Source organism: Condylostylus longicornis, unplaced genomic scaffold (genome assembly GCF_029603195.1).
Source record: "Condylostylus longicornis isolate FDR11 unplaced genomic scaffold, ASM2960319v2 ptg000085l, whole genome shotgun sequence".
Classification (NCBI taxonomy): domain Eukaryota; kingdom Metazoa; phylum Arthropoda; class Insecta; order Diptera; family Dolichopodidae; genus Condylostylus; species Condylostylus longicornis.
Genome location: NW_026578053.1, coordinates 776,001 through 848,089, shown reverse-complemented (window position 1 = coordinate 848,089; position 72,089 = coordinate 776,001). Strand labels below are relative to the sequence as shown.

The 72,089-nt window shown below is 24.5% G+C and overlaps 3 protein-coding genes across 9 annotated transcripts in view; all 3 read left to right on the top strand.

Moving 5' to 3' along the window:
• Positions 1-2,353, top strand: part of LOC129613660 (tektin-3-like) — a 3,349-nt gene extending 996 nt beyond the window's left edge. Inside the window, exons 2-6 of the mRNA XM_055527815.1 lie at positions 582-668; positions 744-1,006; positions 1,081-1,456; positions 1,532-2,052; positions 2,125-2,353. Of these exons, the coding sequence (XP_055383790.1) occupies positions 582-668; positions 744-1,006; positions 1,081-1,456; positions 1,532-2,052; positions 2,125-2,353 (1,476 nt within the window). The remainder of the gene's footprint in view (positions 1-581; positions 669-743; positions 1,007-1,080; positions 1,457-1,531; positions 2,053-2,124) is intronic.
• A 371-nt stretch (positions 2,354-2,724) lies between these two features.
• Positions 2,725-4,418, top strand: LOC129613659 (tektin-3-like). Its single transcript, XM_055527814.1, has 4 exons — positions 2,725-2,850; positions 2,910-3,178; positions 3,243-3,618; positions 3,669-4,418. Exons 1-4 carry the CDS (start codon positions 2,725-2,727, stop codon positions 4,416-4,418), a joined length of 1,521 nt encoding a protein of 506 aa, XP_055383789.1.
• A 47,307-nt stretch (positions 4,419-51,725) lies between these two features.
• Positions 51,726-67,426, top strand: LOC129613671 (uncharacterized). 7 transcript variants are annotated; one of them, XM_055527832.1, is made up of 4 exons: positions 51,739-51,814; positions 52,123-52,325; positions 61,981-62,307; positions 62,409-62,738. In XM_055527832.1, exons 2-4 carry the CDS (start codon positions 52,251-52,253, stop codon positions 62,601-62,603), a joined length of 597 nt encoding a protein of 198 aa, XP_055383807.1. In that variant the 5' UTR covers positions 51,739-51,814; positions 52,123-52,250; the 3' UTR covers positions 62,604-62,738. The 7 variants fall into 7 exon arrangements, with proteins under 7 accessions (XP_055383809.1, XP_055383807.1, XP_055383806.1 ...); XM_055527831.1 differs by lacking the exons at positions 61,981-62,307; positions 62,409-62,738 and adding exons at positions 66,667-66,993; positions 67,102-67,426 and having other exon boundaries at positions 51,751-51,814; XM_055527834.1 differs by lacking the exons at positions 52,123-52,325; positions 61,981-62,307; positions 62,409-62,738 and adding exons at positions 66,667-66,993; positions 67,102-67,426 and having other exon boundaries at positions 51,726-51,814.
• Positions 67,427-72,089: the final 4,663 nt, after the last annotated feature.

Genomic DNA, 72,089 nt, shown 5'->3' with positions numbered 1-72,089 from the left:
GGAAATTTATCTGAAATTTTACAGGTGTTAAGCAAAATTAGATAAAAATTTGTTTATTCATTTACATCGTTTTATATAAAAACTTTAAATAATACAGGCTGGGAATACTTAAAAAGTGATAAAATTTCAAGCAAACCTGTTGTTTAAGCTTCTACTAGAACAAAACTTTAAAAATTTTTACATTAATTCAGTACAATGTGGTTACCGTGTTTCGATTAAAAATAAATAACTTCAAATTAATTAAAGAAAACCAATTTATGACGTTCATATTAACCCATTGAGGACCAATATTTTTTTTCAAGAATTTTTTTCAAAAATTTTGGTTAAACTTTTGATTTTGTAAGATCCAAATTGTATATTCATAACATTTTTCTCATAAAATTTGATACTCAAATACAAATAAAATTTATGCTTCTAACATATTAACCGCTCATTCCCAACTACTTTTAGTCCATTCACAATTGTAAATTTATCATGCTTAATTATAAAATTAAATTGTTATTTATTTGCTTGTGGTGCATTAATAAATGAAATTGAAAAAAAAAAAATTTAGATCACTTTTAAAATATCGAATTTTTCAGCCATGGCACGAGAGTAGTTTACCACCACCTTTACAACCAGGAAATCCTCCAACGAACGTAACTAATACCGTAGGATATAATTATAAGGTACTTAATGAGAAAATAATTCATCACTATAAATTAATCAAAATTATTTCTTATTATTATTTAATAAATATTTAGACTGCACGTGCACATCCATGGAGGCCAACATTGGCTTATGAAATGTGTGATACTGTCCCGGATGATGTAAATGCTAATGATATTATTGCTCCAACATTTGTACCACAAGGAATGCAAACTAACGCCGTATCATACCCGAATTTAGTTTCGGGTTATCAAAATAATCCTCAACATGCCGCAAAAGCTGCACTTTATACAAGATTTACACCCGGCGAATGGGTTAATAATAATTTGTCAAGATTTTCTGAATCCAATGTTAACCGGTAAAAACTTATCTAAAAAATAAAATATTTTTGTGAAATGAAATTAATTCGAATTAAAAATATTTTTGTAATAGAAATCTTTCAGAACGATTACGAAGTGAAGCAGTTCGTGCTATGCGCGAAACTGATGAAAAAACTTCTCAATCACAAAGAGATGCTGGTAGACGTCTTGGTGAACGTATTACTGATACAACATTTTGGCGAAATGAATTGAATACTGAATTGGAAAAATTAATTCAGGAGCTTGCTGTTTTAAATGAATGTAAAAGAAATGTTGCTAAAGCTCTCCAAGATACTGAAGCCCCATTACATATTACTCAAGAATGTCTATATCATCGTGAAGGTCGACAAGAAATAGAAAAAGTTCATGATCATGTTGAAAAGAGATTACTTCTAGAAGTTGATAATTTACGAAACTGTCAGCAAAAATTAAGATTACTTTATGAAAAGGTAAAATAGTTTTGTGTGTGTATTAAATTTCCACAAAGAACTAATATTATTTTCTTCTTCATAATAAATTTTTAGTGTTGTATACAAATTCAAGATTGCAGAGCAGCTCAACATTCTTTAGAAGATGATATTGCTCATAAAGAGTCAACGCTTGGTATCGATTCAGTTTGTCATCGTTTAAATAATTTCAGTCGCGGAATAAATTACTTTTCGGGTATCGAAAAAATTGATCCAACTGTTAGTAGTATGGAATCATGGGCAATGTCAAGTAGTAATCGTATAAATAGATCACAAACAGAACGAACTAAGAGTACTCAGTTACGAAGTGAAGCTGAAACTACAATAAATGCAGTTGCAACAGCCGTTTGGGATCATTGGTGTAATACAAATAGTTCATTGGAACGTCGTAGTGCTGAAACTGCTGAAGCAAAAAGTCGTATTCAATTACATTTACATAAAACAATTCAAGAAATATTTGATATGGAAAAACATATTGCAATGTTAAAAAAAGCAATAGAAGACAAGGCAAATCCAATGAAAGTAGCTCAAACACGTTTAGAGGCAAGATCACACCGCGACGGTATAGAATTGTGCAAGTAAGTAGAAATTAATTGTACTACCTTACATTTTGAATTTCTCCACTCATTCATTTTTTAAAAATTCAACAGAGATTTTGCTCATATGAGATTGGTACAAGAAGTATTAGAAATTCAAGATTCTGTACAAAATTTACACCGAAAATTACAAGATTCTGAAAGTCAACATCAACAGTTGTTGAAAACGAAAGCTAATTTGGAATTGGATTTGAAAAGGAAGAACAATGCCCTTCATATTGATAGAGAAAAATGTATGGGCATAAGAAGATCATTCCCAGTCAACAATATTATAAAATGTTAAAGAAAATTTAAGAAATTGTAAAACATTAGAAGCTTAATAAACGTGAAGTTTAACTAATCAAACAAAAATGTAAATTTCATTATTCTTTAGAAAACTTTAGAAGCAAATTGAGACCGAATTTTTCTGCCATATTTAAAACTTTAATTTTTAACTGCAATCAAATATTAAATTTTCTCTTTTAAAAGAACTTAGTGATTTTTTGAATAAATTTCAAATAAACATTTTTTATATTTTTCTGTTCACATCAATTTTAATAATTTCAAGTTGAAATTTTTATGATTTTTAACATATTTGGATTCAATTTTGAAAAAAAATTTAAAATCATCTTTTTCAATTTCAAAATAAAAATCAATAATTTCTAAATTTCAAATATGGTTGTAGAAAAACAAAACACAATATACTCTCAGCTACAACCGTGGAGTTCCGCCTTTGCACCTCCATGTGTTGAACCGGTTTCAGGTCCATCTGTACCAAAAAGAGTCGGAATTTCTTATCAGGTAAATATATTTAGAAAATTATTGGGAATTTTATTTAACAAGCAGAATATATTTTAAAGACTACAAAACCACATCCATGGCGACCAACTCTTACATATGAATTACTTGAACCAAATCATTTACCAGAACAGTCAATAACAAATAGCCTTGTAAATACATGTTTTATGCCAACAGGAATGCTAACAGAACCAATATTATTTCCAAATTTTGTAACAGGATTTGAAAGAAATCCGCAAAATGCAGCCCGGGCGGCCTTATATACGAGATATACACAAAGTGAATGGTCACAAAATACTGCATCACTTTATTCGGCATCTAATTCGAATCGGTAAAAAATTTATAAGTACTTTTAAGCTCTTATTGTTCATAATGATTAAAAACAAATAAAACAGAAACAATTCAGAACGCTTACGAAACCAGTGCATTAAATTAATGACGGAATGTGATGAGAAATGTGCAGGTGGACAAAGGGATTCAAGTCGTCGTCTCGGTGAACGTATTACAGATGTAACTTTTTGGAGAAATGAACTAAATTCTGAGTTAGAAAAATTAATGGCAGAAATAAATACTTTTTCAAATGTAAAACAACAAGTCGTTAAAGCAATACAAGATTTAGAAACCCCATTACATATAGCTCAAGAATGTTTATATCATCGTGAAACTCGTAAAGGACAAGAGAAAGTTCATGATGATGCTGAAAAAGCTTTACTTTTAGAAATTGATAACATAAGAAATCAACAATCAAAATTAGAGTCTCTTTATTCACAAGTAAAACTCACTTACTATTAATTTTTATACTTTAATTATACAACTTTTAGATTAAGAAACAACTTCAAAATTGTAGAGCAGCACAATTCGCTCTTGAAGAAGACATTACGCGAAAGGATTCAGCATTAGGTATTGATTCAACATGCCATCAGTTAAATGATTTCAGTCGTGGTATTAATTATTATGGTGGCATCGAAAAATATGATCCAAATATTACAAATACTGAATCATGGTCAATTTCATGTGGACAACGTGTGCATAGCTCTCAACAGGAACGTAGTAAAACAACACAATTAAGAACTGATATTGAACAAATTATTAATTCTGTAGCTAATTCAATTTGGGATCATTGGGCAAATACAAATATTGCTTTATCACGTAGAGGACAAGAAATTGAAAATGCAAAAAATCAAATATTAGATCATTTGCACAAAGTTCAAAAAGAAATTTTCGATTTACAAAAATATATAGACCTAATATTAAAAACTATACAAAATAAATCGGTTGGATTAATGGTAGCTCAAACACGTCTAGAAGCGAGATCACATCGTGAAGGTAATGAATTATGTAAAGATGGAGCACAAATTAGATTAGTAGATGAAGTAAAAGATACTCAAGAATCAGTTACTAAATTAGATAAATTTTTACAAGAATCTGAAGCTCAACTTCAGGAGCTATTAAAAACAAGAAATAATTTAGAAAGTAGTTTAGCAGCCAAAGTGAATGCATTATTTATTGATCGTGAGAAATGTTTAGGTATGAGAAAATCTTTTCCAATGAATATTTTAATAAAATATTAAATAATTTTCCAAATATAAGCATAAGCTAATTTATTATTCGAACTGAAAATTCGAAAATTCGGATATAAAAATTCCGAAATACCATACTGACTAAAATTTGAAATTTTGTATTAAATTGACTTAAAATTAGAAAATTTTGTTAGGCAAAATAAGTTGGTGGAAAATAATTTTTCTCTCAACAATATGCAAAAGCAATTTCGTTTTATTGCATAAATCTAGGGGGAAAATAAATGAGAAGTACTAAGAATGAGAGAAAAATAATTTGGCGTTAAAGAAAAATTTACGGCTAAAATTTTAACAGTCGTTTTTACACACTGGCATATTTTTACACGATCCTTAAAACAATCGTATTTTTAAAACATCGGTAGGCTATCAAATTTAATACGATGACAGTGACTTAAGTTCTTCCAAATGATCCATTTATGTATTTAATTCATAGACAGGGTGTAAAGCCGGTTGTCCGAGACTTAACAGTGCTATAGCAGTAGTTTTCAAATATTTCAACTTTGAGACCTCACAACTCAAGAAGAATGGGCTCAAAAAGCAAAATTCCAATAGGCATTTCTTGCTGGTCTGGAGTAACTCTATCACTCTAATGCAGGAATACTGCTAATTTTCAGACACCCCATATATGCGCATTTTTTTCATTTTTACATGTAACAATATGCTAAAAATAGAACTTCTTAAAAAGTTCAAACAAAAAAAAAAAACGATTATTAAAGTTATTTAATTATTTGGTCCACGTTGACATAATAATCTTACATGTCAACTGGGACTTAAACTAAAACATAATTTATTAATCTTATATAAATTTAAATTCAAAATTACTGCATATTTCTATAGCACACCATTATGTAAATTATTTTCACATAAAATTTTCAATCTTCTTAAATCCTTTTCTTATATATACCTTGAATTCCCTATACACATACATATAAATTTAATTCTCTGAAACCAAGTAGATAAGAACGTAAATGCTATTCTGGAAATTCTTACATCTATACTTCGACAAGAGTTACACAAAATTTTTCAAATAACTATACGTAATAAATTTAACGTAGTAAAACCATAAAACTGATAAATTATGCTCTTACTTCATAATATTACACACACACATACATACACATAAATATTCAATATAAAATTTCATTTAACGAGTTACACTGAATCACTTTTAATTCCTTTGGGACATATTTTTTTTTTTTCGAAATAATTAGGTCAACCAATAAGTGGTGAACGCGCAAGATGGATTAAAGAATGAGAAAAATATATAAAAAGAAAATTCTTTTATTTTATAACCGAGATAAAACACGTTAAGTTTATTCTCACCAATAACTGATTTCACCTTTAAAGACCCCCCCTTCCCCCTGTATTTTTCTTCTTTTTCCTTTTTTTTTATTTGAAAAAAATACACTTACTTGCACAATTATTACATAATGTACACTGCTATAAAATTGTATTTAGAGTACATAAGTATTTAACAATATGAGTTATTCACTTTCAGATTTTCTCACTCTTTGTCTTTTTCTTCGTTTGTGTTTTTTTTTTAGCTTGTTCTTTTCTTATACTTATTTTCTTGTTTTCTTCATTTTTCTTTGTACATTCACTTAACAACGCTAACTAGCTTGAGGCATTTTAAGTGCAAAATTAAAATAAAAAGTGAAGAAGCCGAGAGAGAGAGAGTGAGAAAGAAAAGAAAAATTCTGTATTAAGAAATTTAATAGAATGAGAAAAACCAATTAAATAGAGAGACGAATTTAATTTCTTCTTATTTTATTAACTCTGAAAATACTATATGACAGAAACATAAAAAATTGCAAAAATAAGAGAAAAAAATAAAAATTTAATTTAGAAAGGATAACAAGATATTTGGGATTTAACTGGTGGTTTTCGTATCAAAAATTAAATTATAAACGTACATGTTAAGCGAAAATATAAGAAAAAAGGGTGACGGGAAGGGAGACAAGCGGAAAACTGAAACAAAAAAAAAAACATTTTGTCACCTTACTTGCAGTTTTTATTTTTTTTTTCTTTTCACCATTACGCCGTTTTAATGTTCTGTTGTTCCTTTTCCAAAAAAAAAAAGCAAGAAAGGGATAAAGAAAACTGCGAATTGAGATTATTGTAAAACATTAAGAATTTCAATTTTCATAACGGGGAGATGCTTTCGAAACAAAAGAAAAAAAAGAACAACACAAAAAATAAACATAATTTTGCAAAGTCATTTAAAGGATAACTGCAATGTTATGTAACAGCAGTATAGCATGAAAGATGGGTGGTTAGGAGCGAGCACATACACAAAAAAACAAAAATCGATTTTCTCTTACTAACATTAAAAATAAAGATGTTTTTCATTCTGTTCATGCAAGCAAAGTATTAAAGGATAATTTTTTATACATAAACATACAAAATTGGATTTTTTTGTTTTTATTTTTTCTTCTGTTATATATAAAGACTTAAAATGCTTATTTAATTAAAATATGAAATACTCAAACGGATTTTTTTTTGTAAGAGAAAACACACATATTAGTAATAACAAAATTTATGTTTTGTCGAGTCTCAGTTAGTTAAAAAAATTTTTTTTTGAATTTTTCGAAAAATTTAAATTTTTTTAGCTTTAAAATTGTTGCAAAAATTTACATACAAATTCTTAAAAAATAGCATTTTTTAAATAATTTTGTAATGACGAATTCGAGAGAACTCAGAGGCAGATAAGTGTTATTGAAATGAAATTATTTGAATTTTAAATTTTGTTTTAAAGTCAAATAAAACTAGGAAATTCAAAATTCTAACTAGTTTGGAATGTACTTTAATAATTACAAAGAAATAATTTCACAAAACTCGTAAAACCGATTAATATTACTTCTATATAGTTGGAATCTCGAAAGCTTTGTATGCTAGTACAAATTCGTGTTTAATATTTTGAAATTTACTTGGCTCGAAAATGTCAAGAAATTCAAGAATGTAATTTGCGTTTCGCAAACTTTTGTTTTATAGAAAACAAGTGAGTCAAAATACTTTTCGAGCCAAGTAAATATTCCCTTCAAAATAAGTATCTTTTTTTTTCTTCCTTCTCGAGGACCGAGGGCTTTAAACCCATCACGGTTTATTCCCATCCCCATCTACATTAGCCCTATAATTGACAAGGCCCGTGACAAACTCCAGTATAGCAGTCACATCAAGCCGCGAGATTCTCCACGGGGCCACAAAGCCGCCCCCGAAGCATCCTAGTCGCAGGCGAGCAACTGTCTCGCACTCTCACAATAAATATTCCATCGTTTCATCCTTCTAATTAACTATCTTGAATTTTCCTTTAAATATTATGAAAAATATAATTCACAAATCATTGAAATCATTGTCATTCACAATATTCAAATATAATTCACAAATCATTGAAATTTGTTTAAAAAATTGTAGCATTTTACAATATTTTGGTAAAATTTTCAATTCATGCAAATTATTACAAAAAAATTAGATTTTCCCCAAAAAAAAAAAAAAGGAAAGACAAATTATTCGGAAATTAAATCGAATTTCAGTAAATAAATACAAAATTGGAATTTATTGAAATTTGAATTTAATTTATCTAGATACAAGGTGATTCACGAATAAGCTCTTTTTCTTATAACAGAAATTATCTTACAATAATTTTCGTTTAAAACGGACATTTACTATAATATCAAAGTTTGGAGTATTTAAAATGAATTTTCAATGGGTAAAACAATAAACGAGAACTTCACTGATTTTGAATGCCCTTTAAATCGCAGGATATAAATAAGGACTTGTAAATGAATCACTCTGTATTTATTACCTTGATACCCAAATATGAAATATTTTTTATTGAGTAAGTAATACATTTTATTTTTTTAATTAGATTTTACTCTTTATTGTACGTATAAATTCAACGAAAATCCTTACATGTAGAATAGAGAAAAAGACTACTATAAACGCCACACAATGTGGGTATTTGTTATATCTATAAATAGGAATGGATTTAAAATTTCCCTCTTTTTTAAGTTTTTCATTTTTTTTAGAATAGACGTAGCATAACATTACATTTGATATTTTGTCTGATTAAATTACTAACAAAAAAACTTTTACTTGAATTATTTCAACTAAAAGTTATTTTTTTTTTACTATTGATAAAATTCGAATTGAATTTGTTCCTATTCACACACAATGTAGTATAAGCAAACATGAATGCATTAAAAAGTTTTCTTTAAGGATTTTTCAAAATAAATTTATTTCAAGTTTTTATTTGTAAAAAAAAAAAATTTTTTTTCCTTTTTGGCATATTACTTGTTTGTCGTCCTTTCATGACAAATACTCGAACGGATTTCAAAATGAATTGACAATTTTATGAAAATCAAATGGCAACTCCGATTTAACCCAAAATTTTTTTTAATTCTCTTAATTTCATACGCACTGCAAAGAATTTCTCACATATTTCCTTCATTTTTTTTTGATATTAATTATAAATATTTTTGAATAATAAATTAAAATTAAAGAGAAAAGTGTAGAACAGTTTATTGTAAAGAGAGACTCAAACACACGTACTCACATATTATACAATTTATATACTCCACTCTATGACAATAAATTAAATTTTAAATTATAATTTAAAATACTTAAATTTCGAAATAATTTAAATGTAAATCTACTCTTAACACAATTTTATTAATTATCGCAAAAATGTAATTATTAAGTACGAAAATAAAAGATAAACAGAGTAATTAATTAAGCAAAATATAAGAAAAAAAATTTTTTTTATTATACAAAGGATATAATTGGAAATAAGGATGAACGCTTCGACATTTTCATTTTTAAGTAAATGAAAAAATTTTCTTTTAGATTATTTGATAATAAAAAAAATGTTTCATCAAATTTAAATTCAATTTTGTAATGATTGTCAAAAAAATTTTTTTTCTGCACAACATTAAAAATAAATGAAGATTCGAAAAATAAGTATACAAATACAATAAATTAACCTACATCCACAAAGTACACAGTTATTCATGAGTTACGATAAAATAATGATTAAATGAAAAATTCGGAGAAATTTTTATGGTTTCCAAATAAAATGTTTCATCCAAATAAATTAATTAAAACACTCCCCAATTGAACATTTCCTAATTAAACGTTTCTCAACTAAGGATGAATCCAAAACGGCAATAGATTTGCTTGCATTGTTATACAAACAAATCGATTCAGAATGATGATGGTCGATGAATTGTACAGAATTTTATCGTCCTACAAATTAATTTTAAATTTATATTTGATTTTCATATTTAAATGTGTACAAAAATACAAGCAAATTGTGTTTTTCCTTTAAAGAAAACGAATTTGTGATTTTATTTCATTATGACATTTGTATAACAAATTTCAAGGTTGAATAAAATCACTTGATAAGTAGGACTTACATAAATTACAATTTTTTATTTCGAGTATTGAAGAACGCTTTGAGTACATCAGTATATATATAGTACAAATCAATAAATCGTTAATGTACAAAGATATATACAAATATACACTCATAGTTATATATTACATACAAATATGACAATTTATATATACATTTAGATCTAATATCGTGATGACGGGTTAAATCCTTTTGGCTTTGTACTTACATCTATTCAAAATAACAAATCCTTAAAGAAATAAAATTTTCTATTGTTATTTTCTTTTGTTAATATAATGACGAGCTTTATTTACAACAAAAAAAAAAGTAAATGATTTCTTTATATATAATATACATACACAAATACATATTATATAACAGTTGTATTCGAAAACAAAATAAATAACGTCTTTACAGTGTTCTTTGATGATTTTTCAAAGATAAAAATGATTGCAATGAACATGATAATAATATTTTATACGATGATGATGCCAATATGTAGTAAACTGTTATACTTACATAAAGTATTACAGATTTTTTTTTCCTGCATATTGTATAGTAGAAAATTTCTTCCGCATGACTGTGATTCAATTGATTTTACTATAATTTTTATACAAGCATATAGAAGTATATATGTACATACACGAACAAGTTAATATTACAGTTAGATTTTTTTGTATACATTTATGTACACTTTTATATAAAAAAAAATTCAATTACAATTGTTGAATGCAAAGAAGTGCAGAGCAGAAAAAATAGTTTTTTTTTAAATTCAATGTAAGTAATTTAAAAAAAAAAACTATGTTTAAATTAAACAAAATTTTTTTATATAACAGTTTTCATATTTTCGATAAAGTTATACATTTAAATATCAAGAATTACTATTAATTTTTTTAACAAAATGTAAATTCATCTATACGGGAAAAATTTTTATAACTATTTCTCTCAATGACTTTTTTATATATATGGATTGTGTTATACATTTGGAGTGTTTTTACTCTTAAACAACATTTCATTTATGAATCTCTTAAACATTGTTTAAGTTCCATTTTACATACAAGGCTTGTATTATAACATTTTAAACATATAAAAGTCTTGATGTATAACAATTTATATGTATAACACTTTACGCGTATAACACTTTGTATGCGTATAAGTTCGAGCGTTCACGTTATACACATTAAGCCTATAAACAAATAAATTATTAATAGAAGAGCAGTAATGCCAATTTGCAGCGATTGATAACTTTAGATAATTGTCACTGTTATACACGAAAATTATAATTTTCTCGAGTATTTTAGGGGTTACGTGGGATAATGTTAGTTAGGAGTATAACTAATAATATTTTTATATTTAATATAAATCTTACTCTTTTTAAAAAACATTTATTCCTTAATTTAAATAATTGACAAAAATCTTACTTATCCATATAACATTAAATTTAGTGCACTTACAATCATATATACATTTTTCATATTGAATTCTAAAAAGTGAATAAATTTCACTTTGAGTCTTTGAGAAAATCATTCATCTTGTTTTTCAATTAACACGCACGTCTATATAAAAAAACAAATTAAGAAAAACCAACAAGAAAAAGTTTACGACATTATCAACAATAATGAGAAATATAACGCAGAAATAAAGAGAGAAAGAGAAGAGTAAATGATGATGAAAATATATCAGTTTTCAATGATATCCTTTACAATATTTTATTTACCAGAATGTGTAAAAATCCTGCTGTACAAATAAAAATAAGAACAAAAAAAAAACAAAATACTCATATCAAGTTATCATTGTCTTAATGAGATTTTAAATTTTATCCTTTTTATTGCTTTGTTGACTCCTTTCTTTTTTTTTTTAGTACTTTATTCTTTGTACATCTTTGCATATATATTCAAATATGTTTTAATGCATTTAAACGGATTTTATTTAACAAACAATTACTTTGGATAAGGTATTCAACTTCATTTTATTTTCTTTTTATGAAAAAATAATAAATTTTATATAAAATACTTATTTACAATTCGTAAAAATATAAAAAGGAAACCATAGCAGTAGTACATTGAATGAATGAATCGTTTAAAGAAAAAATAAACAGAAAATAAACAAAAAATAGAATGAATCTTCCTCTTTTTATCGCCTGACTATATATATATGTACATGCAACAAAGAAAAATAATATTCATGAAAAAGGACGAAATAGAAAAGTGAGACATATTTATTATCCTTTGTATTTTATTTGCACTAATGCAGACCGAAAAGTGATATTATATTTTATTTTGTTTTCAATGTGCCGAAGGCTACAAAACCGAGAAAACTTTTGACACGATTTTGTTGTCCTATTCTTCCTTTCTTTTCTTTTTTATATATATACACGTATATTTTATATATTTCTCTCTCTGTTTTTCATACTCTCTGCTTAAAATTACATATAAAAAAAACTTTCGCTTTTAAGTTGCGCTTAAATAATTTTATCATTCCTTTGTATTCTGTCGTCTTATTGTTAGCGAATTTTAGCAATCACCATCACATTGAATAAAAGATAAAATTTCTTCTTTTGTGTATAATATTTTAAATTTTATTACTGTTGAGTCTATGATTATAAAATAATATATTGTTAAAAATATGTTTAACGCTGCAAGTTTATCAAATGCTTAAAAAACAAATTTAAGATAAAAAAATTTTAAATACAAAATATACATTTTTACCTTAATGAGATTTTAAATAGTCACAAATAGCTTGAAGTGAACTTGTTTTTGGGTTTTTTTCTTAAAATATAGTTGAAAGAATGCCAGTAAAATTGTATAAGGTTATATAAGGTACTTTGCATTAATAAAATGTGATAAAACTGCAAAAAAAAATTTGCAATTCTTATATTCAAATTTTCTGTTTTTCCTATTTCATAAAGCCAAAAGCAAATATAAAATTGAATTACTTAATGTCTCTGTTATAAACGCTTAAATTTTTATTTGTATAAGATTAAGATTAGCACAAATGTATAGATATTTCCTGGATTCGAATCTGAATAAATGATAGGTGTTAGAACCTTTTAAATAAAAATTGTGCAATTGAAAATTTAGTTAACAAATTTAAAACAGAAATCAAAATTCATGGAATTCTATTAAAAATTCAAATATCGAAGTGAAAACTAAACCAAACCATATTGTGGCAGATTTAAACCTTATTGAATTTTTACTCTTATTAAGTTTTAGTGTGAATATTATTATCGCTGGGAAATATTTGAAGAAGTGCATGTAGCTTCAAAATGTAATTATATTCAAATAATATAACTATATATGGAAAATTGGTCACATCATTTCTGATTTCATTGACAGTATGTCTTTTTAAATTTAGCTCTGACTCTAATTGCGAATGTTCTAATCTGTGATGTTCTAACTTCGATTCTATGCCCGATTTGTTCTCAAGACAAATAATTATTTTTGAGGAATATTCTTTACTTGCTCATATTATGAAACACTTTTTCACTAAACCATCAGGCGGTATATATGTGCATAATTGTAAGCATACGTAAGAGTTGCTTTTAATGATGAACAGCAAACTTTCATGCATTTTTCTTCCTTTTAATAAAAAAACTCACAATTTTAAAATTTTAAAAATTTAATACGAAAAAAGTTTATTTTAATATTTTAAGATTAATCTCTAAAATCTGATGGTATCATACTGTAAGTTATGATTTTATACTTACGTGCATAATTTTTTTTATATTTCGCAGAGAATGTTGATAACAACAATAATAATAATAATAGCAGTCATGTTAACATTTCTTAAATAAAAGTAAGAATGTAAAAGTGGGTATATATGTATATAATGATAATCAAAAATCAAGGAAAACAAAAATATGAGAAGAGAAAATGTCGTTAACCCAATTATTACAGCTAAAATCATAAACATTCAAACATAAATATGAATGTACTTTGTAAGAATGATTACTGTTTGAACAGCATTTAATAAAGAATTTGTATAATAAAATATATAAGGTGGGCTTGAATGTTCAAGGAAGATAGCATATATACTAGGGATTATAGAGTAGATTCACTAGTATTAAAGGTTGCCAAATCTTAAATTTTTGGGGTACTCAGACAAAATTTAAGGTTTTCAAATATAGACACTTATAGGGATCTGGGTGTCCCTCAAGTAACTGAAAAATAAATAACTGTCCCATGAAACATAGGGCGCGTTTGGAACAGTAAGTAAATGTCGATTTACCTGCACTTACAGGGGAGAGGCTTTGGATAAAACGGCTAAAGCGAACAAGACTTTTGTAATTAGCCTAAAGCGCTGTGACAGAACTTCCGTGCCTTTACAAAAACACAGTTTGACTAGTTTTTGGAGTTTATGACCATCCACGTGCATTTTAGGTTGAATTAAATTCCCCTACTATTGATAGGTCTGATGAAAGGTTGGGTGTGTCTTTCGATGACTTTTAATTTTTTAATATTATGCTGCCCATCCTACTCACTATTCAGCTCGTTAAAGGTTAAAAACATGTTGATCACAGTCACTCACAGTTAAAGTTTATTCAAACTTAAATTTTTTTAAATTTCAATTTTCGAATAGTAATTCAACTAGTTCAGTGGTGATTCAACGTGTTGCAAATTTATGTTGAAAGACCAAATTGTATAAAACAGAACCAAGTAAATGCATTAGAATTATACAAAAATCGGAGAATCCAATTTTTTTTTTTTCGGATAAATAATTTTAAATTTTCTAATTGGCAACCCTGCCAATACTACATAAGTTCAAAAAGTATAGACATAATATTTGTACATGTGTAATTCTTTGATGCATTTTAAAAAATTCTCTTTTTAATATTTTTTATAAAATACAAGTAATCGAAAATATACACATACAAATGTATACAATAATGATAAGGTATAATATATAAGAAAAATAATATATTTATGTATGTATCTACGCATAACATGATTTACTTATAATTTCAGAAGAATTATTGTTACGACAATCACAACAACAATACTAACACTATTTACTATAAAATTGTAATATATTTAGGTGACAAGGAAAAAAAAAAGAAATAAGAATAATTTAGGTAAGAAAAAAATCCGGCGACAATGATATGACAGTACATACTTATTACGTATACAACAAAAACTAAGTAACACTGCTCAATTACTTTTAAGCTGATTAAGATTTACGAAAGGCAAAAGAGGGTTGAAATTTGAAAATAGTGTGAAATAAAGATATGAATTGAAGAGTAGGAGAGTGAAACAGAGCGAAGGGTAGACAGAGACAGGTGGTAATGGTGGAGTAAATTTTTATAGCCATATTTTTTTTTTTTTTTACTTTCTTTCATACTCCATCGCGTATACAAATGTGTACTTATTTTATATTCCATTTTATAACAAGGAAGTTAAATTGGAGAATTATGTAGTGTTGATGATTTAAAAGAAGAGAAAATAAAGAATAAAATAACATACTTATAGAAATGTATGTGTGTATGTATGTACACTTAGACATTTTTACTTGGAAATTGAGGTAAAGTTAGAAACCATATTTTGATTGCATTTTAAGTGGGTTACCTGTTTTTGTTTCGCTATTTTACTGTTGTTTTTTGTTTTGTTATTATTTTTATATGTATTTGAATTTCCTTTTTTCATGTGCTTTATTATTATTATAATTTTTTTTTTTTTGTTATTACAACTTGGCTATAAAAAAGTAAAAGAAAAAGTGAAATTGATTTGATTTTTTTTGTTTTTTTTTTCTTGTGTCTTAAATATTTTTTCCTTGTTTTTCAGATTTTATTGCATTTTTATATTTCTTTTATACGTATATAATTATTAATATTACTTATGTACAATATAATGCTCATATTGTACCTTCATAACAAGATTGCCTCATACATGCATATAGTGTACTTACTTTCGTATACTTACTAAAATTTAAAATGAGGGAAGATTTTATATGTACTTACACGTTCTTTAAGCTTTCTGTAAAAGTTTTCAACTGAGAAGGATTTTGTGTTAATTTATGAGTTATAAATGTTTGCAATATGTAAGTGCTTATGTATAAATATACATTATACAAGTATATATACATAAGTTGTAAAACCTAATTATGTACCCTCATCACCTTTATATAAGTATATGTATACGTATAAATAAAAGGGCATAAAATTAATAAGAAAATCATGTGGTTCGTTAAAATTTTTTATTAAAATAATTTTACTAATTAAAATTTTAAGTCTTATATAGGATAAAATTTGCATAAACCTATACATGGGTATCATAGCCAACCAAGCCGTTAAAGGTAGACTCGCAGAATTATATATTCGTCTCGATGCTAATGCATTTTTATTAAAATGATAATTTTCGAAAAATATCAAATAAAATAGAACTGAAATCTACTCAAGTAAATGGAATCATATACAAAATTAAGGATTCTATAAAAATTTTTTAATAAAATTATTACAACTTTAAAATTTTTATTCAAATTTAAAAAAAAAATTAAATATTTTTTTCTTCTTTATTCTCCTTTAACTTTTCATTTCTAATTAAGTAAAAAATTGCTTTTTATCGCCAATTTTACTTTTTCTTCGTTAGTTATCTTAAAAATATTGAATGTATATGAGTATGTATACGAGTGTAGTTTATGAAAACCTGGAGTCTTGCAATTAATATTCAGAAATCAAAATTTGAATTTTTAATAAAAATCTTTAAAATTCAGAGAGACACAAAGTAATAAAATAAATTTTTTTTTAATAAAATTATGCAATTTTAAAAGTTATTTAAGAAATTTAAACATTTTATTTTTTATTAAAAATCACGAAAGTAAACAAAATTCACTACGATATATTTTTTACTATACGAGTAATATGTAAGATATTATATAATTATCTTGAAAATTTTAGAGCTAATGGTACAGAGGAACAACTTTGAGTTAAATGTTACCTTTAAAGGCGCCTGGCTGTGCAACTGAGTGAATGTGTGAAGGTTTTATTCTATGAGACTTGGAATTTAATAATAAGAATTCAAAAAGCCGACTGAATTTTTGGAAATAACAGCTTTGCGATTATACTATAATGGCCTAGTTAAAACTACGTAAAATCAAAATTTATTAATCAAAATTTGACATTTTAACAGCTATTACTCGGATGAGAAAAAAAAAATTGTGAGTGAATTGTGGATTGTCAGACAGAATTTTTTCAATCTGATTTTCTTTCACCATTAAAAAATGATTCTAGGCGCCTGAGATCAATTCTCTTTCACTTGCGAAAAATTTTTTCCCCAAAAATTTCCATGAAAAACTAGAGCTTTAACACCAGTTCCCGTTCAACTTGTAACGCAAATCACAAGTAGCGCAATCAATGACTCAAATTTAACACTGCAAAATTTATAATTATTAGATCAATTTATTAGGAAGAGGAAATAGGAAAAACACTTTCTGAATGGCATTTCCACATACATGGATTTCACAAATATTTGCATATTATTAGGCACTTAAATATGTTTTCCTTTTGTATTTATTTATCCTTCATTTTTATATTTTAAATCTACTCTTTTTGATATAATAACTAAAATTCCAATATTATTTGTACTTAATTATTCATTGTAAGCGTAAAATTAAAAATTTTTTACACTTTTTAACACGCGTTTTGCCAAATATTTCAATTAAAAATAAAAAGCAAAAAAAAATTACTTGTAATTTTTCAATTTGTCTAATTTGAAAATTTTCACTTACACAAATATAACTATTTGCTATTGCATAAAAGTTCAAATATTGATTTAACAAATTTGAAATTTTAATATTTTTTTGGCAAAATTCCATAAAGAAAGAGGAAAAAAAAATTTTCTTAATGGTCACTTTTTCCTTAACAATGACATAATCAATTTTTGTACATTTCAATTGCTTTAATGTTCAAGTAAGTATTTGAATATAGAACAATTCTTTTTCCTTATAGGCAAAAGTTATTTTGATATAGGTTGTTTAAGAAATAATATAATGTACGAGACGGGTAATAAGTATGAACAGAATAAAGCGAAAATAATATAATAGTACGCCTTTTCTTAGAAAAGAAATAGGAAGCACCATGGTAGAATTAGAAGGATTTTTTCAATCATAAATTCAATCATAAACTTTTCAATTATGACTGAAGGCTGAAAATGTTCTTTGGCATTTTGTCGAGGCGGAGAGAACTGAGAATGTCGATTGGGGAAGTTACTTGAATAGTAAATGCAATTTAAAGTGTATAATTATAAGAAGAATGTACAAATATAAAATTGCATCAAAATTTTGAAAATTCCCGGTACACCTACTTACTCTTAGAATACTATTTGCCAACATAAAATTGCAGAAATGCAAACAACGTTGTATGGAGGCAATTCAAGAAGATTCAAGGCAATTCTCAACACTTTCTATTGCTAAAACACCCTATGACAATAAAACTTTTCGAATTTAAATACTAACAGTATAAACTCAAGGATATACTTAAATATATAAGAATAAATTCTTAAATAAATATTCGAATATGTGGAACGTTCAATGTCTTCGAACCGGAAATAAACAATTACTTAATATAAGTTTACAAAAATAGTAAAATACTCGGCACTACATTTTAAAGAAAATTTATTTTATAAAGGAAATAATTGAAAATATAAGTATAATATAGCAAAAAAATTGAAATACTTAAGTAGTAATTAAAATTCATATTTTAATTTCAAAAATTCTTATTCAAAAATTCAATTTTATTTTTAGACATTTCAAAAGGTTACACAAGTACCTTATCCTTTTTGTTTCTTAAAGAGAACAACAACTACCTAAATATGTACATGACTTTTGAAATCATAACTTTTGAAGGTAATATTTAAACCTTTAAAGGTCATAAGTTCATTAAATTAAATTTAAATTTAAAAGTATTATAGTTTAAAAGTTCTTATTTTAAAAATAAAATTTATAAAATAATTATACGAAAAAAAAAATTTATTTTCATTTATAAAGAATCGTTTATATTCCAAAATTAAATTATAATGCCGAATAATATTTAAAATAGCTTGATTTCGAAAATTACATAATTAATTGTAATATACTTTTCGGGATGGTACGTGCAAAAGTTTTGGAAAAACTCAAATCCCAGACTATAATTTTTATTATAGATGTTGTAGATTATTAAGGAAACCCCGTGGGGCAGCAGGACCTTCCCGAGTCATTGCAACCTTTCCCGCTCATAATATCCCCGTTCTAAATGTAAAGCTGCAGATATTCCCAAGGGAGTTAAATAGCAGTTCCCGAATGCATAGGAAACCCTGTCCAAAAATAATTGCGACGCCAGACAGCCAGTACTGGGCAGTCGTAAAGGATGTGTATGGCGGTTTCGTCACCTTCCCTACAAAATCTGCACAAAGAAGAGCCCGATTTCTCCAGCCAATGGAAGTGATACTTTACTGGGTAGTGCCCCGTGAAAAAATTTGCAATAGGCCTCCTCGAAAGTCCGGGGTCCTGTTCATCCCCAGCAACTTTGCGGTGAAAGAAATTATTGAAAAATTGCTCGCCAAATTATAATGAAAGTTTTAATTTGGACTAATAAATTTATTTGAATTTTAAGTACCTATTTCCCGTTCAATTTTAAAGCGCGAATAATATTTAATCTTAAAAAATACCTAAAAATTTCTACGCTCTTCCTATTTAATAAAATATTATCTTTTAATCTCTCCTAAAATCACTTATACTAAATGATACTAAAAAGCAATGTCCTTAAATCCTTTTTATAAAAACAAAAATTTTTATTAAAAAAAAAATCAAGACACAAAAGTAAGAAAATTTGTTCCCTATACAAAAAATCTCTAAATTAATCTTGTACAATAATTTCAATTGTAAAAAATACTAAAAATATTTGTCAAATGTCTTAAAATATGACACTTTTCTATATATTATATAAGAGTTTACAATGAGACGAAAAAATAAGAAAAACAAACCAAGACTAATAATTTATCTTAATTTTCAAGTGTCTTTATCTCATACACATATCATGTTTTGTCCTAAGTATAATGAAAATGAAATATAAAAAATTTATTCCATGAAATAAAAATTTTTTCAATTTTATAACACACATACTATAAATCAAAAGAAAATAATAATAACAAAAACGAGAAAAAAATAGAGTTGACCTTGTCAACTCTGTGATACCCGTACGAATTTGTTATCCTATGTGCGAATAAAGATGCCATAACTGACTATGCGACAGACTATGACTTTAAGTTGCCGTATATTAATTTATGCAAAATTTCAGTACTGTATTTTTCAAAATACTGTGTGTGCCAAACTACTGTTGAAGTTGTATGGCAGCTACCAGAAAGAGCCAAGAAATTTTAACGAATTTTATCAAGCACATCGGCCCTACTAATATATTCGTTTGTGTGAAATTTTAATACCATAGCTTTTATAGTTCCTGAGATATAGCCAAATAACTTTTGAAGTTGTATGGCAGGTACCAGAAGGAGCCAAGCAATTTCAATGACTTTTATGAGATACATTGGCCCTACTAATATATTCGTTTGTGTGAAATTTCAATACCATAGCTTTTATAGTTTCTGAGATACAGCCAAATAACTTTAGAAGTTGTATGGCAGGTACCAGAAGGAGCCAAGCAATTTCAATGACTTTCATGAGATACATTGGCCCTACTAATATATTAGTTCGTGTGAAATTTCAATACCACAACTTTTATAGTTTCTGAGATATAGCTAAATAAATTTTGAAGTTGTATGGCAGCTACCCGAACCGGTACCCCGATCATGTCCAATTTAAATAGGGTTCTGGCACTTACTACAATAAATCATTTGTGAAAATTTGGTGAACTTAGCTCAATTAGTTTTTGAGTTATCGTTCGGACGGACGGACGGACGGACGGACGGACGGACAGACAAAGCTAAATCAACTCAGAATTCGACGCTGATCAAAAACATACACTTGAGTCTATATCTAAGACCGTTATTTCTCAGCGTTACAAACGGTAAGGCAAATTTATTATACCCTTCGAACATACGTTCGTACGGGTATAAACATATACAAAAAAAATGACTCATACTCATTTTTCGTTTAACTTTTCGTAGACTATTAGGCGACACACATTTTCTATTATATACAATATGTAGTGCTAGTGAGTTTTCCTGTTCACTTTTCAATATATTTCTCGTTCATTCTTCTTCTCTCTCTCGAATATAAGTATAAGAATTTGTTGGCAATAGTATGGCAAGTCGTATATTGGGTTGTCTTATTGCCTTCATTTTATTTTGTCTATTCATTCTAATTTCAATGATCTATTTCTGGGAATGCATTTCTTTTCTTAAAAACTACTACACACACGTTCATACTCATTTCTACATACATTTACAAAAATTACATCTTTATTATTTTTTCATTTAAAAGACAAAATAAATATAATAAAATTTTCCCTATATTTTTTATACTTATTGATTTTGAAAACAAAATCCTAAATTTTATTTGTAAAAATGCTTGTTTTAAAAATTTACAAAAATAAAAAATTATGTTTACATCGAACGTGTGCACATTATGAAAACATTTTATATATAAATTTTTTCCACTTAATTCAAAATGTTTTAATAATGATGAACAAAAAGAGAAATGTAAAGAGCAAAAAGCCAATATTATAAGAGTTTGATTGAAGAGCGAAAAATAAAACAAACAGAAGTAGAAGAAGCAAAAGCAGGAAAGAAAGGAAAAGGTTGAGTTTGAGAATTAAGAATTTTTTGTTATTTTTAGGAATTAATTTTTTTTTTTCTTACAGAAAAATATTTTCTTTTGCTCTTTTCTCAGCTATAAATCTAAAAAGCGAAGTACTTAATTAAAGAAAATAAATTATAATGACTTAGAAATAAATTAAAATTAGGAGAATAGGAAATATTTTTTTTTTTATTTTTTTAATAGACTTATATTGTTTTTATATGGAGCATTTATAAAAAAAAAAGAAAAAAAAAGAAAAATTATTTTATTTTATCATAAACTAATTAGTGTTAATCTCTCTTCAGAATGAAGAAAAATAAAAAATTTATTTCGATGGAAAAATTTTTTTTATTAATTTTTAGAACAAAAAAAAAATGTTTTTAATTTAAATGATTTTAATTGAAACAATAAAATTTATTGAAGATATTAATTATATTTTTCCTTTTTGTTAAAATAAAATTTTATGAATGACGAAGACATTTTGGGACTTGATAGTGATAAAATAAACATGATTAAAATAATTTTATTTAGAATAATAAAAAAAATTTGTAAATAAATTTTTAGATATTTCTGATATCACATACCAATACCCCTCATCATTTAACACAATTTTGTATAGAATTCATTTGCTATTGCCAGAAATCTCCTCGTATTCGTACAATATGTGTACGACGTCGTTTTATCCTTTTCAAAAAAGAATTATTAGATCAAATTCTCAGCTTGATTCCGTCTGGCGTCTTGATTTCGTCCGCAAACACGGCGAAGTATTTGGGAATGACATTGGACGCGAAGCTCAGATGGAAGGAGCACATAAAGTAAAAGAGATCTCAACTAGAGGAGGAATACAGAAAGTTTGAATGGCTTTTGGGGAGGCGTTCTAAATTGACAATATACAACAAAGTTTTGATATATAATCAAATATTTGAGCCTGTCTGGCCTTACGGTATTCAGTTATGGGGCTGCGCTGCGCAGACTCATATCCAATCTACACAAAGATTTCAAAATAGAGTATTACGGGACATTGTAAACGCCCCTTGGTGTGTCCGATATACACAGGGATTTCACGATACACAGACGAAAGTGAAGCAAGCAGCCAATCATAAAATGCGTTTATCCAATCATGTCAACATCGAGGCGGCTCGATTTGTTGACAATTAAAACTTTGTTAGGAGACTTAAACGTACGAGACCTCTCGAGTTAGTTTAAAGTTTTTTATCTGAAACAATGAGTACTTAGTACGCTATTGTACCACATCAAAAACTTGTAAATAATCAAAAAGGTTAGAGCAAAATTAATGGTTAGTCGTTTCCGACTAGTTTTATAGTTTATTTTAAGGAGGGTGTTTTTTAGTGGATTAAAGTTCCACATTACTGCTTTTCGTCTGGCAGTGTCTTTCGAGCTTTTTCACCCTTTCTTTTGGGAAAAAAAAAAAAAAAATTCTCAGCTTTGTTAACATTACGCGTAAAATTTTAGCCCAGGACGTCAAAAAGTTTAGCCCATAGGGAATAAAATGAGTGACAGTGATTAGTGAATACAGTTAAGAGAAAGTACAAATATGTTGAGAAAAATTTTAGGATTGTGATAGTCAAAATAAATTTTAGGATTATAATAGCTCCCGGGCTGCTATACATACTTCTGGTTTATTTTGTATTATTACCGTATACATTTGTGTGTATATATTTTAATATTTTGTTCCCAAAACTATCTTTTGAGTTCCATTATACAGTAACTTGGTTTTCTTTGTTAATTTATATATATGTTACTTCAAATTTTTTTTCAAAAAAAATGTGTGATATAGTAAAAAGCTTTTGTATAAAAGAAATTTATATGAATTTATGTAGATTATTCAAATAAATTTTAAAATTTTTCCATTCTTAAATAATTCAAAATCTTTATAAATTCATTAAAATATATGGTTTTTCTTGCTATAATAATCTTTATCGTTGTTTAATTTTTACCTAATAATTAAATAAGTAAGATGTCAGCATGATCTTACATACTATTATGATTTGGTGAACGTGCTCTTGATATTACCAATTATATTTAATTAAAATTACATGCAAATATGTAAGAATTTTATTTGCTCGGTTTTTTTGAATAAATCAGAATTGATTCCAATGTGTATGATGTAACTCACCTGGAAGAGAAGAAAAAACATAATTGAAAAATTAAATATGATAATTAATTAAAATTTTTGTTTTTTATTGAAAAAAAGATGATCCAGAAGAAAATTATAAAATTCGATATATTTTTTAGTCTTGATAAATAATATACATATTTTTGAAAAATGTAATTACTAACTCTATCCTGCTCTACCTTCAGCTACGATGCTCTACCATCTTCTTTACTATAATCTCAGCCTGCTCAGTTGCTCGTTTCTTAACACATTGCCGACCGCACGAATTTCAACTGAATATAAGCTATCCACCGCGCATTGTTGATTCTATCAACATCGTCTTCTGAAAATTCTGATTCAGTATCAACGTAAAATTCATCAAAAGCATCTTCTATTTCCTGGGACATTTTATTGAGCTCTTTTATTATATTACAAAAATATATTACAAAATAGATATAGAGTTGTTCTGCTCAGTACAAAAATTGTATTTAGATTGGAATTGTAGACGATGGTACCATAAGCTATGATCCAATATCAGCAATATTTCTTCAGCAGAAATATTGCTGATATACCGTTATATATAGCGATCAACGAAGAGAAAAGGGTATCAAAATATATAATATAAAATATATATATTTAATATACTTAAAACCATATATGCAGTACTTAATTGCATTACATTGTCAAACGGGGAGATTTCCCCGATCGGTCGTACACTGAAATTTTTTATAACGGGGAGATCTCCCCGATCGGTCGGCAATGTGTTAATAGAAAAACTTCGAATTTATTTCTTTAATTTAATATGAAATAAGTAAATAATCTACTACTCTTATGAAATCCGAAAAATTAAAATAAAATTTGCAAAGCCTTAATTTTTGTTACACTAAAATATAGGTAGGGCTTTAAAAATATTGAAAATATTTTACACAAGCTCTATAAGTGATAAATAATTTTTTTTAATAATAAGTTCTCTCAATTTGCAAATTAATGATTCTATAACATTGTAAAAATTCTCACATCCCATTAAAAACATTATTTTAGGTCAATTTTTGAATGACCTTCAAAAATTACTATACTTAATCCCAACCAAATAAGAAAATATAACAAAATAATGGAAGAGAGCTCAATTAGGAGAAAACAAGATAACAAGTAAAACGCAAATTGAATTTTTTTCGCAAAACATAAGTAGAGAAGTCAAAAAACCATTTTTCAAAAAATTTTTTTCTTTTGACATCCATTCTTAACAATTCCTTTTAAATTACTTTTAGCGAAAAAAAAAATCAACAAATAGCTACTCAGTTTATTAATAAGTTTTCTAAAATAGGAATTTGAACATATCGTCATTAATAATATTCAAACCCGGAAAATTCTACATGACTTCTTTGTACACACATTTTTTGTTTTTGCTATTTATTGTTCTCGCACAAACGTCACCTCCAAAACACGATACCTATTTACTAACAAATATAAAATCATAAATTAATCAACTTTAACACTTTACTTGAAAGGTTAATACAACTTTAACTGACATGAGATTAACTTTTAACAAATTCCTACAACTATTTTTATAACAACAGCAGCACTTTGATAACAGTGAAAAAATTGAAGTAAATTTTTATTTTTTTTTGTTTTTTTTTTTTTGTTTTGTTTTATTTATAAATAAAACATCGGCTGTGAATTATGTAAGTAAAATAAAAAAAAATAATAATAAAATAACAAAAATATTAAAAAATTTTTCATTCATGTTTTTGGCGCTATAATTAAAAGCTTTCGTGTTTTTCATCAAAAAAATTCGTGAAAAATTGAATTTTATGTGATTTTTATACTTCATTTAAATTATTATTGTACAAAATATTTCATAAAATATTTTTAAGTACATATTTATTTTAATTACACTTACTTATATCTACACTAATAAAATTTATGAGGTGAAATTACGTGGAACTTATTAGAAAATTATTTTATTACATTGAAATTATTCAATTATTTTCGAATAATTAAAAAAAAAATTTTTTTATGTTTTATATTATTTAATTTATATTATGAGTTCTTATTTAGAGTCATATTTACTAATAAATACAGTAATTGCGAATTTGAACGCCAATAAATTAAAAAAACGCGTAAAATTAAGAAAAAACGTGCCAAAAGCAAAATAAAATGTATTTGAATAGTAAGTCCATTAGTTCTAAAAGCTTAAAATACCATAATATATTCAATAAATGTTAATGAATCAAATATATTCAGTGAAATATATATGCAAATCTTATAGAAATACATACAACACAAAAATTTGAATGAATACAACAGAAAATTTAGACGACTGTGAAACGTGAGACTCCGTCTCTTTCAAGCATATTATTGAAATATCTTCGATTCGGTATATATTTTCGATTGGTATGACATCTTGACATATGACATTCAAAAAATATCGAACTTTTTACATTTGGTTATTTCCAAAAATAAATTTTTAAAAACAACCAGATTTAGGAGTGCTCAAACGACGATCGAATATATTTACTACTTGAGGAAAGGAAGGAATATTCAGTTTGGATCTACTTGCCGAAGAAATCATCAATTGGTTTTTGTTGAGTATGCAAGCTCTGATAACGGTGATGCAACAACAATAACAACGTCAGCTCACCATTGTCGGGTATATATACAAAGCCTGCTACAACGTTTTAATTGTTCTCGTTATTGTTACCTTACAACAACGTTACGATAAGAAGATTACAACAATAAAGAATCGAAAAATACAGCAAGTAAATAATTTAGTAGTCTTTCCTTTCTTTAAGTGTATTTGTACATAAAATTAATTTTTAATTGAACAAATTTAAGTATATAATCGATAAGTTTAACAAAGACATATTTAACAGATCCTATAGTTAAAGAAACTTCTCAGGTCATTTAAAATTTTTGATTACATTCTTCTGCAAATACACTGCATTTTTGCCGAAGAGATATTTCATAATTTTAACATACATATCTTAAAATCACTATAAAAATTATGCTTTATACTTGACCGTCTCTAAAAATTTAACTATAAAAGAACATTTACAGTGACAAGTGAACAAATTCGGTAACACTGCTATGAAAAATCAAACGTGTGGCACTCATTTCTACAAAAAATTATTATGTAAAAAAAAATCAATATATTTTATGGTTACAGATAAATTTTACTTTTTTTTCTTTAAAAATAAGAGAAGAAAAAAAAAATTTATCATCAAATTCAATATCACTGCAATGACTGCATATACACTCGCAGTTACATCCTTTAGAGAATTTAAAATAAATCACTAAAATTGTAGTAATATCGATATTTTCCATTCTACTAAAAAAAAATATAATAAATATTTTTCGATATATTTAGTTAAATTTTAATATGTTTAAGGATTTTTTATGTTTCTTGTCGCAAGAAACATTCAAAAGTTGGTTTTTATTTTATATTTTGTACACCTGTATTGATTTAATTCAGTGTTATCGTTTTATTTAATTAATAGTTTTCTGTTTTTTTTTTACAAATTTGAGAACTTAAAAAAACACAAAAACGTTTTCCTAATTTATTGATTTTTTTACTATTTTAAAGACCGTTTTCTAATATTCCGAAATGGTTTATTTTAATATTATCTTATTTTAAGAAACAAAAAGTAAATGGAAAAGTAAAAATTTTTCTGATCGACTTGATTTTTTGATGCCTTTTGATCGTATTATACAACCAGTCAATTTTAAGAAAATTAACAGCAATAATACAATTTTTAAAACTATACTGTAAGGGATGGGTTTTAATTGTAATCTGGTATAGTATAGGAAACAATTTTCTGCAAAGCCCGCAATAGAAAATTCCATAAAAATTTCTGATAAATGATGACAATAAAGAAAATATCACAATACTTAAACAGTATTGCACTTTCAAAATTATTTAATTTACATAATTTTCTTTAAGACTTGTAATAAGGTAATGATTTACATTTCCCTTAAACATTTGATCTAATTTACATTACACTTATTGCATACTTTTAGGAAAGCAAAAAATTAAAAGAAGCCATTGTCTTAACTAGGGTATAATAGTCTTCTTTCAGGAGCCGAACCATAACAATCTACTCTACCAATTTAATAACAAATAGTCAACACTTTTTCAATAATCATCCTTTTAAAGATTTTTATTTTAATATCAATATGTAATTGAAAATTCCTTGGAGCCCACCATATTTACACATATACTTATATGGAAATATATGTAAATTAAATATTATGTAATACAAAGTGTACATATAAGACACACATTATAGTATGATAACAGGTAAACAAGTAAGTGTTCTCCTATACTTAAAGTATACGTAGTGATTTTTCATTTTTACATGTCATTTTCATTCATATTTCGATGAAATATTTTTTTTTTTCTATTATATATACAACAAAGTGACATTTAAATGTACTATTCTTACTTTATTTGGATTTTGTCCATTATCCTTACTTTTTTTAACATATCATACTTATGTCGACGAAGTTCTCTTTTTGTCTGTATGCACAAGTATACTTATATGTTATATAAACATATTAAATATATATTGATTGAATGTTGGTTGTAATACATGAAATTTAAAAGGCTTTTGCATTCAATACCCAGTAAATTTGACAAAAATAACCTTCCAAAGTAAAAAGGGAAAAAAAGGATATTTGCATAAAAGAAAAGTATTTTTTTTTTTTTAAATTATTTACAAAACATGAATATTGAATCAAAGACATTTTCAATAAATATGCTTTTTCTTGTGTAAATATTCGAATTTAAAAATATGTATAGTCAATGTATTCAAGATGAAATAAAGTATATAATGTGAATTTCAATTTGGGAATTCAAATATTTGAATTTGAATTGAAAAATTTATAATAGACTTTGTTAAATAATGTCTTCAATGTTATATAATTTTTAATATCACAACATATTTAGTTTCATATTTTTGGGAGGTTGAGGTTAAAAATAATTAATGCTTTTCCTGATAGAATCTTGATAGAAATACATTTCCCCAAATTTATAATATTGCACTAGATAATAAAATTGTTAAGCAAGTGCTTTGGGTTTTAAATTTTAGAAAAGCTTTTTTTTTAACAATTCGCTCTGTTATACAACAGCTCGAAAAAAAAAATCTCAATTTTTCCAGAAACATCCTTTTCCCGAATTTATTACTCTTTAAAATTTTGAAGATCCGATGATTTCTCCCTTCCCAACTAGTAGGTAGATTCGACCGTCGCTTGAGTTTAGTTTTAAAAATTTATTTTTAGACCAGAATATCAAACTTTGTAGTACGTAACATATTTTTTTGATACTATAAGTATAAAATACTGATGGAATATATTGGAAGCCTTAAGTGTCCTTCCTTAAATAACCATTCTATAGTACGTATTTACATATTTGAAAAGTATATATAAAAAATATTCTCTTGTCAAGTATAATTATACAAATAAAAATAAAATAGAAAACGAAATGCATTCGTTTCTTGTCGTTCATTAGTCGTTTTCCATATTTTAGACACAAAACTTCAAAAATTAAGGTTCTTAACTTGGATTATTAAATTTGCTATACTTTGAACACTTGAAATGGACGGGGAAAAGCAGTCTTAATATCGTTTTACATATAATATGAAAATTTTACGTAATACCTCTCTAAATTAACAGGATAATACCATAAACAGCCAATTTTAACTAACCATATGGTAGTATTCTAAATGTAAAATAATTAAGTTTAAAACATTATGAATCATTCATTTCTCATATTATTATACACTTGTCATATTTAACAACTTACAGTGAAAAGTCAACAAAATTAACATTTTATTTTAACGATTTTCTCCAAAATATTATAAAAGCAAAAAGGAAAAAATAAAAATTACCAAGTTATTTAAATTAAATTTTAAATTTAATAAAATTTCATTATCATTTTACATTATTTTCGTTCTGTCTCTCTCTCTCTGATATAAAAACTTTTTTTCTTTTCTATATACCTTTATACAAAGTAAGCAAAGTGCCATCATTTTATGTACATAATTAGAAAACTTAATAAGGTGCCATTACAAAAGGGTTACTATAAATTTTGGTTAATAGTATTAGGTAAAAAAAAAAAATTTTTTTACCTTTTTCTCTATCGTTGTTTTTTCGCACATTCCACTACCAATTTACCTAACAATTTTCCTACACCCAAAATTAAAGTTTGGGGAAAAATTAGAAGGTATAAAGTAAAATTTTTAACTTAATTTGATTTTATTCTCAATTTATAAAGAGTAGATATAGATATATATATATACATAGAAAAAATGAAGAAAGAGGATTTTCAGTTTTAAATTCTCTTTAAAATTTACGAAAAAGGATGAGTAAACAAATATAATTACTTATACTATGTGTAGGTAGAAGTATAGGTAAGTATCGGTACACAAACTAATAATGATTCGCGCGAAAGAAAGAAATTTTAAAGGGATGTCTAACAATAGTACGAGTAAAAAAAAATATGTTTGTAAACCTTTATAATATTGAACTTTTTTCAAAGGATACAAAAGAAGAAAATTTATTTTTCTATTTTTAAGGATAATACAATAATAAGATGTTAAATATTTGTTAAGGAGGGCAACTGAAAAAAATTACTACTTTTTATATTGCAAATTTTTTTCTTTATCATCATTTAGGTAATTACAATTTCTAGACAGAAGATTGATTTTAAATTAAAATGTTAATATCAATTAGAAATTAAATTGGAAATTCATAAAACAAAAATTTATTCAACTCGGAATAACAATAAAAATATTTTATTGAAAATTGAGCAAAAATATTTTATTGAAAATTGAGAGAACAAATAGAGCGAACATTTTCTCGATGATAGTAAAGAAAAATTTGACGCTTACAGTTTTGATTTATAAGTTTCAAGGGGCAATTGCTTTGGAGATTTTTTCATTTCTCTTTTCTCTTTTAAAGATCCGCCTAATATCTTGATATGTTTTGGGCTTCATTAATTTTCATTCCATACGTACGTGAAATTTGTATTAACAACCTAAAATTTGGTTCATTTTTAACAGCTGTTGAATTTTGAAAACAAAACTAAATTTTCCAATCTACATAATTTTAGGTAATTAAACTAAATTTCAATTGATAACAGATGGGCTAAGAAAGAATTCCTATAAAGAATTGAAGACGCAAGTGGGCAAAAGTGTTAACTAACATTTTGACGAAAATCGAACTGCTTGGATAGAACATCATTAAATTTCATATATTTTCAACTGTGATTACTCTTAGAGCTAGAAACTTATATTAGAAGACAAGATTAACAGTACAAATAGGAGTTAAATAACAAAAAAATTAATATTTTTACAACTTGTTATTGGAAAAAAAGTGTTAAGATGCTGATGTAAGTTAACCCCTTTGTCCACTTACTAAGATTTTAAACAGAGTAATAAAACTTTCATTATTTGTACATTTAAATTATCTAATTATAAAATATGAAAATTTCAAAATTTTTCGATCAACATTCATAATTTTTTTTATCCATAATACTGGCACTTTTTATTATGGAAAAATTTAACATTTTCTCCTTATTCTCCTCATTTTTTTCCCATCACATTTATCGAAAATGAAAAATTATGTTGACAACCTTCAAAAAAAAAAAAAAACAGGAAAATTTTTGGAAAACAAAGAAAATAAAAATAACAAAACAAATAAAAAGAAAGAAGAACAGATTCGTTTTTCTTTTCTTTCAATATTTTTCTTATATCTCGCACTTTCAAATATGTACGCTTTAAAGAATTTAAATATATATATATATAAGTATACATAAGTACTTAGAAGATGATAAAAAATGAACCATAACTAAATTAATGAAAAGAAAGGGAAGACGCGAAATATGATTTTATGCAGTGAGCAACAACACACAGAGAAAATGAGATAAAAAAAAAACGAGTTTAAAATAGAAAGTGACTGTCTGCCTTGCCTATCCTAACACTACATTTAAACATGTACCCTTCTCTCTATATTTCTATTATCTTTAATACACCCATTCAAAATATCCACTTTAAATTTCCTATGAGATTGTTAAAGATGCTGTTGTTAAATATTCACAAAAACGATTAAAAATTTAATTTTTTGAAAAGGGTTATTCAATGTAGGCACATGGAAAGAAATTTTATTTAAAAGTAAGTTTTTTTTTTAATTAATAATGTAATTTATTTTGAAAAAAGCCAGTGTTTCCGTTTTTGCGCTTAATTGAATTGTTCGCATTCAGTCACATACTGCATTTTAAAATAATTGTATGTGAAGGTGAAAATTACAATTGCTAGTGATGAATTCGAAAATTCACATTAATTTTGCGCACATTCAAGCCACAGAGCGATATACAAAAGAAATTTCAGTACATTCACAAGAATTTAACACACTTGAGGTCAATGCTCACCGGTGAACACAAGAAAAACTTACGGTGAAGCCTAAAATTCCTCATACTGACCTATAAAGAATCTATAAAATATTAGTTTTTTTTTTCGTTGAGCAGAAATTAACTTTATCCTTAATTAGTTATAAAGCATCAAACGATAGTATATTAGAACTCGAGGTGCTGTTCAAATAAGATTCAAGTATTTGTTCAAAACTTCGACTGGAATTAGTTCGATTTCGAAATCTTAAATCAACAAATTTTAATTCCATAAATTCCATAAATTTTAATTCAAAATATGCGAAATTCAATCATAGTCATTTCGCATATTGACACGTTCGCTATCTGAGCTTGAGAAGAAAAGCTTGTACCACAGGCCATTGAAATTTTTCTTATGAAATGACTTTAAATGGCATTGGATTCAATATTATATTTATAGCATTAGAATAAAGCAAAATAAGCTATTTTTCAAACTGACGCATATTTGCGACGCTGGTCTAGGAATATCTAGAGGATCACATGTTGTATGCATTTAGTGAAAGAAATGTAATTTTCACTTTCACTCCAGCTCGATGAGCTGCTCCTATCCTCATAGTCCTTAAAGCTATAGTTATCATTTGGTTTATTTGTAATTTCAGTTATATCTTCTTCACTTGAATATATAACACGCCTTTTCTTGTAAACGTAAAAAATATATTCTAAGGAAAAATATGCAGGTTAACAATAAAAATATTATTATACCTATTCTACTTACGGTAAATAAGTGTAATTTTAATATTTAATACCTGCTTAATTCAACTGCTTCTCATGGACTAAAAAATGTTATTATCTTCAGGCCAAGAACACTATGCAGTTATTTCATTGTTCTATAATCTATTAAATCTGTTTTTGTCATAAAAATAGTGCAATACCGTAGCAAAAACTGATAAGATAGTCACGCCACACATTTGCGACGCCGGGCTCAAAAGCAAGAACCGATACGCGTTTCAATCCAATTTGATTAAAATTAGGAAATTAGACTATTCAATATCGAAAATCTCAATCTACTTTAAACAAAACTAAATTTATAGAATAACCACGAAGATCTGGTAACCCCACATGCAATTTATACTTATTGAAGGACCATTTTCATACAACACTTACAAATATAGTTTTTTTTTTTTTTTATTTTTTTTTTTTGTTATTTTTAATGAACAAAAAGCTTAGGGGGAAAATTAATGACAATTATAAATTTATAACATTAGCATAGATGTAATTGAGATTTCACATCTTGAATGAAAATTAAAAACAGAGAAAAACAAAAGCAAAAAAGTACCCGCAGAAAACATAAAATTAGAAAAACAAAAACTAAAAAACTATAAATATGTTTAAATGTAAGTGTACACTTTATTTCTAAGAGAATATACAAACATATATGTATGTATGTATGTATGTAGAATGTTAAATACTCAAGATGAATTTATGTTTAATTAAGAGGATGGTGATGCGATGATGATTTTTCTTATTTTTTTTTTTGTTATTTTATTATTTTGGTATAGAACTAATTTGATTTGAAATGGAAATTAGTGAAATGTTCTCGCTTTTTTTTTACACTTTTTTTTTTACTTCATTTTGTTTTTTCTGTTCTGTTTTTTAAATTTAAAATTTAAATAGTTAAAATATAATTTTTTTAACGTAAAAACAGAAATCCAATTAAAAAACACTCATAAACTACAGTGAGTTAAACATTGAAGACCAGTATTTGCATTTGAAATATGCATGCAAGTTATTATTACATTGATGATAAAGTGTTATGATAAAACCGTACAGTATACGAGTACTTAAATAACAGAGGAGAGAAATAAGAAGAGAGTATAACTACACATTTTTGTGGTTGTGGTTGAAATTAAATCACAGTATATTGCACCACAACTAGTTGTTCAAGAATATAAAATCATTTCTCTGTTGTACCTGTCAAATAAATTCCGAAAATCATAAAAGTTAAAAGTAGTATTTTAGCAAGAATGTATACGTGCACGCCTATAATAATCAAGAGGTGCAGAAGTAAAGAAGCAAATAGTTATGCTAATATGGAATTTATACTTGAATTTAACTTATGAGTTGTAATTGCCGAATTATGTATAACAATACACAATTTTGAAGCCGCGAACGAAATTAACAAAATTTTTGTAATTTAAATCATATTACTCGTATAAGAACAAGAATATTAAGTTAATATTAAAATTAATTTTAAAAATTGTGAGTATTGTGACTACACTGTTTGTAATAAATTATAATTTACTGACTGAAATTTTTACATCTGTTATAATTCATATATAGATACAAGTCATGGTCAACTAATTATATATAGAATAAAAGTTTGCCCATGAAATTTTAAAAACTTACTAAAGTAATAACAGTTAAATACAGAATCGTGCTTATGCAAACCCAATTAACTTACTTATGTCATAAAATAAAATATTTAAAAGAGTAAGTATAACAATTACTAATTAGAATAATCATTAATTTTTAAAATATTTTTTTTTTTTGCTTTAATTAAATGAGAGTTTTTCTAGTTTAATGGGGCAATAAATTGTTATACTAAAATTTTTTTTTTGTGAATTATTTGTCTAAATAAATTAAGACCAACAATTACTTATAATGAATGCAACAGGACATGTCCAGAACTACAAAATCACAATGATAGTTACTTTTTAATTGTTATATGTATGTTAAATATAAAAACAAATCCTAAATTCCAACTAGAAAATTGCATTTTACTACCGGATAAGGATACCAATAAAATCGGAGTGTTAAATTGTAAGTACTAAATTGTATATAGAGTTATTAAAATTGTGTAGGAAATAAAACAGTATTACTTAACATAAGAATCCAATGTCCCAGTAATTACTAATCGAATACATAAAAAATTTGTCTAATAAATCTTGAAATTTTCTATTAAATATAACAGTTATACAACAGTTATGACATTTCAAAATTTCAACTTAAGATGAAAAACCATATTGAACTGAAAACTAGCAAATTTATCAACAAAATGCCATACAAAAGGTCATCAAGATAGATTATTGCAGTGCATTTTGTATAATAAACTCCAATACAACGAATAATATAAATAGGTGAGTGAAACGTTTACTTTGAAAGATTAAAAAAGTTAAAGATTGCATGGATGCCAATTGAATTTTGTTATTGAAATCGGCAAATCTATTATAAATTGTATTACTATTGAGGATATTTTTGGCAAGAACATAAATAAATATTTCAGAAATTTATATTTAGAACGCATTTATTTTTTGATTTTCAAACTATATTTATATAAATCCCTTTAAAAAATAAATATTAAAATGATTTTATTAAACACTTTTCAGCCAAAAAGAACAAAGTTTGAAGACACATTCTTAAATGGATTTGATTACCTATTTAGTACTATCATTATTTAGTACCGGAGATTATTTTAAAGGATAATTTAGGGCCAAATTTAATTCTGCTTTTAAAAGTTTCTGCATATCAAACGCAGCGAACATAACTGTTATATGATAGACTTAATATGAAATTATATATAAAAAAATTTTTAATACTACTTATTTTCACAACATCAAGAATAATTTGCCTTAAACAATAAATAAGTTTTTAGTAATAAGTAAGTATTATTAAAAAATTTTCTTAATATTTGAACAGGTAAGTAGGACATCTAAATTTTACAATATTATACAAAAATTTTCTTAAATAAAAAACAGTATAATAAAATAATTTTAATAAATTTTCAGAAATCAACATTATAAGAACTTAAAGTAGATAAAATTGTTAAATTGCCAAAAAACTAAACTAAACTTCAAAGTTAAAAATTCTTAAGAAAATAAATATTGTTTTTATTTTTTTAATTTCTTCCATTATATAAGTATTCCACTCTTTATGTACTAATATAAAACTTATTATACAAAATATTATTATGCTTACAATTTTAAAAAATAAATAAGCAAGTATAAGTGAATAACAAAACACAAAATCTTAGAATCTTATGGACCATCATATTATTCCTAATGGCAAAACTTATATACAAGTATAAAATTTAATTTAATTTAAAAGAAAATTTTTATTAAAGTTTTAATAATTTAATTTTTTGCACAAATATTCTTATTTAAGTAATATTTACTAAAATTTCTGCAATACATTAAGTATAGTGTTCATACATACAAGCATCTTATTGTACTTTATTTAATTTCTTGGAAAAATTCTTTGAAAAATATTTAAATAGCAAAATAACAATTTCTATGTAATTTGAAAAATCTTTCACTTTTTTTTCTGCTTTTTCTTATTTTTCCATATATATATACATACTTTTATAAATTAGATTTTATTAATGTGATAATATAATAGAGAGAAGAATAAAATATCAACAATATTATTGTATCTTCAGTCAAAAAGAGAAATTATTCATCATAATCAACATATTATAGAAAAAAAATTTCATTTTTATGTATAGATAAGTAAGTGTAAGTTTTATAAATCATTTTATCACGATTCTTTTTAATACAAAAATTTAAATATTTTTTAAAATTAAAGTATAAATCATATTATATTCAAAAATGACAGAATTATAATCGATTCAGCCGACTATTTATTTACAAATATTAGCAGACTTTGGTAAAATCACAGAAAACATAAAAAATTTTACAATTTCAAAAATGCCTGTATGTACACTAGTTGGGTTAAAAAAAATTTAAATTAAATATGACGACATTCTCATTCCGAAATCTAATTGAAATTTAAATGACAATTTTTAACGTAATATACCTATGCGTAATGTTGACTTGCTTTTGCAACTAAGTAAATATATATAAAGGCCAAATAATTGCAAATAAACCAACGAATTGTCTACTAACAATTAATAATATAATTTTATAATATTTATAGGTGACGTACTTATTCATTAATACCATAATCAATAAGTTCTTTTCCTATTTACTTAAAACTTAGTACGATCAAAATTTGAGAAAAGTTTAATATTCCGTAATTCAAAAAATTTGCTCGGTGTAAAAAATAGAATTTCATCCAATTCTTATCATAAAAAATATGTGGTAAATGCTGGGGAATAAATTTTAGGACTCAATTAGATGGCTCTATTTTTCTGATTACAACATTTTCTTTAAATTTGGAACTAATTTCCTGTTAAACTTAAAAAATTTGCTGTTTCTATTGTACCAAAAAAACACTAATGAATTATTTTATAAGCTTATTAGAAAAAAATTAAAAATTTGAGGTGGGCTCTAGTTTTATTTCAATTTCTTACATTTCATAATTAATTATAAAAATTTTCCTAATCGTATTTAAGTAGTTGTTAGAGAGCGTGGGTACAAAGTGACTGGTTACATACCCTATTTCAAATAGAATGATATTTGATTTACTTTTAGAGTTCTTAGAGTGCCTTAATTAATTTTTAATAGGAAAGCGAAATTGATTTTTTAAGAAATTATTATAGAAATAAGTATGTAAAACTTTGTAATTATTTTAAAATTTCGATAGATTATGTATTTCAGTACAATACCACAAACTATTAACGGATGCGATTAAAATGTTTCATAATGTTTAACACCAATATATTAAATTACAAATAAATTAACTAATGTGAAAATTAAATTTAAAATATAATTCATAATTGTGAATTTTATTTTAAATTTTATTAAAATCGACTCTTATTTCCATTTTAGAATTGAAGATTTGCAATAATTTATTGCCACATTATTAGTACATTTGCCTAAAACTAAAAAAATAAATTTTCATCATAATTTTTAATCAAGCATAATAAACAATTCATTCACAAATACTCAACCCACCACAAATTGAAATTAAATTTGAATACAAAAAAAAAACAATAAAAAATTATAAAAAAATAAAAAGAAATTATTGTTAAAATTTATATTTTAAGTATAAGATAAGAATTTATTTATTAATAGCATGCAATTTCCTTATATCATGCAATAAATTTTTAAATGCATACCGTTATATCACTAATAATTACTTGAGTAAGTAAATATACATGTATGTCATGCCACTTATGTATATGTAAGTATGTCTTTATGATTATGAATGTAATTATGTTTGTAAATTTTCTTTGAAATTCCAAGATAATAAATAATATTTAAGAACAAATAAGAAAAAAAAAGAAAAATAGTCGATTCTTCATTTTTATGAGATCAATGTCATTCACATTCTGCTTACTTACAACTTACTTACTTATCATATACTCATTCAATATAATGAATAAAAAAAAATTAATTTTTAAACGAAAAATATAATATGTAAGTAAAATTTTTATAGTATTTTATTGTATAGACCCGCGATATTGTACATAATGTAGACTGATATACAAAAAAATTATAATAAACAATAAAAATTATTGTATATAAACTTATTTGTAAAATGCATTTGACCATGACCAAGAGACATTCCATGAGGCCAATTATTTATACATTATAAATTTTGTTATACATATATATATACATACATTATATATATTTAGGTATTTAAAAATATTAAATCATTGTAAATTTTTTTTTTGTTTTAATGACTGATTGTCTAATGAAATGTGAATAAAATTAGGAAGTTTATAAATAAATAGGAACGCGCGACTATTTTTTTAAAGGTTGAATGAACTTTAAATAAAACATGACGGATGACAGAAAAATGATGAAACAACACGAAAATATTTTATAAAGTATAAAAGAAAAACTTAATAAAAATGAAAAATTTATGTCGATCATAAATTATTATGTATGTATGTAGAATTGTAGAGTATGAGAAAAGTAAATTTACATTTTAATATACTAACTTAAGTGTTGTTATATTTTGTCTTATGTATGTATATTTAAGAAATCATTCAAGTATGTTACAATAATATTATTTTTCGTAATTTAAGATTTGTAAGTTCATAATCATATTATGATTATATATGTATGTGTGCATTACATATATTAAATACGGTATAAATATTTTAAATATAACATTTAATTGTAAGCATGTCCCCAAAAATTAAGGAACATAATATTCATAAATTACAAAAACAAGTATTATTCTAAAATATTGTATTACACCCGTCATAGACCTGTAAAGGCTATTAAATTCTAAAATTAAAATTTATATAAAGTGCTTAATTAAATTGCATTCATAATTTCACTATACCTGTGTGTATTGAAATATTTCATATAAATTTTGAAAACTAAAAAATTACGACTTATATTTAAATTAAATTCATTTAGTTATCACAAATGATGAATTTTCGTGTCAAACCTGTTCTAAAGTTATTTTGTAAGGAACAACCCAATTATTATTGTTCTATTTAGGCGCCATTCAATTAATTGTGAAAGAAATATATTTTTTAGAGCCTGTTATCGAATTTGAACTTTGTCCACAGCACTTATATAATACATTAAGTACTTAATATTATAGTTAATTGTAATTTTTTTTAATAAGAATTTACTGACAATTTATGTTTTAGTAATAAAAATATTGGTGTAAGTACTTTTATGTATTTTAATTCGACAGTTGAATAGTGATGTTCTAGATAATCTATTAACGTAAAGGTTATCGAATTGTATTGAGTAAATAAAATGAATTCTAAAATAAAATTTTCTTTTCAAAAAGAGTGTGTGCAACTTGAAATTATTGAAAAGTGTTAAATTTCATAGAAATTTAAGGCGCTGTTTCCATATACACTACAAAATCTAATATTAAATCTACGATCAAATCTGACGAGTGATGACTGTTTAGATATCAGACTGAAATTATTTTATATGGGTCGGAAGTCAAAATCTGACCGCAAACCGGATGAGAATAGAAAAATTTTTATTAAATATTTGTCGTCAGACAATGTCTCATGACATCAAACAACGTTTACAAATGAGACATTCAGCCCATTAGTCCAACATTTTTACAAAAAAAGAGTTATTATGTTCAATAGAACTGTAATGGCCTAAAGAATTGTTCTATATTTTGAAAATACTTAGTTCATTCCTCTCTTCATTCTACTTTGATATAATTTTGTTTTTGCCTTTTCTTAAAAATTAAATAATAAATTAATATTTCTAAAAAAAATTTTCTTAAAAATTAACTATTTAACATTTCAATCGCAATTAACTGGAAATGTTATTTCTGTAAGTATCAAATCAAATCGCCACTAATGATCAAATCGCCTAGATCGCCTTATATGCAAAACTCAACAGACTCAATCAAATCTTAAATTTTGTCGTACAAGTAAATCAACTGTATCTAACATTTAAAAAAAAATTTAAAATAAATATAAATTTGTTAATTAGATTCATTTTCAAAATAAATACAGGGAATTGTGTTTTGCGGAGGGCTCGAAAAATAATCTGTTATTCATTGAATTATTTTGATAATTTATTACAATATGAAAATATAAGAATTATAGTTTACTTTGTGGCATAGTACTTAGTTATTTAGTATTATGCAACACACCATATTATAATAATAGGTTTAATAATTTTATTATTGAGAAAATGGAATTACTCAATTAAGTATTTAATACTCTAAATAATCTTATTAAATATTTTACATTATACTCAAAAATTAATAGTAGCAAATCAATTATAAATAAATGATTATATCAGACAAATATATACAAATTTGTGAAATTCAATTAGCTCTTAGTATTTATTGCTAATAAATTAAAAATAATAAACTTAAGAAGAAAGTACTTAAACTGTAATTTAAAAATTGACCATTATAAAATTTCTAGAATCAATTGATTTTGAATATAAAAAATAATTTCACTAATCAATAATAATCACCCCAAAAACCTCAACATTATAATTACATTCAATGTTCTAATATAACTTTTAAATCTTAAAAATATTTAATCTAATGAATAATACTAGATAATTGCACTATTTTCCATATACTTATAGGAAAATGTCCATATATATGTAAGTGAAATTACAGGAATGTAGTTAAACACTAAATATACACATTAGTTATAAGTATACCTACATATACAAGTAATTTTCAAAGCAATATTTATTATTAATTACGAATATAAAATCTTAAAATATTTAATTTGATTTTTCCATTCTGTTTAAATTATTTTTTTTTATTTTGTTACTTAAGTACTTGCTTATTATACTTGAATGTAAAATTATGAAAACAAAATTTTATCTTACAAATATTTACAAAATTCATTTTAAGTACATACAAGCAAAATATGTATACGTACTCTTATGTATTTAAACTCATATACATATATTGAATTATAACTGTAGCTGTAACTGTATTTGAATTATATGTACATACATATGAATTTAGTTATGTAATAATATAAGAAGAATATTAAAAGCTTAAGTAGATAATTTTGTTAAAATAAGATTTTTTTTGTTTGTTTGTTTGTTTATTATTTAAGATTTAAATACAAATTTTAAATTGAAAAATAACTACAATATAATTTTATAATAATTATGCTTGTTTAGAGTATTGTAATTGTATTATGAATAATTTAAAATTTTAAAATAATTTCATATTTAGTTAGATTTATATATCTAAATATGTACTTAGATAGAAATTTTAAATAACTATATAAATTAGACTTAAAAGTAATAGCAATTCAACCAATTTATTTTCTATTTATTTTTATATACTTATAGAATGAAATTTAATGAAATCTTATAAATGTTTTTATACTTAGTTATAGAATTCTTAAAAAATTATTAGAACTTATAAGTAGCTACATTTTACTTAATTCAAATTTAAATAAATTTGTTATTTAAATCATCCATCTTATATACTTATGTATATTATGTAAGAGTAAGTTGATTTATAAATTATGAAATGTAAGTAAATTTCAATTACTTTAAAATAGTTTCTATTTAATTTTATAATGAATACTAAGCTAAGTACTTGCGTAAGTAATAATAAAATATTTTAATTAATTAAAATCAAACCATAAAGTTGTAATAATCTTCATATAGTACAGTACAAGTTATTAAGTACATTATGAGCCTACTAATTGCAAGTAAGTATTAGTTTATAAATAAATTCGTATTCAAATATTGAAAGTGCACAATTCATTTAAAAATTAAATTCATAAATAATTTTTGTATTAAATTTTGTAGATATACATATAACAAGCTTGCACACACATACGCACAATAATTTACCCTAGCAATATATTGGATGTAGGTATATATGAACGTATACGTACATTCTTAAAATATTTTCAAAAATTCGCTTTAGTTTTAAAAATATTTTTGAAACAATGCATGTCATTTTGACTTGTACAAACCTACATATGTATAAAAATTTATACAATTTTAATATTACTGTAACAATTGCATTAGAATTCAAAATCAACAAATCTAAAAATTTTATTTTGCAAAAATTTTTATGTGTCCTAATTTTGATAACATAGAATGTTACTATAGTGATCTAGTTCTGTCGTTTTAAAAAATTTTTGTAAAATGCTTCCATTAATTTTAATTTTTTTTGTTGTTTTTTTGCAGAACTGATAAAAATTTGCAAGTAAATCGTTTCGTTCTACAGAAAATTGTACTGGTATTCTACAATTTATTACCCCCTTCTTTAAGGCTCTCATAAGAGCTTGCTAAAATAATTCAATTTGAAAGCGTAACATAAAATATTTTGAACATAAAATTAGTAAATAAAATATTGATTTTTAAAGCGAATTGTTAAAGGTAAATAAAATTTAGAAATTTGGCCAAAAAAATTATTATTGTTTCAAAAACCATTGAAGTAGATTTAAAAAATTTTGAGTTCTTACAGCAATTTTTCGATTTTATTTGCTTAATTCTTAAAATATCAATCATTTTAAGACGCATAAGTATATTAAATCCGTCAATTATTCCTTGTATTGTGGTTAAAATCGTAAATTTAGTCAAAAAAGGAAATCATCCTGATTCACTGAATTGTCAGGGAGGGTATTGTCATTTACTTAATTATATTATGAGTTGATAATATAATCGGGACCATACAATTTCTTTTATAATCAAATTTAATAATAAAATTAGCTGAAAATGTAGGGTATTACTTACGTATAGCGGAAGAAGTGATAGTCTCTTTCAAAACAAAAATTCTTTACAACTAGATAAATTTTAAAATCTTTCCCATATTTCATAACAAAGTCTGTACTGTATAGTTTTAAAGTCTTTCTGATATGTATGCAAGTGTGAATATTGCATTTCCGTATTGTTATTTATATAACTTTGATCAATCTAAATATCTTTTAAAGCCCATACTTTCAAACTAATGTTCAGTTATCAATAAACATTTGGGATAGACGTTGAAGAACTCAGCGAAATAACTTGGCGAATTGAATATGTATATGTAAATGAACTGAAAATAAATTGTAATTTTCACTTACTTATGCTTTCGAGACCTCAAAATATAAAAATTTAAATTAAATGTAAAAGTTAATTTAAATTTTTAAACAATATCGAAAAATTAAAACGATTTTGATTCCAATTCGTATATTCTCACAAAACTTAGTAAAATGAACCGTTTTCGCCGATACGTTCAAATAGTTGAACAACCCCATGTTAATTTAGTTCTTCATTGAACCTAATATCGAATTTAATTTTCTATTCAAAATTCATAATAAATTTCCCTTATAATTTATTGCAATTATTTTCTTGCATTAACAAATTTTAATTTTGAAACAAATTGAATTGTAAAAACAAAAATTTTTTTTTGTTCCCAAAAATTTCAAATCCCCCATTTTAACATTACAATTTTTTATTTTGCATAAATTTTTTTCCATCTTACTAATTTTTAATTTTAGTTTTTACGTTGGTTTTTATGAAATGTTGTTAAAATTAGCACAATAGTTTGAAAAGAAACAAAATAATTTTTAATTTTTTTTTTTTCTATTTTCAACTTAAAAGCTACACTTATTAGACACAAAAATTTTTTTCAAATATAGAAAAATGTTACAAAGAAATGAAAGCAAAAAAACAAACAAAAAAAAAATGAACAAAAATCGCGTTTTTTTTTGTTTCTTTAATTTCAGTCTTCGTCAAGGTTGAAATGAAGACTTTTAAAAATAAATTTTTGCATATACAAAATAACTAGCTTTTATGATACCCGCTCGCTGCATATGTTAGTTGACTCTTAAATAAAAAACGAAATGAAAATCGAAATTTTTTTAGTTCATTTTTTTTTCCTATTATTTTTTTTTTTTTTGTTATTGCTAATTTGTTTCCCTAAGCTTTTTATTCTGTTTTTTTTTCTTGTTTCTCATTCAACTAAAAATAAAGCGCCAGTGAGAATTAATTTGAAAAGAAAAAGAAGAAGAAAAAATTCAAAAATTAACAACTAAAGCAGAAATTAAAACGAATGAATGAATAAGGGGGACCATAACAACATGATAAAATTCGAAGTGATAAAATGTGAAAGTCCCGATTTTAGGAAAAACAATTCTACAAGTTTTATACATATTCACAAGATTTTGAACACAATATCATCAAGAGTTTGTAACCAGAAACTAAAAATATACTTATTTAAATATCTGAAAATATTTCGAAGAAAACATAAAATCTAATTCTTAGCCATATTGATAATCAATTAGTACGAAAAGAAGAGCTTAAATTTGATAATGACATGCTTAAATATAAAATGTTAAATGACAAAGAAATATTAAATAATTTATAGTAATTTGCCTGGATAGGTAGCCTATGCTGAGGCAGACTAATACATTTTTGTCCACAATTGGATGAGTGTCAAATTCAAATATTTGTGCAGTTGCCGACACTATTTAAGTGTATGTATCCTAATAACATCTCCACATAATTAATTATTAACTAACTCAAAAAATTATCTACTTATCTAATTAAATTTATGGTTTTTTCTTCTCCCCTTAAATCAAAAAATTCTCAATTATTTCAAAATTTGTATTTAATTTTACAAATTATTTCATTACATTTCAAAATTATCTTATCCACTCTTCATCTTTATAATTTATTAGGAAGGCTTGAATTTATTTATCAATTGAAGTAATTTTTTAAGTGCAAAGCTACATTAAATATATCTAATCTATTTTATTAATATAATTAATTATAAAAATAATTTTTAAGTGTGTGAATCATAAGAATCAAGTAAAAATGATTAAAGATTGTGGTACTTGTTATAGAAAAATTTAAATTAATAGTTAACCAAGTTATTTTATTTACAATAAGGGTGGTTTTTATAAAGCAAAAAAAAATTTGCAATTCTAGCTCTACAAAAATTTCCAATTTTATATTTTAAGAAATAACAAAATCATTAAAACTGCCAAATTATTAATAAACCTTGTTTATTAATAATGTAAGCTTAGAGCGCTAGTACTTTTTGGAAAAAGACTAAAAAAATATTTCTAAATTTTCAAACATAAGTACATACTAACTTCTTTGATAATTCCTACTTACTTAAATTTTTCAAATATTCCCAAACTTGCACACATTCCCAAACTAATAATAAATCAGTAATTAAATTTAGTAATTGAATTTGGACAAGCAAAATCATTAAAAATTTAAATATCTACAAAACGTATACTTATAATACATGTTCTTCTAGAGCAGTCTAGACCGGCAAAGTGCGGTCCATTCAACTTCAAAATGCGGCACATTATTCTGCTTGCAAGAAAAACGAAAAATTTTAAGAACTTGTAATGTAAAAATTTTTAGTGGCCTATGCTCATACTCACATAAGACATATTTGCCATTAACCCACAAAAGCTTACCTACGGTTGTTATAGAGTAAATATATTCTAGCTTTGTCCTACAATAATACTCTTTTGATATGGTAACAATACAAGTATATATAAAAGAATTGTAAGTAATTACCTTCTTATTTAAAACTTCAAACGATATTTTTGAACTAGTTTAATTTATTAATTACTTACAAAATCCTTACAATTTACATCTAAGTACATAAATACACACAAGCATAATGTATATATGTATGTATAGTACGATATATATGAAAACATGAACAAAATTCAGTTGTTTTTTAAGGGTTTCAAAATTAAAAGAATAAAAACGCAAATATAATGAAAGTTTTTTCTACTTTTTTTTTTACCTTAAATTAATGATTATTTCTTTCACTTTTTACAATGCTTTTCAATTTTTTTTTTTAAATAGGTTTGTTTGGTAATAATAATATGCACATAGTTAAATACATACAATATGTACGTGAGTACAAACTACAAGCTTTTTTTACAATTCCATTCAATAAATTTTTTATTATTTTTTTTTAATGTAATTGTTCCATTCTTTTTTTTTTTTGTAACTAAGTACTTACTTATATATTGTGAATTAAATTACTTTAAAGTGTAACAACATGTTGAATAGAAAAGTCAAATAATTTATTTTACTTACATACATACTTATATAGAAAACAAAAATATAATTAGTAAAATTGTTAGCTTAATATTTTTAGGTGGTTGATTATTTTAATTTTTGTAATTATATTTAAATAAATAAAGTGATTTCAGTAATTGAATTTTGCATACATACATATTTGTATATAAATAAGCAAGTACTTAAGTACAATTAGCATTTATGAGAATACAAAATAATTATATATAACCAAGTAGTTTTCTAAATTTAGTTAGTATTGCTACAATTAGTTGAATAAAATTGCATTATTTAAGTAATACTCAATTGTAATTTTAAAATTATTAAAGTAAATGAATAAAAATGTAGGTACCTATCTACCTATTTATGTAAGCTAAAATACCATAAAGTTAAATTTTAATTGATATAGAATTTTAAAATACATTGTTGTAAATTCATTGTTCACATTCTATTACTTAGAATTCTTTTATACGGTAAGTAGTTTGTTATTGCTAAGGAATTACTTATTAACGTTTAAATTTGAATAGCATTAAGTATAATTTGTAAAAAATAAATGTACACTTAATTAAATTTTTGATGTTGATAACGGTCCGGTCCAGTCCGAATAGTTATATTCGGTATTTTTCATTAATTTTCTACTATATTGCAAATTTTTATGGTAAAAACAAATACAAATTCAAAATCTAAAATCATTTTAGCATAAAGTTCATCCAAAAAGCTTCACAAAGAATAAGTAAAGAATATAACCTTGAAAATTCATATTAAAAGATTTTCCGGGTTCAAAACATTGAGACAACAAAACAAATTTTAATTTTTTCCCATGTAAAAAACAAAAAATGTAACAAAAAATTATTTTTTACAAGTCTCCCTTTTGAAAAAAACATAAAATTAATTTTGTAATTTAAAAATGAGTAAGTAAGTAACTAAGTACAATATTAGAGCGTCAACAATTTATTTTTGTATCATTTTTTGGCTATGTAATCAATTCTATTAATTATTTGGTACTCAACTTAATTATAGTTGTGTAAGTGAACAAGTAATTATGCTACTTAATTATAGAGAATATTTTCAGACTTATATTTATTTTTTTTCCTCGTTTCTTTTGCTTTTGTCTTCACTTACTTTTTAAGTACACATTTTCTTAATTTAATCTTATCTTTTAAAATTGATAACACTGTAATCAAAATAGATTTTATTGTTTTTAAACCCGATAAAAAATTATTAAATATTTACTAGAAAAAAAAAACTTTTAAATAATAATAATTAAGTGTTTGTAGATCAGATAAAAAAAATTGCAAAAAAAAAAAGGGTCACATTTAAAAGAAAAGGCAAAACAATTAGGTGCTTCTAGGAACAAAATTTTCAAATAAAAGTTACAACTAATAAGAGATTAAATAAGAGCAATTTTTTAAGCAATTTAAAATTGTAAAAGACTTTTTGAGTGATTGGTCTAGACCATGAAATAGAAAGTGTGTTTCTTATAATTGTAAGTACGAATAAAAATTTCTTCTATTTCTGGTAATTTAATTTAAATATAAAATATCATGATCCTGCCTACTCGTATCAAATTTCACTAAAATACTTAAGGGAAATTTTACTTGTTCTGTTATTCTGAAGGTATAAGAGGATATCTATCCATTAATTGTTGTATAATATCAGAAATTTGAAAACCATAGAGCTACTTCCTAATTCGATAAAAATTTTAGAATACAAAAATGCATAGAAAACAATATCACACCCAGAAAAATTATAAGAATAAATAGAAAATTTTCCATTTTTCCAAAAAAAAAAAACCGGCTACAATAATAACAAAAATTTCATCTCATCACAATAAATAACACCTACCATTTACAATTTTTAACCCTACTAATAAAACTAAAAAGTATAAAATTTAATCCGGTTTTTTTTGCACTTAGCATGGTTTCTGTACATTTAAAATAAACAAGAATAAAAGACAATTTTATAGTTAGCTAAGTAGGAACCTATACCTACCACAATACCAAAATAAGTACAACTAAAGACAATTAAAAAGAAAATAAGTCATGAATACACTCCAAAGAAAATAAAATATTTTAAATATTTTAGTATCCCACGCATTAAACGAAAAAGAACAAAAAAAAAAACCTAAAAAATAAGTAGAAAATTCAAGCCATATTTGTGCACCTACATACCTTAAAGGTCTATAAGTGCAATAATGTTTATTTTTTTCTTAAGCAATTCCATAAAACAACCACAAGTATGTAAATATTTAAGTCCCTATTTATTTATGTTATTTTGAATCGAATTTATTAAAATTTGGATGCATTCATATTGTGCAAAATAATTTTTTGTTGGTAGAGTAGAACTTTTATTCTCAATAGTTATTTATTGAGGCAAGTAGGAGACTACATGAATGATTAAATGGAGTAATTTTAAATATTTGAGGTAGCAAGATTAAATACCTACTGCAAATTAGAATGTATTGCAAGTAAATTAAACAAACAAGAGAAATAGGCATTGAGGTATAAATTTATTAGGTGTACGCAATTAAAGTATGAAATAAGAAAATTAAAAATCAACATAAACTTATTTTTTATTAAAAAAAATAAGAAATCCTACATATTTACATAAGTATATGTACCTACATAGTTTACTCTCGCCCATTTCATTAAGAATTCTAGAAATGCTAATAAACAAACACAAAATATTGTAAGTATAAGAAAACAAGTTTTTTTTTATATACAATATTATTAAAGTATTGAAATTTTTTTCTTCTTATTCTTTCCATTTTAATCATTTGAATAAAAGATTTAAAAACTACAAAAGAAATGAAACGATTGTAGAAGTGTCATTGCAATCAAAATAAGTATTAATTTATATAGTGTGTACTTGACGTGCCGTGCCGTTCTATTTATAATAAATAAAGAAAAGATATTTAATTAAACAAAATCCACAAGTATGTATATATATATATATATGTATATATTTTCAAAGATAGGAATAATGAATATATCTTCATAAATTTGTTACACCACAATAATATCTTTGTCATTTCCTTTCTCTTGCATCGGTATTTTGTTTGTGTTTGACACACACAAATTCCTATTGTGTACCAATAATTTCATTTCATTACAAATTAAGAACTGCAAATCTTATAATTTTATATTTATCACTTAAAAATCCTCTTATTACATTCTTGTAATCGAAATAAACTAAAAAAAATAAATCTCATTTTCATAATTTTAGATTTACTGCACAAAATATCTCTACACACAACATAATATTGCATAGGTACAAGTACCAATATAAAAATAAGCATAGAAGGAAGTTGCATAGATTTTTTTTTCTTCTAAGATGAAAAAAAATTTACTCACCATCTTTTGATTTAGAGCTATCGCCTCCTCCAGCTGATTGATGATGGCTTTTATCCATTGAATAACAAGACATTTAAGTTTAAAACACAAAGGTTATAATTAAAATTTTTGTGGTGGTATTTTCTATGATTTCTTTTCTTTTTCTTTTATTTTTCTTCTTTGATTTTTTATGATTTCTTCTCTATTTCTTTTACTTTTTTTTTCTATTTTATTCAATATTATTTAAGACACAATTTTATTTTATAATTATTTTCTTACTTTATTTTATAGACACATCAAAATAATAAAAAAAAAATTATCAAAAGAAACCAAAACCATCCACACACATCATATCACATCACCAAAAATAAGCAAAAAAAAAAAAAAATAAAAAATAAAAATAATAACAAAAAAAAAAATAATAATAAAATAAAAAAATACCAAAACTAAAATAAAAAAAAGTTAAAAAGAAAAAAAAATTGAAACTTGTAAGGAATTCTCTTCTTATATTTTGACACTTTATTTATTTAATATTTCATTTATATATTTTTTAATTGAAAAACTAAATCAATTAATCAATTATTTAATAACACTTTACAATGATTTTATTTATTAAATTTGGCGAATTTCTTATAAATTTAAAACATTTTGAAATTACCACAACATTTGGATGCTTTTCCGACAGGCCATAACTTTTGGAGACTATCCAAAAATGAAAGGTGCATGAATGTGCTGCCAGTTTTTTTCAAAATTTTATATTAATCTTGACAATTATTTTGAAAATACAAAAAAAAAGCTTTCTATTTGACATTACAAGTAAATGTCATTTCATTAATGAAAACTGAAAGTTTTGTACATTTAATTTATTTCAAATTCTAATCGGTAGATGGCTCTTGCTGTCAAAAAAAAGAAATATATACATATTATTTTCTAAAAGAAATTATTTCATTCGTATTGTTATACTAAAAAATTGGAATATAATATAGAATGGAAGTAAATTTTGTTTAAAATTATAAATTATTTTAAATAATAAAAAAATAAATTAAAAATACATTTACATACAATATAATATTATTCCTTTTTGTTTTGGTTATTAAAATAAATTGGTTGGTATGGGATTATTGGCATATTAAATTATACTAGATTTGCTAAGACACAATATTGTTTTATGCGTTCAATGTCAATTTGAAGAGCTTAGTAATTGAAAGGAAATGGTTGTAAGAAAAACAAATCGTTCTTTTATTTTACTTAAAATCAATATTTAGTTACATAAGTCAAAATCAAATTGACAAAACTAGCTCCAGACTTATTTTTCCACGTGCCGTGTAGTGTAACGTATTCAAATCGTTTATGGGAAAAAGAGTAAGGGATTAACCTGAATGTGCGCATAGTACCTGTGTTAAAATCTTCTAATACCAGTACAATTTAAATCAAATGACATAAATGAGTTACGCGTCTGCGAAACGTATTATAATTTTTGATTTTGAAAACGAATAGGTACATTTCTTTATTGTTCTTTTTTTTTTCTAATGTCAAATTAAAAAGAAATTTAAAATAAATGTCAGAATATGCGTGGTATTCAATTCAGTGACTTTATTCGTATATGCTATTTTTTTTTTTTTTGGTTAATCCTTAACTAAAAAAAAAAACAAAGAGTGGCAACAGCGGACGATTTCCGTTTTTAACGACGAACAAGAGCAGAAGGGCAAAATCAGTTATAATGTCACACACATATTTCTTTCTTTTTAGAAAGTTTAGTTTTTTAAATGAAAGAAACTCAGTTTTAGTTTTTTAAATGAACTAAAACGTATAGTATATCGAGAAACATTATTAAAATTATGTATGTACTAAACTTAAGTGACAAGAAGTGTTCTACCATATCCGTTTACATACCTATGTAAAAGCAGCCAGATGTAAACACTAACAAATATCAAAAATTATTTTTAACATATGAAAAATCGAAAACATCGAATTCACCACATCTTAATTTTGACAGTCAATGAAAATTAAAAAGCCGGCCATTACAAAGTTAATTTTAAATAGGTTTACTCCAGTTCACTTTTAAATTACGTCTGAAAAATAGGTACGTGATAAAATTTTGAAAAAATTATTTTTTTTCTAAATTAAATTCATTTAAAGTAATAGAATATAAGAATTTTGAAAATAATCTAGAAAAGTTTTCATATTTTTATTGTGAATTTTGTTCTAGAAAAACAAAAGGTGACAAAATTTTTCTTTTAGTGTTGAAAATGAAAAAAAATTAAATATCCACATATGTATTTACATATGCGCATACATAAATATTTTTATGACTTGCAAAAAAAAGAAAAATAAATTTTGCAACATCCATATTATGACGAAATAATATTCTAATATTGTTTATGTTTTCAGATTGTTGTTTTATTAAAAACCTAAATACCAAAGATACGAATTGAATTGATAGTAAATATAAAAGTCGGGGATTGAGCTTACATTACAATAATTTTTGTTTTGCAGTCAATTATAAAATATCGAAAGTTATGACGTCGTTTACACAGTATATTGTTGGTGCTTGCATAGTCGGGCTCGGTGGTTATCTTTATTACTATATCAAAGTAAATATCTTTTTTAAAATATTGAATTTCGTGTTAATTTAAAATTAATCAATAATTGGTTGAGTGGCTTCAAACTTTTCTCAGGTTATTGTGCTTTTCGTTAATGCATAAAATGCATACATACATATTGTGTATGTGTATATTTTTTCTGTAATATTTTGGTAATGGTAAAAAAATTAGTCACGTAGCATAATTTTAGAGTTTAAAAGCATATAATCGTCTATTTGTCTGTTTTTCAAGAATAATTCAAACCTTCATACCAACTTAACTCGAAAAATAGATCCATTTAAATTTTAAATAAATGAAAAATGTGTAATAACTTGAAAATAACTTTTCAATAATTGTTTTAAGTCATGTATAAGCGCGTACACTTTGATTATAGTTGAAGTGTTTATTCAGATTGCTCAGTTAGGGTTTATTGTACTTATTTATTTATTTATTTATTTCTTTTTTGACTACATTTCTTATCAATAATATTTGAGAAGGCACGATATGATTGATTTATTACGATTCATATTTTTAAAAATTAAAATGATAAGAAATATGAAAATGTTAGAAGAGTATCTCTAGAGCACCAAGTCGAAATCGATATTTTTGACAGTCATATTAAAAGTTTGGATTATTTTCAATTTTTTTTTATGTTACTTGCGTTACTTTAATACTCCTATTACATTTAAATACTTACATACAACACTACTAGGTATAACTACCAATATAAAAAGTAAACAACTTCTACTGCCTCCTTACAATTACGGCAATCATCAACAGTATCAATTATTTTTTTTTTTGCAGTTGCTGAACATTTACACACCCAATAATTAGGTATTTGTCTTCTAGAGAATCGTTTTTAATGTAATATTACTTTATTCCCTAAATATGAATTCAGTTCTCTTTTATTTCTTTAACGAGAGTTCTTATTAATTTTAATATCATTTCTATAGATTTATAGTAATTATTATTTTTAATATCTACTTAGATAGTTTACGATACATGTATCTAGGCAGAAACAATATTAGCTATTTAATCAGAATTAATGGGTATCAGACTAGCTCTAATATGAAAATAGAGCAAAGAATGGCGAACGAAGGAATACTTAACGAACGAAACCTTAGTTATTTATTATTGGGCTTAAATTTGATCACTTACACTGTTTGTATTATTCCTATAAGAACAAATGAATTTTTAAAATCTTTTACGTACATTTAAGTGCAAATGTACCGGTTTTAATTTTATAGCTTATGTATTATTTATTTTATTACCATATCTTAAAGAAAATTGAAGTGAAAATAAAATTAATATTTTCAAATGCTTCACCTTTACGACCTTTAAAGTACTTATTTCTAGTAAATTACAATTATTAATCATTTCACAATGATTTGAAGTAGCCATTTATCTTAATATTTATTCTAAAAATTTTCTACCTATAAAATATGTAGATACATGTACATACATGTGTACATTATTGCGCATTTGTGCAAACAAATTTTTTAACAATATTTATGAATTAAACCTGTCAAAGTGGTCTCCAAAAAGTAAATAACAGATTGAAACAAAATAAAAAGATGAGAAACTATTGTATGTACTTTCAAGATAATTTAACCATATTTAATAAATTCTTATATGTATAGTTAATTAAATAAATTACAAAATATTTTTGAATTTAACCATAAACCACATTCCTCTCTTCGTTTAATTAAGATTTCATGCGGTGTACCTACATATTTTTTTTATTAGCAATATCTAATTAAACATTTTACAAAATCACAACTTTAAGTGTTATTATTAAAATACATAGTTATTTAACAAAAATAAATAGGCAGGTATTTGTTTAATATAATCGTAAAAAAAATAAACTTTTAATTTATAATTAACATATTGCCAACCGATCGGGGAAATCTCCCCGTTTTGAAAAATGTCAGTGGACGACCGATCGAAGAAATCTCCCTGTTATAAAAAATGTCAGTGTATAACCGATCGGGGAAATTTTCCCGTTTGACAATGTAATGCAATGGAGTACTGCATACATGGATTTAAGTATATTATATTATATTATATATTTTGATGTCCTCTTCGCTGATCGCTATATATAACGATATATCTGCAATATTTCTGGTGAAGATTGGATTATAGTTTATAGTATCATCGTCTACAATTCCAGTCTGAATACAATTTTTGCACTGTACAGAACAGTTCTATACCTATTTTGTAATATATTTTTGTAATATAATAAGAGACCTCAATAAATTAAAGATGCTTTTGATGAATTTTACTTTGACACTGAATCAAAATTTTCAGAAGACGATGCTGATAGCGACACCGAATATAGTGATGTGGACATTATCACACCAGGAAATAGATCTAATTGTAGAATAATTTCAATTATTTCAGTAGAATTCAACATTAACTTACTTTTTTGTTTACCAATACGTAATTATTGTTTATATTTGAGAACTTCACTATTTGTCGCATGCCAAAAATGAGCGGTGTATAGTTTATATTCAGTTGAAATTCGTGCGGTCGGCAATGTGTTAAAATAAAAGAAAATTATTTTTTCTCTGTAAAGAAATTGGTAGAAACTAATGGAATTAATATTTGCAAATTAGGTACACACTGTGTTTATCAATTTATTTAGGATTTGGGTCTTATATTTTTCTTTGCGTCAATAAAAATTTTGATTTAGCAATTCTTTAGTTAACTATACATATTTAAAAACTCTAAATGGTTTATAATATTAGCTTTAATATTTCGGTTTCAGGAACTTGAATTGCAATTTTAATTAGCATATACTTTAAGAAAACTATTGGATTTTCAAGAAGAACTTATAGTAATTTTTTTTGTTTATAAGCAGTTCTTTTCAATTTTATTTTCTTTTAAATGAAAATGAGTAAATAAAATGAAGAAACAAGTAAAACAAAATTTTTATGACCGTTTTAAGCGGCAGAGGTCAAAATTTTTAAATTTGAATATTTTGCTTTTAATAATTTTGTTATTTACTGTATATATTTCAAGTAAAACGAAATCGCATACATTTGCGAAATAAATTGTTCCTATTTATAGCGTATTTGTGATAATGAATTTTTCTTCTTTTGTTACTTAATAATATGGGGTGAAGTGAAACGCTTATATTTTCACTTTCGCTATCTAAATAAATAATAATCTCTTGAATATGTGGTTAGTATGTAGTTAAATTAAATAATAAATGTGGTAGTGGTAAACACATTTAAAATAAATATAATTTTAGTTTTATACGATATGTATGGACCTATACAAATGGGAGCTTATTTGTATTTGCAATTTTTTTGTTTACTAGTCGAATAAATTTCCTAAATGATTTCACATGACTTCTTTTCTAAAGATTGAGTATAATCTCGTGCAACAAATATTCCGTCCGTCTTGTTAATTTTTTGTAAATATTTCAATGTTATATTGGTTATGAAGATAATAATTGCATATAATTATTAATTGGGTATATTTTAATTATTATTTAAAATATTATTTTAAAATATTTCTCTTCATTAAAGGCAATTTTCTTTAAAACTCAAATAATTTGTTTTTTTTTTATATGAATCAATTGTTTGAATAACATGTATAAAATTATGTACTTATTTTTAATGTACATGGTCATGTAATGTAAATTTGATATATAACGTAAAATATGTACATATGTATATGTAATTTTATTTAAATTATGATAATTATACATAATTGAAAATTACAAGGAAATTCAATGAAAAATATTAAAATAATTTGATTATAAGTAGATCGTGTCATGCGAACTAAACTTCTTTGAACAGTCTAATTTAATATCATGCATATTTAATGCATGAAAGGCAACTTACAGTATGAATTATCGATTAATATTGCTCATTCCCCCTCCGATGAATAGTCTCCTAATATTTAAAAACTAAATTTAAATTTAAATGTATAAGAAATCAAAAAAGCATTTTGAATAAAATTAAATTTCATATTTTAAAATGTTGTCACTTACTGTTGAAATGTATTTGGTTGATTACCCATTGAAATGCAATTAACTTCCGGTAATGGATTTTTTGATTAAAAGAATTTCAATAACATAATTACAACAATTACAAATCAATATTTCATGGTTCTAAAAATTTCTAATTAGCATAGCAAATTTAAATATTTTTTAAGGGTTTTTATTTTATATTATCAAGGTGAATTGTAAAAACTAAAAATAATTCTTGTGCGAAAGCACTAGTAGAACTTTATGAAAGATATAGCTAATCATAATAGAATGCCGATTAAAAAAATCGTAAACCTTTAGGAACCAATTGAAAGTTTAGAAGTGATTAATTGAGCATAAATTTTTTTCCATTTGGTTAAGTCTGATTTGCAGAGATTTAAAATTGAGTAAAGTTTTTAAGAAAATGTAAAATTTTAAAAACAAAATAGTAAAATAAAGAATCTACTTTAAGATAAAAGTACGTTCTTAAGTTGAATTACTAAATTCCTTTCTTAGTTAAAACATAATTTCAGATTTTACATTTAATTCTAAAAAAAAAATTTTACACGTTTTTGTTGCCTTGTATATAATAAATGTAAGACATACCTCAGCAAAGTTCAGAGGGGGAAAGATCTTTATGTACGGTCGCGATGCACAGTTACTTCGGTTGTAGAAACCTACAATTGTAGATTGTATTAACACGTTCCCTGTCCCAATACAAAAATGCAAAATTGACCGACAAGTTCAACAGGGTTTTTTGAATAATTTGTTTTTTTGTAGTCATAGGATAGTACGTCCAGTGCAGAAACTGTACAGTTCCGTTACGTCCAGTCGAATAATTTGCTTTAGAAGTTTCATATACCCCCTGACGCATATATGGCTCAGGAATGTATCAGTGCTTATCGCACGCTTTCTGAACCATATGTTGGTCAGCGAAGAGGGAACGTGTTAATACTGTCTAATAAGATTGTAGATAAAATTGTACTCATTACTGAAACACTCTGTATATTGTGTAGTTAAATTACGAGTATGTATACTAAAATCAAAAAAACTAATAATATGATTGTATTTCTAACTAAAAAGGAAATTATATATGTATGTTTAGATTAAATTTTAATTATATTAAAACTTGTTTTAAAAATAAACTTATAAGTAAATATTTTAAATCAATTATTTATTAAAAAACTATAAATTTTATAATAGGTCTTATTAAAATTATATTGTTTCAAGTAATATTTAATTTAATAAGTTGAATTGTACAAAAAAAACTTGAAATGAGTTTAATAATAGCAATATGAAACACAATTAGATAAATTAATCACTTATATATTGTCTTCAGTAAGTTAATGAATATTTTAATTGGTATTACTTGTTGGAAATTTGTAATTGTAATTGTTGTGCAATTTAAAAATAAATCATAGAGAATTTCTTATAGATTTCAAAAAACATAATTATCTAAAACTTGTAGCAGAAATTCTTGAGATATTAATTGTGAGTAGTTTAATGTAAAACAATTTCTCAAAATTTGTGAACCAACTATTTTAACCATAAAATACATTTTAGGGCATTTGACCTAGGCATTTCTAATATTTATAATTATTGATATTTTTACTATATTCTATTTCGTTCATAAAACTTCATAATCAAATTGTAATTGAACAAAATATATTCGTTGTTAGCTATAATAACTTAATTGTCTCTATTTAAATTAATATTGAATTTACTTTTCTAATTTTATATATAGTTTCCACTACCATATATTTAAATATATATATACATAATTATATGGTAATTTAATTTTAATATATCAACATGTTCCCATATCATATGAAAAATTTTATTACATACCCTTTTTTTTAGCGTTTTTCGAAAAAAATTAGAAGAAAAAGAAATATTAGTTTCACTCTGTTTCGTCTGTCCATCCGTCTGTAAGTGTGTCTGATTACAGGAATTCCATACGCTTTAAGGTAGAAAGTTGAAGTTTTTTTATCTAAACAGTCATTTATTAGAAACTTATTTCCGCAGGAGAAAATTTTTACCTATCTCCGCCCATCCAAAAGTTATAGCCCCTCAAAATACTGAAAATACCTTTTTTTGACTATTTGTTGTATCGAAAACACAATTTTTTTTTCAAATTTTACAACCTCAAAAAAGTTTTAAATTCTTCTATTGAAACATAGCATAGTTGAACATGAAAATGACGAAATTGTCATTAAAATTAACCCTTATCTAAAATTCATTTTTCAATTTTTTGACATCGTTGTTATTTTAGACGATGAGTTGTAGGCAATTTGAAATTTTGACAGCCTTTAGGTATTAATAAATACACAGTTTATTTTGTTGGAAGAAAATTCTTTCCCACTTCCATCCCCTCTCAAGTTATCACCGTTCGGAATTCGTAAAATTTGAATTTTCTGCATCTTATATTTTCGAAAATGCAAGCTTTTTCAAATTTCTATTTGACGATAGATGCCATATTATTAAAAAATATAATTATTTATCCTAGTATTTACTGCTACTTTACAAATCATTGGTTTGACTCAACTCTATTTTATTTTAATATTGATTATTTGATTTCAATTTAAAAAAAAAAATAAAAGCACAATTTGTAATTAATAATTTATTATTTTTTATTTCAGTTTAAAAAAAAACACACGTTAATATCTCGTAATTAAAAAAAACAATAGTAAAATAAAAATCATGTTTTCCGCAAGAGCTTATAAATTATTTAAAGAATTTTCTATAATAAATGTTTTAAACAAGCAAAGATTTTCTACAACACGAACTAAAGTTACTCTATATAATTTTGGTAGAATTGGTTTAATTAGTTGTTGGCCATTGAAATTAGTTGATACAAAACTATCGATTCTCTCAGTAGCAAGTTGTTCTACGGCCGCGAAAGATGTGAGTTTTTAATTTTATTTAAAGATTTTTTTTTTTTTGGTGTAGTTTGTAACAATATTGTTTAATGCTTCAACTGTGTTCTCTGTGCATTACAAAAATATTTTTAATAATTTTCTTAAAAAAAAAAGATAATATAATAATTTTCACCTATATATTAACTTTAAATATACATATACATATACATATATAAAATTTGTTTTATATACAACTATAAGAATTTTTATAAGTTTATAAGATTAAAAGAGATTATCAGAATTTAGTAGGATTTTTGTAACAATTCTGCTAAAGAACTAAATAAATATGGGGGAAGTAACGGAAAATTGGTGAAAATTTAAGTTAACTGAATTTTAAAATTCATCAAAAGAGTAATCTTCAGATCAAAAAATATTCCTGACTTCAATTGTGCAGACATATCGCAATACTACGAAGTATAGAGTTCAAAATTTTCTATATACAAAAAACTACAAGGTCCAAAGTTCAATGTATATAGTTTGCTCTCCGTATAAAATATGCATAAAATGAGTATTTCGAGCATAGAAAAATTCATACAAGCTTTTTTCACAGAGATAATTTTTGCTTTGTCACAGAGCTGATGTGTTACTCTTACTTATACTAAGTTATTACATTGCCATACTTGATGTGAAAGTAACTTAAATATACAAAAATAAAAAAAATCAGTACAAAACAGAATTTTTATTGAACTTTTATAAATAATTTAATTGCACTCAATCAACTCGGAAAGTGCCGGTACCCTAGCAGTCAAATATATTCCTCATTAAATGTCATTTTGTTGTGTCCGCTCTTCATATACTTTATATTCAATCCATTTTACTATGCTATATCTAGAGTCAAATTAGTTTAGTTATATCTAGTCAAGCGTAGTAGTGTTGCAGTTCTAATGTATATGCATATTTGCGCAATTAGAGTTCACGGTATTTTGAAATTATGAGAATGGAAAATATTTTAAATTTCAAAGAGAAAGTGTTCTAATTTGTGAATCTATTATGTTTTTCATTCTATTATAAAATAACCAAAAACAGAATTTGGAAGTCATTTACTCCATATTTTTCTGATTCCCATATGCGACTTTTAATTTTTGAAAATTATCAATGGTGTAACAATTGTTATAGAAACGACAAAAATAGAAGTAAGTAGCTTAAAACTATCCAGCTTTACATAAATTCGGGCAAGGAAAGTAAAACTCACATTGATGATGTTGCTATATGATGATTATGTTACTAAATTTTCGGATAATTCGTTTTACTTGCATAATTTCGTTCAGTGTTATGATTTTGTGAAAAAAAATTATTTAAATTTTGTTATATTAAAAGAAATTTACTGTATCGTAAAAATTTTAATTTTCGATAAAATAAAATTTGCATCTCGTGGTGTTATAATGCAATTGTAATAAAAATATTTTTAATTGAAAGAAAGTGGCCGTGGTTCTAAAAATATGAAGGAACCGTTAATTGATAAAAGTATGTTAAGTGTTATTATATTTCTTGTGATGCATCAACCTTTTTTTTTGTAATTAAAAAATTGGCTATTCAATAATTATCGCTTCAGAAAATAAAAAATATGCTAACATTGTTTGACTAATAAGAAAATTGTGATATCAGAAAATTATCAGAAAAATTAATATTAATAAAATGGTAATTCTTTTTCTTTATATAAACTACATTCATTCGCACAAATTATCATTCATCCATGACTATAGAGTTCGTACTGGCAGAGAACGAATTGTGATAAGATTAAATGTTATTTATTTTTTTATTGTGATATTCAATTTGTTAAGTCATAAATAATTGTAAATTATTGAACCACACTAAATATTAAATATTTAATGACACAACATAAATTTACAAAATTGACTTGAATTTAAAATTTATCATTCATTTTGATAAAAGAAAATTTATGTTTGATATATCCGAATTTCTCAACTATTAATGTGCTACATAGAAAACCATTTGCAAAAAAAAAAAAAGAAATGTGATCATAAATTATTAATGAATATTGTGAAGGATTTCGGCAAATGAGAATTGTTTAAAAGATTAAAGTTAACTTGCTAAATAATTTTATGATATTTCTTTCTTAATAAATTTTTAAATTTATTATTATAGATCATTTTTATATAAAAGTATGTATTTTGAAAATAATGTAAACTATAAAGATTGTTGGTTTTTATTGATTTTTTACTATACAAAAGTTTGGGCTACAAAATATCTTTTATGAAACGTACTAATTTTAAATATTTAATTTACTAACATAAAACATAAGGCTTTTTCATAAACGCAGTATATCGCGATATATAGCAAGAACTGCGCTATATTTGTGTTCATAAACAAATATTGCTAATCAAGTTTGTTCATAAACATTGCTGAAGAATCACAAAAATATTTAGTGCAGTTTTAATCAGCTGTTTTTGCAGTTTTTTCAAGAATTCGTCTGTTAATTGTTTTACTTAAAAATAACAAGATTTCTTTTTGTTTCCGGTTACTCTTTTTGTTTTTCTTAATTTTCATTTTTCCTGAATTTTTTTTTTGTTAACGACATTTTTTGTTTGTGAACACAATACTGCAAATGCAAAATTGCAAAAGTTTTTATACAACTGTTAAAAATATAATGCGTATGTATCACATTATTGTTTTGCAGTATTGCGTTTATGAAAATGCCTTATACTTAATGCTTAATGTTTTATTTTTGTTTTGTTTGCTATTCATTTTCATGCTAAAAATGATTTTGTTTTAAAATGATTTTGTGTAAAATTTTAATTTTATTTTTTTTTAGAGTTACGAAATGGCATCAAAAGAAGATTATAAAAAAGCAAAATCAATATATGATTTCACAGTTAAAGACACATATGGCAATGATGTATCATTAGAAAAATATAAAGGACATGTTGTTCTTATCGTTAATATTGCATCACAATGTGGACTAACAAAAACAAATTATAAACAACTTACTGAAATAAAAGAAAAATATTATGATCAAGGATTGAGAGTTCTTTCATTTCCATGTAATCAATTTAATTCACAAATGCCAGAAGATGATGGTGAAGCAATGGTTTGTCATTTAAGAGATGCTAAAGCTGATGTTGGTGATGTTTTTGCTAAGGTAAAATTAAATTGTATTCTAAAATGAGATTACTGTATTCTTAATTTATTTGAAAATATTGTATACATTTATTTAAACCTTTATTTTTTTTTTGATTTAAGATTGATGTTAATGGTCCAAATGCTGATCCACTATATCAATATTTGCAACACAAGAAATCTGGTACATTTTTTGATGCTATCAAATGGAATTTTACCAAATTTTTAGTTAACAAGGAAGGTATACCAGTTAAACGTTATGCACCATATACTGAACCAAAGGATATTGCAAAGGATATTGAAAAATTATTAGAATAAACATTATTTCTAAGAAATTTTTTTTTTTTTAAATATTTAAGAAATTTGTATCCTTTGGAAACTCAAACGTATTATGCATTTATTTCTCTCTTTTTTTACTATTCTTTGTTGTATATTCTTTTGTATTCAAATAAAATCTCGATAAATTTAATAACAAAATTTGAGTTTTTTATTTAAGTACGTATACATATATTAATTTAAGTACATAAGTATGTATGTATGTATTCCGCCAATTATCTTGCAAAACGTAAAGTATCTTGTAAAAAGTAAATTGTTTATAAGAAAGCTAATTAGATTTTGTGCTCAGATTTTAAATTTTACATTTTTGAGGTGAATTGAGTTAAAAATGTTAGTTAGGTAGAATATTTTAGCGTTCTTAAAAAATAAGTCTTAAAAAACTCACTTTGTGTCAAATTCTATGATTTCTATAATTTTATATCGAATTTAATTAATAATTAAATTGTGGCTGAGTAAGCGAAAAGGAAAAATCTAGATGATATGGAGTTGAAATCTTATTATTCACACATAAGATAAATTCATACGGGTATCACAGAGTTGACACGGTCAACTTTTTTCTCGTATTTTACATTGGTTTACAAGATAGTTATACTATGAAACTATTGTACGGCAGTTACTGTAAAAACTTATGCAACAGATATAGCTATATAAATTCGAATCGGCTAAAAATCATAATTTTATCCAATAGTCGGGTATAATAACACAAATGTTCTATAAATAGCTTAATCTAAACAAAAACTAAATATTGATGTAAAGTAAAAAACACAAAAGAAGATTCAACAATAAATTATAATTATGTACCTTTTAACATTCCGCACGAGTACCAATATACGGAATTTTATATTTGAAAATAAAATCTATCCTTCCCGAAAATAAAATTTCAAATAACATTCACGAAATTATTTATATATCATTCATGTAGTTACTTAGACAAATCTGATATAATTGTACGCTGAATGATGGCCTGATGGTCACAAAATGCCACATTTTTGCTAATTCGAGTTCGGTAGATCTGCTTAGTAGAACCGATAGATCACCGGTCTTGTTAATCAACATCCACGTAAGCAAAAATATAAGAACTTCTATTTAACAGATTGATAAGGAATTTTATTGTACCTTAAATTTCATGGTCAATTTCGTAATGATCTTTACCAAAATTCGTGACAATATTTTAAAATTTTATTTAATTTCATTATAAATAGTACTGTTATATTTGTTTATAAGTAATAAATTTTTAAAAAATTCTCTTTTAATTTTTCATTGTAATTATTATAAATACAATATTTAATCAATTCATCTAATGATGAAATTTTCTATGTTCTGAATAATTCAATTTAAGGTATGACTTGCAAATATTTTTCTAAATCTCTTAATAGTAAAACTTTCTGTTTTATTTGTAGTAAATTTTGTACTTTGTTTTTTTTTTTTATATTCCAATTTATGAGTCACATAAAAGCGTTTTTTAATGATTTTCATAAATTATTTGTTTGGGTGTGTACACCATGTATATATATGTGCACAATATTTACAAGAGTTTTCCTATTTATATAAAAGCATATTGTAGAAAATTTTTATATTTAGTATGTAATTGCTATTGTTCTAGTCAATATCGCAGCATATTTTTTTTATACTTAAAACATTGAAAGTGATAACGATTAAAGAAAAATAATAAAAAATTCGGAATTTGAACTTTTATTTATCGTGTACCTATACAAGTAATTGAAATTTATATAATTCGTTTATATACCCGGAATAAATTTTACATTTATTTGGTAAATAATATTTTTTTAAATTGAAAATTAAATTAATTATATAAAAAAAATAACGTGTAGGTTCATTACGTTGTATAAGAAAAAAAATTTATTTATGTAAATTTTAAATTATTGAATTGTGTAATTTCAAATGTGTAATTTTGTTTCTAATATTTGATTAATTAATTTTACAAAGTTTAATGTGTAATTATTGTGTAAAAATGAACGATTTAGCTTAAATGTATTTAAGTAACAGCCTTAAAAACTGGATCTATTACATGAACGAGTAAAAGTTCAATTGCATATATTTACATACATTATATTATTATTTGTACATATACAAAATATTTTTGCATTGTAATGTTTAACTTTACTTATTAAAAGTAAACTTTGCCGCACACAATGTTCAATGAAAATTGGAAAAACCAACAAAATATTTGTTATTAAATTTAAATTGTTTAAAAAAGGAAAATATTTGTCTTTTGATTAAGTAATTTTTTTTACGTACATCTTTATTTATTTTCTGGATTGCGAGAATTTGTACATATTTTGTATAACCACAAAAATGTGGTTATGCCGTATATAAAAATTTTGATTTGAAAAATTAGATTTGAGTTTTTTGAAAAAAAAATTATGGTGTACAATGCACATACAGTGGCGTACTTTAATATTTCTTAAAATAATTTAAATACTAATCTGGGGAACTAAAATTTTATGTTATTGACTATGATGTTATTCAATAAAATAAAAATTTTTATTGGGTTTGCTTTATCTATCCAAGATTTTTTAAATTTGAAAAGTGTTCAATTATTTTATTGTTATACTTGTAAACAATATTTATCACAAAATTTTAATTTGATAAGAGATAAAAAATTAAATAATTTACTGATAAATTGATAAAATTAAATTATATGCATGTACGTGTTTGCTGAATTGATAAGTGAACTACAGTTTAGAAATTAGAAGATTTTTGATAATTCATATATATATGCGTTTAAAGTTCTAATTTTAATCTTGAATCATAGGCAGATTTAAGCATATACTATACGATTTTCGAACATGTTTCATTTGTAGTAAAGATTTATATAGCATGTTATATTTAAAAATTATATAGCTTTAATCTATTGAGGATGCTTTATATATTAAGATCTAAATTAGAACTGAATTTTCGACAGTTTTCTTAATTTGTTAAATGAAAATGTTAAAAAAAATTTCCTATATAATAAAGACTTAATCAAAAAATATTCGTATGTACGCATGCTATAAACAGATGTTTATCCAGTAAAGAATTTATGTCCTTGCAATAAAGAATATATCGAGTAACATTTCATTATAAATGACTATGGTCAATTAAGAACAAAATTAGTTTACGACACAATTTCAATTTTTAGTAATCTTTTTAAAAGCTATTAATTAAATCTTAATTATGTACAATTGCCATTAATAATTCAAAGTAATAAGAATTCTTAGTTGTATTTTACATAAAAATTTTTTTGTTTTCGACATAATTAATTACTTTGTATAAGTACTTTCAAATTCATATTGAAATTTCGAGATTGTGTTCGACATAAGTTTTCTGTTATTCGAATTTTTGGTTTAAAAAGTAAAATTTTCTATAAATACTCGTATATGGAAAATTTGTATTTTAAAGCTTTATAATTTGTATTGTAAAGTGTCTGAGAGTCTTAAAAGTTGTGTCTGTTGTAGAGCTTTACATATCAGGCTTGTGAAAAGTTGCAATTTTAAGCATTACGTGTATAAAAAAAATAACGATTTTATTTTTTACAACATTTATTTTAATTAACGTAATATGAAAAAAAAAACACCTTGCCATTTTCCCATGAATTGCGGTTATTTAAAATATATGAAAAAATTATAAATTTATTGTGAATAAAAAACAAAAAGATTGCGTTTCAATCGATTTCATTTACTTACGTGGCATTACATTTGATATACAATATCCAAGAAATGATTAATTGAACTGAAAGTCATGCAATAATAAAGCATAATTTGTTTTTAATATTTAATAAAGTCCTCATTTTTCATTCAATGCTTTCAATAATTTGCAAAACGATATATTTGAAGCCCGCACCTCAACTCATTTCCTTTAATTCATGTGTTGTTTGGAATATACCAATAAATTTCTGGAATTTAATAAAAGTACATAAATTTTTCAATATTTAAATTTACTAACAAGACTGTTTTGAATCGAATTTAATAACATAATATTTAAATATTTTATTATCGAAAAATCATTAATTAAAAATTTATACTTGAATAATTTATTTTTATAGATTAACAACATGTCTGGAAATAATGATTATAAAAGCGCCACATCAATTTATGATTTCACCGCTAAGGATACACATGGAAATGAAGTATCATTAGATAAATACAAAGGAAATGTTGTTCTTATAGTTAATACAGCTTCACAATGTGGTTTAACAAAAAATAACTACCAACAGTTAACTGAATTGAATGAAAAATATCGTGATCAAGGATTACGTGTTCTATCATTTCCATGTAATCAATTTAATTCTCAAATGCCAGAAGGTGATGGTGAAGCAATGGTTTGTCATTTAAGAGATGCTAAAGCTGATATTGGTGATGTCTTCGCCAAGGTATATCCCCTTTTACATTTCAATTAATTATATAATAATTTTTTTGATATTGTTAAAATTATATATTTTTCTTTAACCTATATTATACCTGAATTTCATTATTTTTAGATTGACGTCAACGGTGAAAATGCACATCCTTTATACAAATATTTAAAACATAAGCAAGGCGGAACTTTTGGAGATTCTATCAAATGGAATTTTACCAAATTTCTTGTTGATTGTAATGGTATTCCAGTGGATCGTTATGCACCAACAACTGAACCCAAATCTATTGTGAAAGACATTGAAAAACAATTACACAATTGTAAAAGTTCTTAATTAAATAAAAAAATATAAAATATTATTGTTTACCAGTAATGCATAGTGTCGAATTATATTCGATGATTTTCGATTAGCTTTGTAAGAAAATAAAAAAAAATTCATTATAAATTTATTATATGTATTTATATATGTATGTATTTTGTTAAATATTAATAAATATTTTGGTTGCGTTAAAAATATTTTATTGAAATATTTCCAATATATTGATACTGAAATCACTATATACATACAAACATATGTATGTACATTTTTTTAAAGTATGTGTGTACAAAACGTTCGTCAACGTCCGACAATCCGATTTCAAATATTTTTTGGGTGTACAATAATTTTCAATGAATTTTATAATTTGATTCACAAATTTTTCCTGAATGTGCTCTTAAACTTATGTATTTATTTTCAAAACAATTTTTTTCCCTATAATTCCTATTTTTTCCCTGTAATTTGAAAGTTCTATTTTTTCAAAGTTGACAGCCATTTTCCAGTTTTGATGATAATGGAACTTTCATAACTTCACATTTATTTTTCATTGTTATTAACTCACAATTGACAAGGCTCGTAGGTTCTTCAAATTTTAACTTATTAAGATAATCTCATCAAACAATATCTTCTTAACGAGTTTTTTTATCAAAAAAAAAATTTATTTTTGAATAATTTGTGTTAATTTTAACATACAATTTGACGTTGTCAAAAGATTTAATAATTTTACGTCTGTTCTTTAATTTCATTTGTATAAAATATAGCTTTAGAAACTTTTGTAGACATTTGTTTTAAGAGAAGTATATTAATATCGCTAAGAGAACAAACGTAGACGTAGGAAGGAAGCGTAGACTAAATGGAAAAAGCGTAGACGTATAAAATATATATTTAGCCCAAAACTAAAAAAAAACGGCTAACTTACCATTATAAGATTTGCCAAGAATATTTTGTCACCGAAAGATATGTTTTGCGGAAAATATCTAGATAGAGAATTCCATTAGTGAAAAAAGAAAACAAAATTTACTGCTACCTTATTAATCAATTACGTTTTTGAAATTAACAGTTAAAGAAACGTCAAAATAAATCGATTTTTATATTGTCTTAATTAGTAATCCTCCACTCTGTTGAACGTCATAGTATTGTGTCAATAAAATGTCATAAATATTTGTATTTGTAAACAAAACAAATTTTAGAAAGTATTTGATTATGCTTAATGTCTAATTAAATTGAGTTTTGATAAAAGTTAATATACAAAAATGCAAAACAAAGCAATTAAATTTAATATTAAAGGCAATGGGAGGAAAAACAACAGAACTTACGAAGGAAACAATTACTAGATGAAGCATCCATGTGAATGAAGAATGGTGGAGGTTTTGGTCATTGTGTGATTATTATATTTTGTATTATAGCCGTAGGGGAGGCTTTAAACATGAGCTTATAGAAAACTACATATGTAAAAGAGTTAACTATGAAACTATGGATCATTATTTAAAAATGGAAATATAGCGCATAAAGATTTGCAATCGAACACCATGTAGTTATTTCCAAATAAAATTAAATTATTTTTAAGAAATCGCAAAAATTTTTAAGAGGTGCACATTTGGTTTTTTATTTTATTCGTACTCGTAAATTAAACTTTTTTTTCTCTTCCAGAAAATTGCGAAAGAAAAAGCGAGTATATACCTATCTATGTACTTAGGACATACCCATAAGATATACACCCATATTCCAAGTCGTATATTATGGATCGAATTTAATTTTTTGAACATATTGTGTTTAAACATTTATATTTGAAAATATAATCTAAAATCTTAAGATATAAAATGAATAAAAAACTTACAAAACAAAATACGAAAACGGAATCTTATTTTAATATCTGGAATTTTTGGAGATGTACAAATAAGGAAGTGAAATGTTTTGCTCCAAAAAATTATATTATTGGATGATATTAGATATTTTCGTATGGATGGATGTATAACCGTTTTGATTGCAGCGCAAGATTAGTAACTTTTAAGATCATAGAGCAAGTGCGGTCCTTTCAAAATAATATGTACATTAGTTCACACAATATTGGCTTATGGCATGTTTTGCAATAAAATACAATTGAATTAAAACGATGTAAATGTTCAGCATTGCTCTATACTTTTAACTGTAATATAATGCATACTTTGGTAGTTACATATGTCAATTCTGTTACACGTTTTATTAATTTGCAACATATTTATTTACGAAAGTTAATTATTGCTTTACTACTCAATATTCAACAAAAGTTAATTATTGGTTTACTGCTCAATCAATCATTGAGTAACTAAATTTAGAAGAATGTGTAGTAAAGAAACTATGTTCTTTGATAATAAGAATAAGGTTTTGATTGATTTACTATTATTTTCAGATTTACTTCCAGTAAATAAAGTCATCTTCAAAGAAAATTTAAATGAGGATAACATACAGGAGCATTCTTCGGAATTGTACAATTTCATTAAATCAAACAATATTTTAAAAATTGATTTTAATTTTAAATTAAATTTCTTTATATTAATTATTTACTTTATAAATTAATATAGAAATTAATATAAAATGTTAAAATTGCCAATAAAATTTTAATTCACTTAACTTAACATGAATACTTAGCGCCATGTAAGACAACATAATTTAATAAAATTAATTGGTAATGAACTTTTTAGTTGTAAATTTCACACAACTAAAATTAGGCATACAATTATGAAACAATTTACCTTAAAATGTCTTTTTTATATTGTTTGTGCAAAATTTATGTTCTTACAAGTCGCAAGGTTAATGTTCGATTAGAAAATAAAAAAATTCTAAAAGAATTCCAAAACAAAAAATAAAAATCATCATTGTATTTATACGGTATTAAATAAGAAATGATATAATATGTAAAAAATTAAAAAAATTGACTGCTACAATAAGTGAATTTCACGTTACATTTTTGGAAATAGCATTCCCTAAACAGTTGATCTTCAAAGCTATAAAATTATGTTGTTAATCATTGATCTGATTTATTTTGATATGAGCACATGTTGATGACAAAATTTGTATTTAAATTAAATAATTGTAAATGCATTAACACAAAAAGCTAATAAACGTACAAAAATATAGAAATTTAAAAAGATCTAAGCTGCAAATTTTAATTTTTCATTATTTTATTTATTTTTTTTTTTTTTGTGATTTTTATGTATGTACATATTTGTCAGGTATAAGTATGAAATGGATGCTATTAAGGTAATAACTTTGACTAACTGGTTTAGATTAAAATTTTTTTAAAATTAGAAAATCAAATAAATTTTTAATTATTTATATTAAATAAACTGAAGTTTTAATTTTATAATAATAATGTTGAATTAAAATTATGTGCACATTATAAATGTATATGCATCTATATATATTATATAGTTGAAATATCAAATTTAAAACTTGTGCATTATATTTTTTATTAATAGTAAGATCTTATTATAATGCATATTACCAATAATGTAGAGTATGAAAAGGTAGTTGGCTGCTAACAACCAACTCCAAAACTATCGAATAGTTTTTATATAAAACAGGGCAATATATTTGTTTTTATATTAACGAAATTGAAATTCAGTAAAATATAAAATCTTAGGATCGTATCTTAGGAACAGTAAAATATTTAAATCTTAGGATCTTTATTCGATTCAAAATAGGTACACAGTTCAAATTTACTGTTTTGTCTTCCAGAACTATGAGAGTGCTTAATTATGTGATTAAAACCTTAATAACAAGTTTTTTAATACTACAATTAATGTCTTCTTTTATTTGATTATTATTTTCTCCCCTGAAAACCTGAATCGGTTCCTTTCTGCTGATATTTATATTACATTATATCCATAATTACGAGTAGTTCTCCTCATTTTTTTTTTTAAATTTTACAAATTTTTATATCATTTTTTCAATAATACAAGTGTCTTGAAAATGTTGTTACAATTATTGTAATAAATGATGGTTCTATAATTTTTAAATTCTCCAAAGTTTGTTATTGAAATACTTGTAACTTAATAAGAAATAATTATACATATAATATTTATAATTATGTATAATAGTTGCAATATTTAATTGTTTAATAACATAATTTGTTATAATAATTAATAAAATTGTTGTAAAATAGTTGACTTCTATTCTAGAATAGGCTCGATATAACATTAGAATTTCAAATTTCTTTATAAAATTGAAAATGCTTAAAATATTTTAAAGTATTTAATATTAGGTGGAATTAATAATGTTTTGTCAAATGAAATTAATTTTTACTTTAGAAGAAGATAGCAACGAAAAAAAAAAAAGAACAACAAAAATAAAAACAAAGCAAAATAAATAAATAATTGAAAATGTGCACTACATTAAATAAGATTCACTTAATTTGTTGCGTATACAACAACAAATTTACTATTTTATGCTTTTTTATGGTCACCAGGCTATAAAGATTCAATATTCAGTCAACATACTAGAAAAGTGAATTTTTGTTGTAAAGGTTTTTTGCATTTTTGTATTTTGTTTTTTTTTTTGTATTTAATTTTATTTTGTAATTGTTGTTTTTATTATTTCAAATCTATATATAAAGGAGATGATTTTATTAAATTCGGTGACTTATTCATCATTCATCAAGTGTTGTACAAGTTTTTTGTTACAATTATTTAAACTTAAAAATTTTTTTTATTTTGTTTGTTAATTTGAAATTGAATTTGGTTTTTTTTTTTTCAAAATTACTTTTGCTGTACACGAATTAATTATTAGAGTAAAAAGTGAAAATTTTTAAATAAATT

Coding starts and splice junctions, on each gene's coding strand:
- LOC129613659 (XM_055527814.1), top strand. CDS start 2,725: ATGGTTGTAGAAAAACAAAACACAATATACTCTCAGCTACAACCGTGG. Junction 3,179..3,242: donor TCGGCATCTAATTCGAATCG/GTAAAAAATTTA, acceptor CAAATAAAACAG/AAACAATTCAGAACGCTTAC. Junction 3,619..3,668: donor TAGAGTCTCTTTATTCACAA/GTAAAACTCACT, acceptor TACAACTTTTAG/ATTAAGAAACAACTTCAAAA.
- LOC129613671 (XM_055527829.1), top strand. CDS start 58,990: ATGTTTTCCGCAAGAGCTTATAAATTATTTAAAGAATTTTCTATAATA. Junction 59,194..66,666: donor GTTCTACGGCCGCGAAAGAT/GTGAGTTTTTAA, acceptor TTATTTTTATAG/ATTAACAACATGTCTGGAAA. Junction 66,994..67,101: donor TTGGTGATGTCTTCGCCAAG/GTATATCCCCTT, acceptor CATTATTTTTAG/ATTGACGTCAACGGTGAAAA.